The sequence below is a fragment of the Salvia splendens genome, chromosome 3 (genome assembly GCF_004379255.2).
Source record: "Salvia splendens isolate huo1 chromosome 3, SspV2, whole genome shotgun sequence".
Taxonomy (NCBI): Eukaryota; Viridiplantae; Streptophyta; class Magnoliopsida; order Lamiales; family Lamiaceae; genus Salvia; species Salvia splendens.
This window is the reverse complement of record NC_056034.1, coordinates 7695892-7765325: the sequence shown is the minus strand read 5'-3', so window position 1 is coordinate 7765325 and position 69434 is coordinate 7695892. Positions and strand designations below refer to the sequence as shown.

Genomic DNA, 69434 nt, shown 5'->3' with positions numbered 1-69434 from the left:
TCAACGTAAATAAAATAAGTGTGTTTATTAATTAAGATCAAAATCATTCCATGCACCAAGATTTGTTACTCCCTCCGATCCCCACCGGTGCGGGTTTTAAGAAATTGTTTGACTTTGTGAAAAAAAAAATGGGTCGAAAAAGTTAGTGAAATGTGGGTCCTACTTTTATAAAATAGTTTTATAATAAAATGTGAGTGAGAATGAGTTAGTAGAATGTGGGGTCTACTATTAAAAATGGTAAAAGTGAAATGAGATATTTATTAGGGATCATTCAAATAAGGAAATATAGGACATTTAATGGGGAAAGGAGGAGTATTTGTTTTCCAGTTGAGATATACTAGCTCCGATTACATATGGGCTATGGCAAGTAATGGATTGTATAATTTCACAAAGACTATTGGATATTTCAGATACTTAGAATCCTCTTTTTTCGTACTCAATTTTTTATTTGTAAAACTATTAGTACTATATTTTATCAATATATGACAAGTGAAAGTACGTCGTAATGCTATATTAGGAAAAGAAGAAAAAATGCAACAAAAGAATGAATCATATTCATCGTTGTTGGAGGATTGACGTGCACATGGAAATACTACGTGTGTAGTTTAGGAGGTGCCATGCATCTCCGTGATAAGCTGGCTTCATTCAAATTTCCCACGTTTCTTTCTACAAAATACACCCTAGCTCTCTTCCCTCTTATCCTTAATTTCCAAGCATAAGATCTCATATAAATTCTCTCCACAAATTAGCAAATTAACAAAGGATAGAGAGAAGAAGATGGAAGCACAACTACATCGACATGAGAAAAAGTCAGTGTTGAAGAAGGTTAAGGATAAGGCAAAGAAAATGAAGGACACAATCAAGAAACATGGACACCATCACCACAACGACGACTAAGAAGAAGAAGAAGAAGAAAATCACCAAGTTCATGGCTCAGGCGCCACCAGTTCGTTCTCTCTTCCCCCCTAAATTGAATTGCTCACTAATTCTAATATATTCCCCTATTGCTATTACTAATACAAATAATGTGTTCTTGTGTTGTTGTACACGAATCCACTGTGGTAAAGAGCATAAACCTCCCCAAGGAAAGCAATAGCAATCCAAATAATTCTCCCCTTCCCACACCCACCGGTATCATCTTCTGTTCACGATGCTTTACTATTGTATTGAATCAATATTATGTAACTTGCTGATTGATGTATCAGAAGAGAGGAGTGATGATTCTGAACAAGGAAATCACCATTTCGAAGAAGATTCTTCAAAAGACACGCTGGCCGGTAAAATATCATCAGCGGTTGCTATCTCGGTTGGTAGCAAGGGGCAGTCGATCAAGGAATGCTTGAAACCAGGAGATGAGGATAAGGCTCTATCTTCTGCAATAACAAATGCGCTGCAGAAGGAGGAGGAGCCCAAGAGGGGAAAGGTGACGTTGTCGAGAGAGGTGGCAGAGTGGCCGGGGACGACGCATGAGAATAAGAGGGAAGGAGAGTTCCGGCCAGGGAGTGGCGGAGAGGCTGCAAAACGCGGTCACCTCGTGGCTTGGGAAGAGCAATGGGATTGAGACTGCTCAGGATTCTGTTGGCCAAGCTTTCGGTCAGTTCAAATTTCCGTTTTTCTGTTTACACTCATGGCATATCACATACATATATTTTGCTTAATGTGTGCGTTGTTTTATTAATAGTGAGCGACGCAGCCGGTGGAGCCGGGGCCATCTCCAAGGAGCGGTGAAAATGGCCTCTCAATCTGTCATCATCAATTCCTTCCACACTAAGAAATTATGTTCAAGGTTTACACGCTCATATTTACTTTCAATCAATCCAACTTAGATAATTTTGACTAGAAAATTCTCACTTGTACTACTAGATTTTGATATGGTGTGAATATGTATGTGATAATGGACACATGAACTGGAAAATAAAAGACTTTTGTGAATTGGATAGAGTCATGAAGAGCTGGCCTGATGGCAACAGATATTATTAACTGCCACAAATGTGAACCAAATTAGTAGATAGTTGAGCTACTACATACATACTTTTGTTCTGCCGCTGCGTGCACGTCATCACCAATTACTATTGATTTCAATTTTCAAATGTAAGGGGCAAGAAATATACATATATGAGGGAAAAGAAATGAAATTGGAACAGCCAAAATGAAAAGATATGGTACTGGTAGAGTATGGAGAAGGACTTGTTATATTATTTGGAGTGATTTCTTACTTCTTGTCTTGAACCTTTTCTTCCAACTTCTTGTCTGCTTTTGCTGGCCCCACCGACACAATATCTACCTTACCAACTTTCTTGAGTCTCTTGACAACGGCCACTGCATCCATTTCTCCCACCACCGTCACCTTCTGCTCCTTCGCATCAGCTGAGATGGAATCCACACCTGCACATTTTCTTCAAATATATGCAACTCATATATATGCGGTGAGAAATTAAGTCCAAGTTTTCTACCCAGAATATCAGCTATTGATTCTGTAACGCCCCACTTTTTGAACCCTAATTTTTAAACCCTAAATTTTTTTTGCATTAATGCTTTAATATCGTGAAGTCCATGGATTAAATGTCGAGTGGAATTGTTATTTGATATTTTTGTGACCTAGTTTCGAGTTAGAGTTTTGACTGAGTCAACTTTGTTGATTACGTGACGTGGCTTTTTGAGTTTTTGATGTTTTGTGATATAATTATTTTTTTCCAGATATTTAGAATTCTTAGCAAGACACGAGAACGTGTTTTATGGGTTGAAATCGCGATGGTGAAATCACAATGTGAACTTAAATAATTCCTTTCCGTGAGGAATATTTATAGGACTCAATTCCGTGTTTGATTCAATAAGTTAAATAAATAATATAAACTCCAATCTTGTGAAAAATAAATTGTGGCTACACAATTTACCACAATTTAAATAAAATACAAGGATTTGAACCCAAATCAATTTTATTTAAATCCCTTTTTCCTTGTCTTGGTCATCATAACTTTCCCTGATCACAATTTTCTTTGAAAAAAAAAATATATTCTGCCGAGATCCCCCTCTTCTCTCCCTTACGCGTTCCTCTTCGTTACTTCCCTATGATCTACAAATTTCATTCCAAAATTATTTCAGTCAAAGGAAACAATTAAATCTCACATTTATTTGTGATATCAAATTCCTCAAATTTTCAATTGCTCCAAACCCAATCACTTTTAATTCTAATTGATTGGAGAATCAATTACTCACTCCACTCCAGGAACGGTTATTTATACCTTATTCTGCTCTTCCAGCAGTCTCCTACACATTCACTCATTTTCCAATTCACAAACCAAGAGCAAAGAGTTGAGACAAAGATCCTTCATCGTCCATTGCTTTCCACTCTAACAAGAGAGGTAATCTTTATCCCTTCCCCATCTGCTATCCAATCCCTTTTTCCTATGTGTTCATCCTTGTGAAATTTTCATGGCAGAAGGAAGAAAAGGGAGTAGCCGGGAAGAACCAAGTCCGACCCCCCTTTCACTCTCTTGACACTCTCCGTTCGACCCCGGTAATTCAACAAATCTGCCTTCTCTGTCTCTATCGTCAAATTCCTATAATACACCCTAGACTCATGAAACTTTGTAACAGAGATCGGAGGTTAGAGGCATGTTGTTCAGAATCCTTTCACCCTTCAATCCACCCAGTCGCAAATTCACTTCTCCGGAAGGTATACACATTTCTCACCCAATTTCAAATTCTTACTACTGCATTCATACATCCTTCACTACCGTTTAACAAAAATTTGAAACCAAATCGACTGATTGAGAGTAATCGAAACAAACCAAGTAAAAGATCAAACTTTTAATCGAAAATTTTGAACTTATCTGTGGGATTGTTCGGGGTGAGATCGAGACAGCCGGAGCGGCGACGCAGCGTCTGCTGCGGCGCCGGGCTTTGGCGGTGGAGCAGATATGTGTACACCTACGGTAGACCGTGTGTTAGCATACGGGTTGGCCGGTCTAGTGACTTGGTTTGTGGCCACATTCCAAGTCATGTATGAGCAGATATGGTTGACGTTTATGGGAAAATGGTCGGCCGACCGCGATTTTTGAATGATGGAATATTTTGGTGGCTCGGGCATTTCTAAAGTTAAAACCCCGATGGTTACCTGAAATTGGTATGATAAATATAAATATTTTTGATAAACTATTTTTTGGCATAAGTCCATTGAGTATTTTATAGTACTCAGCCCTGCATGTGTTTTCCTTATGTGCAGGTTGAGCGGCGACGAGCTTGGGTAGTGTTGAGTCGAACCTTAATTATTCTTGGATTTATTTTGAACTTCGAGGGGCGTCGTGTCTTCATACATGGTGTCACTCTTACTCTTGAATGCTTCCGCTAAGTAATACTATTTTTCGCAAATGATGTTTTTGAACCCCTTTTCCCTCTTGGATTATAAATTATGATAATTGTTGACTTGGGTTTTAAAACCTAAACACTTACTCTGATTTTTCCCTTGTTATTTGAGTATTAATTATCTTTGTCAAACTCTTTATTGAAACCCTAAAAAATTATTCTTCCTTAATGTCCCATTAGTCGCGACCAACCGTATTTATTAACTTTAAAAAGGGCACTCGTGACAGCTTCGTCATGGTTAACAATCTCAGCACCACCTTCTGATATTTACACAATTCAAAATTCCACAAAAGCAAGATCAAAATGAATATGATATTAAGATTTTCTCATCATTAATTGCTTCTTAGATACTACTACTAGCGATGGGGAAAAAACCTGAGCCATGAGAGGACAGAAATTCTGGAAGAGGGAGCTAGGGAATAAAAGAGTTTGATAAATAGTATGATAAATAGGTTAGACTTTATGATGGGATGTTCATTTTTGTTTCGAAGCAGCACTCTCCTCAAATAAATAAAACAAAATTGATTGAGAAATTATTGTTTCCGTGTTATAGCGGAAAGTAAAAGGTCAGACATATAAATTACTCCACACATTTTGTTTGGGTCAAACAAAAAGGCGGTTTCAAAAAAAAAATTTACGGCATACGTGTCGCTCGTGTCATATGGTTTTGGTTTACAATAGTGGAAAAGAGAGAAATTGTGGTTGTTGATGATATATAGATATAAATTAGTAAGGCAATTTTAATTTTAGAATTGAATAGTAGTAGTTAGGGAAGATGGCCCAATAACAGGCCCAATGCATGCTTCAACTACTTGAATTGTAGCTAATCATATTTTCTATGTGTTCAAAAATACTGCTCCTTCCTTCTCTCAATAGGAGTCTCATTCCTTAGTCACCATCTGCCAATTTATTGGGCGTGTATATAAATTGAACCCTTATTTAGTATTTATTGTCTACTCATATTTTATTTAAAACTAATACAGAACACTTATTTCACTGACTTTTTTTTCACCCACTTATCTTAATATTTACAGTCCATCTAGTTGAGCTAATCACAGGACTATTTAATTTATTTTGTTCTCCCTAACATATCTGAACTCCAATTGAGAAAGTACTCTATAATTTTAATTTTATCTCTAATAAATTTAATTTATTATCGAACGATGTATCTCTAATTTATTTAATTTTTTCTTATAAAATACTTTCATCATAATTTAATTCCACCCTTAATAATTAAAATCAAATCATCACAAAATCCAAATAATGAAAACTAGCTTAGTTCCAAACATTCTTAAATTTACTAAGTGTTTGTGAAACTTAAAACAGATTTGTCATTCGTCAATTGAGTATATGAAATTGATAGCGAAAATAATTTTCTACATTTTCAAGATATGACAAATTAGTCTATAACAATCTTTATCTAATGCTTTTAAAAATTGTAATGTTTGTTATATGTAATATTTTACTATTATTAGTATTCCCTCTGTCCTGACTAAGATGACACATCTTTTTGTCGGCACTAGATTTTAGGAATTGTTGCTTGATATGTTTAATTGGATAGAGAAAATGTGACCTTAAGTATTAAATGTAGAGAGAAAGAGAATTGAATATTTAATTGATGAGAGAAAAATGATCGAGTGTATTAATTGGAGAAAGAGGGTTTCAAAAATAGAAATGTGTCATCTTATTTGAGACAAACTAAAAAGAAAAGTGTGTCATCTTAAGTGGGACGGAGGGAGTAAATTTTAATATTTTCAGCCCCGACTTATTAAAATTCCTGGTTCCACCACTGATAGTAATAGAGTCATTTTGCCATTTTAGTACGTTCCATAGTAATAGAGTCATTTCTCTTTTTTTAGTAAAAATCAACATATTTTTCCATATTTATTTTACTCTCTCTTACTTTTTTCTCATTTCATCTCTCTAACTTTTTCATTTTCCACTTTATTCTCCATTTACTTAACTTACCTAACACATTTTTTCTTAATCTTCGTGTCAAAAAGAAACGTCTCCGTTACTATGGAACGGAAGGATTACTATTAAAATATCTGGAAGTGTATAAATATGAATATATATATATATATATATATATATATATATATATGCATGCAATTAAACACACAAAAAGGATAAAGACAAGGACCCCTCGAGTGCTTTCCACAGAAAGAAGAGTGCCTTTATTTAAGTAAATAATAAAAGCTCGAAAACACCCATCATCTTTTTGCAAAAAAAAAACAAGAGCATCCGCAGCGGTCGGATACAACGTCCGTCCGTCCGTGCCAGCGGCACTGCGGAACGCTGCGCTCTTGTCGCCGGTGCAGCGCTGCTCTTAGCTAAGAGCACGTCCGTGCCAGTGAGTAGCTGACGTGGCGGCTCCTGATTGGCCAACGACAATGCCGTTGGCAAATTCAATTTTTTTTAAATCGGATTTGAATTAAAAAATTCGATTAAAAATAAAAAAAATATTTTCCCACTTCCCTAAAAATTATATCCGTTTTCTCCCCACTATTAATTTATTTTTCAATTTTTTCCCCAAAAATACACATTTTCATCTATAAATACCTGAACTTCCACACAAAAAATTTCACACCACACTACACAATTCTCATCTAAATTCTCTCATTTTCATTCTTACAATTCTCAATCTTTCTTTCACTCTTACAACAAAAAAATGTGCGGCCCCGGTGATCACCCCTCCGGCTCCCACGGTTGGAACCCCGAATGGTTCGGTTCACAACCATTTCCTAGTCCGGAAATGGAATTTTCGGTCCCTGCTCAAACCCTAAGGTCGCAAGCTCCGGGTGGCTACCAGCCTTACCCGATCGACGACCAAGATGCCCCCGATGGGCAATACCGGTGGGCACCCGAACCACCCGTACCTAGAGCGGGAGGGAGCGGCGGCTCTCAAATTCCTCATCTTCCTACTAGTGGTGTCCGCACCCCGTACACTCCGAGGGAGACGGAGCAATTATTCAAAGCGTTTTTGTCTATCTCCGAAGATCCGGTGATTGGCACGAACCAATCCGGGGACCATTTTTTGTGGCGCATCTATCGCCGGTACAATGAAAACCGGCCAGCTGGAACAATCGAGCGCAACGAGAGTATGGTTCGCAATGCCATATACAGAGCCAACGAAGAAATCCAAAAGTTCCAGGGGTATTACCTCCAGGAAGAACGGTCGGCGGGGAGCGGCAAAAGCGAGGTCGACATCATCAGTGCCGCGTTGGCGACCTACCAATCCCAACACTACAAACCGTTCAAGTACCTCAATGTTTGGCAGGAGGTGCGTGTGCATCCGAAGTATAGGAGAGGCGTATCATCCGAAGTATAGGGTAGGCGTATCATCCTCATCTAGCTCCTCCGGAAAACGGTTGAGGTCGGTATCCCTATCCTACGCCAGCTCCGATGAGGTGTCTACCTAGCTCGCCGGAGCTAACTTGGGTAGCCCCGACGCCGGCCCGAGTAGTTCCCAACGCCGGCCACAAGGATGGAAGAAGTCGACGGCCAACCGCCGTCGCGCCGCGACTCCATCTGCCTCCGATTCCGCTCCCGCTCCCTTTGTGCCACCTCAACCCCCACCAACTCGTTGTGAGGGGTTTTGGCCCAACTCAATTTGGCCGATAGGTCAACTATGACCACCGAGCAACTTCGATCGCATGTGGCAATGATACGGGGTCTCCAAAGAACATTGATGGTAGAGCCGGATGAATAGTCTTTCACGGGGGTATTTTTAGCCTTTAATTATGTAATTTTTATTTTTTAGGTGTTTAGTTAAGTAATTTTTAATTTTTAGGATTTTAATTATGTAATTTTTAATTTTTAGAATTTTAATTATGTAATTTTTAATTTTTTTTGTAATTTGTAATATTATTCCGGGTATTTTTAATGCATTTTAATTTTATGGAAATGTTTTTATTTAAATTGAATAATAGAATAGTGAGACCCTTGAGCTTGTCCTTGGGGAGAGCACGGATGTGGGTGTTGTGCTCTTACCTAAGAGCAGAGAGTAAAAAAGTAATAAAGTGGGTTCGGGCCTACATCCGTGCTTATTGGTAAGAGCATGGACGTGGATGCTCTAATATCCCTTTCCCTCCTTACGAAATCAAACATTTTTTTTCCTCAAATTTGTCAATAAAATGAATATGTACAACATTAAATATACACATCTAACATCAGCACTCGTGAGTACTAGAGAATTCAAGTATCATTCAAATCTCCATCCTCCAACCAAGAATCAGACATCATAAACCCTAGCACAAAACACAGCCTAAAATAGAAATAAAAGAATATGAACAACAAATCAACATCATAAGCACAAAATCTCTCCCTACATAAAAAACATGGAGTAATTCGAAATCCAAAAATCGAATCATCACTAGAAAATATAGGGAGAAAAGGAGAATGAGAATGGAATCACATGATAGAGCAAGCATGAGGGTTGTCGTCGCTGAAGATGGAGGCCACCGCCTCGTCGGAGGCGACGGCGACCGAGTACACTGCCGGCGTGTGGAAAAATGTGTGGACGCCCGGTGCCGCCACGTTTCTCGACGTCTCATAGTAATGGCTAACAACATGAGAAGGATAATTGTAGAATGAGGAAAAATAGGAGTGGCCGCCGGGATACGGCCACAGCTCGGCCGCCTTTCCGGCGCGTTTGATGGCCTTTAGCACCTTCTTCTCCTCCAATGCGTACCCACTCACCGTTATTTTCTGCATCTCCATGTCTACTTCCACCTCATCTACTCCTGTACACCAAAATATGTTAAAATGAGCTAGTAACAATTTCATCTTATGTTTTAATCAAGTTGAAAAAGGAGTCACCTTTGAGCTTGAGTAGAGCTCTCCTGACCTTAGAAGCGCATCCCTCGCAATCCAAATTGGGAACCCTCACCTCCAACATCTACAAATATATGGAGTATTAGTATAATTTTAATTTTAAAAAAAAAAGCAAGAAGAAGGGAGAGGAAAAAAGAACTTACAGACATATTGAGATGGGTATGGAACTGAAAAATAATTTGGTTAAATGAGGAAAAGGGGTGATTTATTTATAAAAGAAAATGGAGTTTGGAAATGGGGTGATGATGAAGGTAGTGAAGAAGGGAGGCAGGTTATGATATTGAATGCAGACAAGAAAGCAGAGAAGGGGTCAGGCGTGGGGGTGGGAGAGCGTGATTTACTTTTGCCTTCCCTACTCCACCTTCATAATTATATTTGTCACCACATTGAAAATTTTGCAACTTTCAAACCTTTTTATTTATTTTTTTGGACATAAATACATTAGATAGATGTTGATTATTAAGGTAGTATAGGAGCTACAAATAAAGCAATAAATTGAACCAAATTGAGTGATGAAGTTTAGGTTGCAGAGTGTCAGATGCCACTGTAAATTAGATAAAAAGAACTTTCAAAATGCAAAAGCTTAGTACTACTAGTTTGTAATGTGGAGTTACTACTCTAAGTGGAGCATTTCTAATTCGGCACATGATTTTATTTAGTACAATATTATTTTGTGAGTAAAGCGAAGAGAATAAAGTAAGAGAGATGAAAAAATAGAAAAAGTGATGTTTCTAATTTTAAAAATGTGTCATATTTAGGATGGGACTTAATACAATACTCCATATTGTATTGTGATAGATATTCCAAGTTCTACTATAGGGTTGCAGCTCTTGTTATTTGGTTTGGCTATTAAATGCTTAACATACATAAGTCAGGCATGATAAAGAAAAAAAGTGGTGGGGTGGTTCACATTTCGGGGAGGATCCCCTGCTGTGGTTGGGGTATGCGGTGCATCAAAACGGCACCGTACAATGACTCCAATTCCATTTTCTCTTGTTTCCATAATACTTATTCCATTTTTCCTTAAGTAAATCCCACCGATTCAATCACCTTTCTTTGATGCACCGCACACCTTGCTGTGCTCCCAACCACAGCAGGGATCCTCCCCCCACATTTTGTGGGTCAACCACTGGAAAACACTCAAATTTGAATTTCTCATTATATATGTTGCCGTTGTCAACAAATTAAAGGCAGCATATTCAGTTTGAATGTCTTTTAAATAAATGTAAAATCAGATGCATTTTTTCTTTTCTTGAAGGCTTTAATTAATTGCTCACTGAATCAATGAACTGAAGGATCAAATATACTCCAGATATTTTTTTACACGAAAATAGATATTGGATCCTCAAAATTTGCAATGTTTTCCAAAATATAAAGTGGAATTAAATAATGTAGATATCGAAAAATTGGACCCAAATGAGAGACAAAAAGGAATGGAGAAGTTATAGAAAGACGAACATGTATATGCTTTTGACAGCAGATGCATAAAAGCCCAGAATCTACTTTAGGTAACTCCTTTGTACTTTCATTTTCATGTCTTTATATTTTTTCTTGCTTTCTAACTAACTAAAAGATGGCGTTTTATTTTAGTATTTCGAATTTGTTGATGTTTGGAAAATTACCCTTTAATATTCAAACTAAGGTCCTTTTCCACATGAATTACGTCCCGATCTTGATAATAAATAATTAAACACTTAGCTATCATCAAATCGTTTAACAATATGCCTTAAGCTAGGATTCAATTTCCCACGACGAATATATTATGCGGCACACTGAAAAAATAGGCTGAATTTTAACAAATGTAATTAAAATCAATTCACATCAAAAACACCTCTTTTGACTTCAACATTGTGTCCATGAGATTGATGCTAACTCCATTTTGACGTCAATTTCCTTTTACATTCTTTTTAGTTGCAAAGTCGCGAGAAATAAGAAAAATAAAAAGAGATATTTCACCACCATTTCAACTGGGCCTCTCGCTTCCATTTAATTAAACTGCCATCACCCCGCAGGCCCAAAAAATCCGGAATATCATTTTATTCTCTTTGATTTGGATAAACTAAAAAATAGCCCAGGCCTTTGTATACGATAGGGCTCATTACAAGCAAGGTTTTGTAGGGTTTATTACACTAACATGGCTGATAATGTGTGAAAATAATGGTGAATTTGAGTGTGCAGGGGGCTATAAAGTGTAAAAAAGGCAAGTGCAGGATCAACTTGATCAACTCGGGAAAGGAGAGAAAAATGGCCAGAAAAGAAGCCAAGTTGATCAGTTGCGTACAAATAGTGAAGCCTGCCCAGCCGACAAGTTGATCAAGTGGAGTTTACCACATGAAGTGATGAGTCAGAGGAGAGAGAAGGAAAGATGTCATCTCAAGGGCATAAATGTCAAGACAAGATGAGCTTACCCTAGGGATTTGGGCCCAACATCATCCTATACATATGGAGAGAGTGCACACAAGAAGGAGTTCAACACCATCATCACCTTTAGTCACCTCATTTTCCCTCAAGTTCATAGCATGGAGTAAGGAGTTAGTAGCAGGAGTCGCCGTTTCCACCTCCGTTTTCATCTCTTCTTCCTCGTCAAGGAAGGAGGGACCTGTATCTGCGTAGAAGTCTTCGTAGTTGGAGTTTTTCTTACACCCTTAGGGGTTAAAACAATTTTTATTCTGTTTTTAGTTCATCCTTTCCGTAGCTTAGTTGTTTTTAATGCTTTTCTTCTAGTTGCTACTCTAGTTACCTTTCCATCGTTGATCGCTCTTTAAATCCTCTTTTGGAATTATGTTTTAGTTACGTTTACCGAAGATCGTTTATGAAATAGAGTTTTTAGTTCAAGTTGTGTTGGATCTGATGTTCTCTGTTTTGATTGCCTTCGTTTACTTTAGTTCCGTCTTGTTTATGTTTTCTAGTAGGTAGATTTACATTTTAGTTCGTCAACTTGCATGAGAATAGGTTAGATACTTTAGATCTGCTTTTCGTTACGTTGATTTCATATGGATCTGGGTTTGTTTTATCTGATTTCGGTTTTTTATGTTTGTTGCTCTATCTAGTTCTGTTTTCGTTGTTTTATTTAGCTGCTTAGCAAAGAAGAAGGTAGTAGTTTGTTAGGATTGCAGTCTCTGTCACCTTTTTTATGTTTACAGCTTTTAGGTAGTGCGCTTATTTTGTTTTATTTTGTGTCACTTTAAATCCTCTTAGAGATGATGTGAACACCACCTCTTGTTCTTTGATCTTGTAGGTTATGTAACGGTAGTTTCGTTTCGATTTCAGTTCTCATGGGGAAATTAAGACAAAGCTTATACCAATACCATACAAGGAAAAAACATATTGAATCTGGAATCATAATATCATTAATTTCGTTAGTGGATTCATGCGATTAATCTCATTCAAATCCAAATATAATTGGTACCATTTTGTCTTCAAAAGAGGAATAAGAATGATTGAGAATGGCATCTATAGGGATCAGACCAGTCCGGGTTCACTAGTTACCGAGACCTCTTTGTTATTCTTACAAGAGAGCTCAACCAAACTCTAACCTAAGCGGCTGATTTTAATCAAGATTACAAGTTTGATTACAAGTAATATATCCTAGCTATTACAATTCTCTGTAGGAACCCTAACTAGTGCCTAGATTAATCCACAGTCTGTACACTAAGTACACGAGTCAGTAATAACAAGTAAGATCCAACTGGATCTAAGATATTACACACGAGGAACAAGAAGAACAGGGGACACCGAATAGATCGAAGATTTTGGCTCAGACACCCGCCAACAGTTCAGATCTATTCAAATCAGAACCAGACCCAAGGGAGCACAGATGAATCGACTAGAGATCACCCTCGAACCGTCGATACCTCCACCACAGAACCCCGTCACACCGGATCAAGGTTCACCGCACACAATCTCAGATCAAAGCTCTCACACACAAAACCCTAAATCTCACCAACACACAGCCAATCGAAGAGGTTGCCTTCACCAGCACCCACACTGATCAATCACATTCAGAGTAGTGAAGGATCACGAAGAAAACAGCCGGAGAACTCATCGGAGAAGAAGAGAGAAGAGAGAGCACACACTGAATCGAGTGAGTAGAGAGAGAGAGGTGTAAAGTGGGGAACAAATCGGCATACACTTCACACATAACAAACACAACCCTCCATCCAACGGTGCAGATCCATAATCCAAGTGAAAGGGAGACGTGGCAGAGATTAGACGGTGAAGAGCAAGGGTCTTCGGGCGACTAGGCTTGGTCACATGGACCAGGCCAAAAAATTTGGCATTGGACCAAATTAAATCTCAGCCTAAATAAATGTCCACCAAATATATGCAACAGCATGAATATGGAAAGAGAGGATGGTTTTAAAAGGGGAGAGAAATGCGGGGAACATTATATAAAGAATAGTCTTACCGTTATACTCCCACTTCGCTCGCTATTTTAATTTTTCCCACAATCTAACCAACTTTTTCTTCCATCATTTTAACATATTCACATTCATCTATACCAGTAGTATAATCTAAACTTTCCTAGGAAACTTCTATTTAAGTTTTAAAGGAAGATGTGATTTACTTTCCTTGGAAAAAGTATTTGAGAAAAAGAATGTGCTCTTTATTTTAAGGAAAGTTAAAGTTTAAAAGAGAGCAAATGTTTTAAGTTGGAATTTTCGTTTGAAATATAGCTCCAAGTTAGAAGAATTAGGAGTATGATACTAGGTTTCAGTTATCTAAGTGATGGAAACAAAACGAATGACTTGGCGAGAAGAAGTTCGAGACGAGGAAGAGGCAAGCGAGATAGATGAAAGCGAATGTTGTTAGCACATACTAACGTGTAAATGCTTGAAGATGACTATAGTCCAAAGAGTAACGATAACGAATGAAATATCAATTTAGCATTTCCTTGATGCTTAAAGATGATAAGATTTCACGATAGTGAATATATAATAATACTCCTAGGAATGTTATCCGTCAACCTTGACCCAAGACATTTGGTTTTAGTTACCAATCAAAATTTTCTTCTGTTTCCGTTATACCCCATATCCATAACCAGTGAATTAGATTTTCAAATGTTTACAGATTATCCAATTTAAGTTTAGTCTATAGATAAATTTAGTGGTCATAGAATTTTAAATGAAAACGATTTTTTAGAGAAATCAACTAAACTTTTATAGTAGTAATTGTTTTAACTCTTTTCTGAGAGTCAAATTTAAAATTAAAAGAAATACAGTACAAAAAAGATCGGTGGATCCTTCGTATATACGCTACTACACTAAACACACTTTTGGTTGCACCCCACAAAGCTCAAGATCTCACTCTCACTCTCACTCTCACTCTCACTCTCACTCTGCAGACCACACGTCATCCATGCAGCTCACCGGAAACCGCTGATCGCTACCCACTGGCGCTGCAGTTGCTACCGACTACCCTCCTTTCCCTTCACACGATTTCTTCATCTCATCTTCCCTAACCTCCATTAAAGTTGGATTCAAGGTTGAAATTCTTTCCCCAAATTTCAATTTTTTCGAATTCCTCTATGATTATATTACCTCTAGCATTTGTGAGTTTATTTGGATGGAAATTTGTCTTAAATGTGGAATACGTATGAATGCCAAGAATTTTATCTTGTTATAAATTTGGGGTTTTATGTTATTATGCTCGTTTAGCTACGGAATGGTTTGCTAGGAGTTAAATTAGTAAAATTTGAAACTTTTGATTTAGTTAGGAGTATGATTTTTGAAACCCTAGAGCTAAATATAAATGCGATTTAATTTGAACTTATTGGGGATTTTTCTGAGAATCGTGGAGAGTTGGACCATTTTAATTTAGTTATATTTTGGGCATTTCTATATTTTGGATTTTCTTGTTTGATTTTATAACTATGTTAGGTACTAGTAGTATATTTAAAATGCAATATAGGAATTTATAGGTTTTTTCAAGCAAATTAATTTATAGGTTTTCTCAAGCAAGTTAAGTAGAGTACTCCATACTACAACAACTGAATAGTGACAACTTTTGTGCATTGGAGTTTTATCTTGGTGAGTGTTGTAGAAAATTAAAATAGAGTGTGTTGCGAGATAGTAGTATTGAAATTGGTTGGATTTTGTATATGATAAAACTTACTATTTTGAATAGATTGTTAGGATACAAATATTGCTTAGTAGTATTCATTCGTTTTCCTAGACTATATGTATATATTTATGGTATAGCATGAACCTGGTAGATATATGTTTCCCTTGTAGATGACACCTTTTGGACACACGACATCGAGCCCGGAAAGCATAATCGAGGAATACCAGGCGTATGCTCCCCGCCAGGGAGATGACTTGGGAGAGTTCCTCTCCATCTACTATCAACTGTGGAGCGAAGCCCACAAACATGGAGTCACCGGGTACGGCGGGATCACACGCTTGATCACCTTGCTGCCGGATGAGTGGCGGGGATGGGCAGTAGATATGGCACGAGACTTTATTACCCGGCGGTACCCATGGTACGACTTGGCGGGCGACTTGCCGCAATTTCTGGGACAGATCCACTACTACTACACCGTATACGGTCAGGCTCCGCGGGGACCATATATGCGACCAGGCGATCTAGGTCGGGTACCGGATATGCGACCTGGCGATCTAGCCCAGATCGGTTTGTTCCCATTAGGGTTCCAGCTTGCTCGACAGCGGCAGGACATAGGATTGCGCGCTCCCCACCCGCGAGAGAGGATACCATCCCCACCGCGGATCATTCTGGGACGACGGACAGGGGATGAGTTCGAGGCAGGGCCGTCTCACCCGCCTGTAGCGGAGTCCATCCCACAGGCAATTCTACAGCCACTACCAGTTCTCGAGGACCTCGATCTAGGCGAGCTGACCATAGCTATCTATATCGATAGCAGTTCCGAGGAGGATACGTAGGAGGACTCCGGTTAAAGTGCTATGCCAGCTCCATCGGAGTTACCTTAGCATGTTGTATCAATCAGAAACAGACCAACTTATGAGATTGTTCTGATTGCTTTGTCTGTCTAAATTTGTTGGGTTGTACTCCTAGTATCTTTTGTTACCACGGAAACATGAGTGTAAATGTTCTGTGATGATGTAATTGTAATGTAATACTACCTCGTATCTTTAAGTTTATTAATCAATATCAGTATTAGGAAAATATAAGCAGGAGTAGTATTTCTAAAAGTATGTTGAAATTATTTGTAATGGACTTGAATTTCAAATGTTATAAGGATCGTCCGATTTAGAATGGGGATGCTCACTAGAAAAATATGTTAGGTCTTATCGTATTGTGTTTGATTTATAGGTGAAACTAATAGAAGTAAAATATTTAAATGAAATTAGAATATTGGAGAAATTGATTAATATCTTTTATTCATTTTTATGTGTTCGTTTGTGTTTGGGAAAGTTTTCAAGTTAACAGAATCACTAAGATTTGAAAATAGAAGTAAGTTTCATATTACTCCATCCGTCTCATAATAAGAGTCATATTTTGTCATTTCAATCTGTCCCACAATTAGAGTCATATTTTTCTTTTACCAAAAATGGTAAGTAGGTCTCACATTCCACTAACTCACTCACGTTCTATTATAAAAGCAATATAAAAAAGTGAACATCATATGCCACTAACTTTTCCAACTCACTATTCTTTACATTTTTAAAAATCTGTGCTCACACCAAATGTGACTCCTATTGTGGGACAAGGAGAGTATAAAATTAAACGAAACTCATACTAAAAAAGAAAGTGAACACTTAATGGGGCGAAATTTTAGAATATGAGTCATTTATATATTTTGTTAGAGAAATAATAAGAAAAAAATAAGAGAATTAAAAGAGAAAAAGGCAAAAATCCTCTATTCTAAAAAATTCAAGAGACTCAATACCATTTTTTATAAAGGAACAAATTTAATCTCAAATTCTAAAAAATCAACAAATTTAATTTTTTTATGAAATTTCTCCGGAGGATATAATGTAATTATATTGATGTTGAGTGTTACTACCTTCGTCCCATAATAAAAATCACATTTGGTCATTTTGGTCTGTTCCACAATTAAAGTCACATTTCGCTTTTATCAATAATGGTAAGTAGACTCACATTCCACCAACTTATTTCACTCGCATTGTATTATAAATTACTATCTCCGACCCACAATAAGAGTCCACTTTTGCCATTTTAGTTCGTCCTACAAAAAGAGTCCACTTTCACTTTTATTATAAATGGTAAGTAGGCCCTACATTCCACTAACTGAATCCACTCACATTTCATTATAAAACTAATATTCTCTCCGTCCGCCATTAGGAGTCCCAGTTTACTATTTTAGTCTGTCCGCCATTAGGAGTCACGGTTCACTTTTACTATAAATGGTAGGTACACATCACTTTCCACTAACTCATTCCACTCACATTCTATTATAAAACTAATATATAAAAATGAACCTCATATTCCACTATCTTTTCTCAACCACTTTCTCTTACATTTCTTAAAACCCGTGCTGAACTCAAATGAGACTCCTAATGGCGGACGGAGGGAGTATATAAAAGTGGGACCCTTACTTCTCTAACTTTTTCAAGTCACTTTTACTATAAATGGTTAGTCCGTTATTGCGCGGACACCGATCGGCTAGCCGATTTTTTATTTATTTATTTATTATTTTTTTATTTATACTCTATATTTACAACTCATTGTACTTCATTTTTAAAATATTTGATAAACACCAACAATTAAAATGAATTAATCGTATTTGTCAGTTTGTTTTATTGGCTAGGGCGTCGGCTAGGCTATTGTGCTGTGGTTAGTCGTGATGATGTGGTAGACTGTGGTTAGTCCTAGTGATGTAGTAGGAGGTGTTTTTAGTTAGTCATAGTGTTAAGCTATTGGTTAGTCCCACCTATTGTGGATGCTCTTAGAAGAGCATCCACAATGGTGAGGAGATCGGGCGGATGATCAGGCAAAATTGTCCTCGGGCGTCCTCATCGACCATTGCAATCGCCCGATGCATCGAGCGCCCGAGTGGGACGACCAAAATATCGGTCTTCTGGGTCGGCCGCCCGACGCATCGAGCGATGCATCGGGCGCCCTTTGCAAGGGCGTGCCCCAGCCCGATCTCGACGCGTTCTCAATTTTAGTTTTATTTTTTTTATTCTTTAAAACATTATAAATACCCCATCCTCATTCACTTTTCACACACTTTCACAAAATACTCCCTACTCTACTATCTTACTCTTCTCTTTTCTCACTTTCACACTTTAAGAATGGATCCGAGTCAATTCCCAAACCCGCATAGTGTCGACGACGATATGCCGATGTTTGGCGGCGGATAGGATCAAGCTCAATGTCAACAACTTCAAGGATATTTACACGAAGTTCAGGGACGAAAGGGCCATCGGTGAGAGCATGGAGGATGTCATCCAGAAGTCGATGGCCACTTACCAGTCAAAGTACGGGTAGTTCAAGTTCTACAACATTTGGTTGATCTTGAAGGACAAGCTGAAGTTCGACGGAGGGATATCGGCCGCATCCTTAGCTGCAAAGCGGACAAAGAACACATCCACTGGCGGTTACACAAGCAGCAGCCCATCACATATGGATCTCAACGCTGAGCCGGAAGGGAGTTCCGGCACGCCTACGTCTACTTTTAGACGTCCCATTGGCAACGAGACTGTCAAAGCCGAGGTCAAAGGGAAGGCGACCACGTCTGGATCGGCTCCTCCGCAGGCTGCACCTCTTCCGTTTACTCAGCTCGTGGCATCAGCGCTCCAGGAGTTCAATGGTTTTCGCGAGGTGTGCGAGTATAGGTTTATACTTGATGCACAAAACAACCTTCATCAGGAAACCGATTCGGAAAAACGACAGAGGATTGAGAAGATGATCAAGAATTTGAGCAAGAAGTTAGATTTAGATGACTGGTTAGGTTTTTATTAATTTAGTAATTTAGTTTAGTAATGTATTTTTTTAGCTAAGTATGATGTGGTTTTTTTTAATTAAGTAATGTAGTTGTTTTTTAAAATTTCTAGTGTTTAATATAATATATTTTAGTATTTTAGTAATTAAAAATAATAATATTAAAAATTAAATGCAAATTGAGTTTAATTAATATGGCGAACACTAAGGCGAAACCATTGCAGAAAGAAAGGGTGGACTAAAAAATGGTGATGTGGCTCCCACTAGGGCTCCCACTTGGGCATCCATTGTGGATGTTCTAAGGCCAAATCTTATACATTAGATTATGAGATCTAGTGGTTGTACATAGATTATATTTTAAATTAAAAAAATTAGTATTAAATAAACTTGGTATTAGTTTCAATTCTTATATATGGTAGTTAAAATTAATCATTTTATCTCTCTTCAAAATCATGTTAAAATTTTAAATTTACGTAACTCTCTTGATTTAAATTATTTTTTCGTAAAAAATATATCAAATTAAAGGTAATTTAATAAGGATTCTAACGAGCTCTCAATTGCATATGTTACGACGATGATCGGTTGATGAAATTTTATAATTTTTATTTCAATTTTCGTATACGTTGAAAGCAGATTTTATATCAATAATTGCACCAAACAATCTTAATATGATGCATGTTCAATATCAATAAAACTGTGGTGGTATTTTCAGGTGCTTGTGTTGAGATTCTCATGTCACTTTGTTGATATTCGTAATACACTATGTTGATATAAAAAGAACCGTGAAAATTAGTATGTGATAACAAATTGACTATTTTACCCTTTTTATTAATATTTTATCTACTATTTTTTGTAATATGTGAACTTTAATCTCATCCATCCATTTTAAAATCTAATGGTGTAGGATTGGTCTTAGTTGTGGATTGGACACTAAGAGCATCTCCAGTGACGGCCTTCCGGTAGGACGTCCGGTCGGACACGCGGAAGGGCTACCGGGACGTCCGCCGTTGGGGGATCGAAGGTCGGATACGGACGTCCCGTGAGGACGTCGGGTGTCCTCGGACGTCCCGGCGACGGGCGGGCGGACGTCCGCCACTGTGGCGAGGGTCGGACGTCCCGGTCGGACGTCCGATAATTATTTTTTTTAAAAAATTCTATATGTACGGCTCGTTGAACTTCATTTCATTTGCACCACTTGTATTAACAAGTTTCTCTCTTCTTTTACTACAAATTTCATTTCTACCTAATGGAGAACGATAGGAACTCCCCGGCCACGAGCGAGTCGCAGACTCCGGCGTTTCCTATCGATCTGGAGGGAAACGTTAGCGGAAGTGCATCAACGGTTCCGGGAATGTCGGGGATGGGTGGAATGGGTGGGATGATGTCCCCTTATATGTACAATTGGATGGGTGGTATGGGTGGTATGATGCCGAGGGCAGCCGGGATAGGGGGCATGACCCCATGCCGGGTATGGGGATGGGGGGCATGACCCCAAATATGATGATGCCGGGTATGAGTATGGGTGGGATGATGCCGGGGATGATGCCCGGGATGATGCCCGGGATGATGCCCGGGATGATACCTGGGGGAGGGGGTGGCAGGGGTCCTGAACCACTAGCGGACGATGTGTATCGGCCGGTGATGGATACGCTGTCTACTGATACCCCCTCCACTTATGTTCCGGAGACTCAGTTCACCGGCTTGGAAACTTTCTCTTTTGAGGAGTTGGGGCTATCTCCAATCAGGGAGACTCCCGATGATGTGGGGGCAGCTGCAAGGGGCAGGGGGACGGGACGTGGCAAGGGCAAGGGGAAAGCCCCGGGCTCTTCCTCTCGAACGGTGGCAGAGGAGGAGGATGAGGAAGAGACGGGAAAGAGGACGGTCTGGAGCCCGTGGGAAAACGTTGCGCTTGCAAATGCGTGGGTGGCAATTTTCAAGGATCCCTATGTCGGTGCCAACCAGCATATTGACATACTGTGGCATCGGATCGTTGAAGCCTACCACACACACAAACCGGCTGGGGCGAAGTGTCGCGTTCCCGAACAGTGCCGGAAACAGTGAGAGCGTTTGAGGCCTAAGCTTAGTCGATTTGCTGGCCTCTACCAAAACAATCTCCGCCAGGCAAGCAGCGGCATGTCCGAGGAGGATGTCCGGAGCCGTGCCTTTGCTCAGTACCCCGACAGAGCCTTGAAGTTCAAACAATTCGACCAGTGGGAGGCCTTCCTCGTGGTGAAGGATTCCCCAAAGTTTTGTGGGGGTGTCGAATCGGGCTGGGCGAAGCGGACGAAGAACAACGCTTCCGGTGAATACAGCAGCAGTGCTGGTTCGCACGAGCTCCCAGAAGCCGATGAGGTGTCCCCGCTACCTCAATCAGACGCTCGCCGTCGTCGTCGCCCGGTTGGGCAAAAAGCAGCGCAGCGGAGGGGTCGGGGAAGCAGCAGCGGAAGCGGGTCGTTCGAGGTCTAATCGGAGGCCCCTGCTCCTGCGGAAGATATCGACCGCCTCGCCCGCGCGCAAATCACCCAAAGCTTGATCCGGACCATGCATAGGTGGCATGGCACGACCGATGCGACGTACAAGAGGATGTTGAAGGATGTCATTGATGCATGTCGGCGCGATTTGGGGATGCCACCCATTGGAGATGATGGTGCCGAGATAAGCGGAGGGGACGACGGGCCCGGCGCGGGCGACGGGGGCGGCACTGGTAGCGAAGGCGGCACGAGCGACGAGGACAGCGCGGAGTGAGCCGGGGATGTTGGACTATGTATTTTTCTTTTTTTCATGACTATGTATTTTACTTTTTTTCTAAATTCTCTTTTTTTTATGTTTTATGACTATGTATTTTTGCCCGTTTTTTGGTTTCCCGTAATTTTTCCCGTATTTTGCTTTCCCGTACTTTTTGTTTATATTAAAATTAAATTATTGTGATTTTTTTTATTGCGGGATGTCCTAGTGGGAAGGGCGATGGGAAGGGCGGATTATGCAGGGGATGTCCTAGTGATGTGGCAATGGGGTGGGATGTCCTAGTGACGTGGCAGAAGGTGTTTTTGGGATATCCTAGTGGATGTCCGAGTGGGACATCCGCCCACTGGAGATGCTCTAAATACATTTTAACATGGCCCTAAATATACATACTATTCCCTCCGTTCCATGTTAATAGTGTCATTTTTCTATTTCGGGAAGTTCCAAGTTAATTGAGTCATTTCTATTTTTGGCAAATTGTAATTCTCTCTTTTACTTTATTCTCTCTTACTTTTTCACCATTCATTTAACACACTATTCTTAAACTTCGTGCTGAAAAGAAATGTCTATATTAACAAGGAACGAAGGGAGTACATCTTTATATTTTTTAAAGAATAATTTTAAGTTTTTCGAGAACTGTGATTATATATTGACTTATGATATGATAATGAATAGCCAAACATATAATTGAGGCTTGGATAAAATTAATAGATTCATTATTCTGGGACTTTTAAGTTGTTTTATTTCAAATTCAGAAGCCTCAAATAATAGATTTGATGAATTACAAAATTATTACTAGTAATATTTATAGTCGTTCATGAACTTTGGATTTTTTTTCCTGAAATCCGAACAATATGTCTGTTTTCTAAATAAAGTTCACTAATCATATTTTCAAGATCCAAGAAAATCAATGTTTTTGTTTCTATATTCCTTGCTTTACTTTGAAGTTGTGATGATCATAATGATGATGGTGGGGGCATCTGGTGTTACTCAGAATCAGATGACCTAATTTCATTGCTTTTACTAAAAGCATAACTTAGGTCTTAGAGTGAGAAGCAAGCCTAGTAGTGATGAATAAGGTGATACATCACAAGAGCAGCACTATTCTACAAAATGACAACAAAAGCATAATTAACTTACATGAATAAGGTGATAGATGAGAGCACCCGCAACGCGTCGCGCGGGTGTCTCGTATCTCGTCCCTCCGAGACGAGACGGCAGCGAGATGCGTTGCAGCGTCCCGTCTCGTCCCGGTCTCGCCGAGACGCCCGTCCCACCGAGATGGCTGGCGCGCGCTGGCGCTAGGCGTGACGCCCACTCGCCGGCCCGCGAGTGGGCTTCATCACGCAGACGCAATAAATCATTTTTTATAAAAAATTCGAATTTAAAAAAAAATTAAAAACTCAAACGGTAATGGTACCGTTTTCGATCGTTTTTTTACTCTATAAATACTCATATTTCATCCTCATTATACACACAAACACACATCTATTTTTCCCAAATCATCTCCATTTCCTCTCCAATTTTCATCTAACCTCTCCAATTTTCATCACAAAATGTCCTGCGACGGAAACTCTGGCGGCTCCGGCGGATTTGACATCAACGCATTTGGCAACTGGGGGGCTTGTACAATGTCTTGGGTGGTTCCAGTTCCGGTTCGTCGACGTCGGCGGGGTACCAACCACCCCATTTTGATGTGGATGCATACGCTCGTCCCTCCGCCCCGAGCTATTAGCAGGGATTATCCAAAATTAGGGAGGATTATCCGGATGAACCCAATCCGAAAGGAGGACAGGGCAGTGGAAGCTTCAGGGCATTCGACGCCGTGGTGAAAGAGGAGGAGGCGGCCGAGGAGGAGAAGGATGTAGGCCGTCATCCGTGCAGCTGCAAGGACACGATGCTCTGTACAACGCCTGGATCAGCGTCTCGCACGATCCCATCGTCGGGAATCAACAATCCCGAAAGTGCTTTTGGGAAAAGGTTACCGAGACCTTCAACGAGATTAAGCCGAAGGGGTCCCGCCGACGCACATTGAAGATGCTCCGAAGTCATTTTGACCGAGTCGACAGAGAGGTCAAAAAATTCTGCGGCATCTACAAGAATGAAGCGGCTCATTACCAAACCGGAGCCACTGGAGCCGATATTCTGAGATCGGCTTTGCGAGTCTATTTCGACGACAACGGCAAAGAATTCAAACATGTCGATGTTTGGGAGGCCGTCAAAGACATCGAAAGGTGGGCTGGCGGTGTACAGTCCAGCACGGGCTCGACCTCGAAACGCACGAAGCACACGGCGGGTGGCCAATACTCGTCTAGTGGGGGCGGTTCAGGCAGCGCCACACAAGAGGTTGCTTCGCAGGAGGTTGAGGGCACGGCAGACGATCCAGGGGGTCCTCCCGTGTGCGCCGTCGGCCGCAAGGGACCCGAGACGAATCAAGCCAGGCGAGTTCCCAAGGGCCTCCCTAATCTCCATGTACTTCACTGCCACGATGGCGGACACTTCCCGGATGACGCCCTCCCAATATCAAGCCCATTATGCCGGCATTGTGTCTCTGGCGGGACAACTTAGTATTCCGCCTCCATTCGGTGAACCGCCACCGCCTTCGGGGGATGATTCACCGGCGGAGTAGTTTTTATAATTTCTATAAAATTATATTTAAATTATGTCTTTTTTTATTTATTTTTCCACGAATTTAATTATGTATTTTTTTTAGGATTTTAAGTTGTAATTTTATTTTATTTAATGAAGTGTGTTTTTATTAATTGAATTTGTTGGAAATAAAAATAAAAAATGAAATTGAATGAATAGTTAAGGGATGAGATGGTTAAGAGACGGATAAGAGATGGAGGATTGCAGGTGTTGTCTCTTAGTTAAGAGATAGAGTGAAAAGTACAGTATGACCCATGAATAGTTAAGAGATGAGACGGTTAAGAGACGAATAAGAGACAGCGTTGCGGATGGCCTAATACTAACATCACAAAATTTTATCCATTTAGAGGTCTTGGATTTGGTTTTAATTGTCTATAATATAGTGTATTTCTCGTCTTAAGCAATGATATGGCGATTTCACACCTGCATATTATATATATTCCATGTATAATTGTTTAAAAAATTGATTCCAACAAGCGATTTTATTATCGAGTAAAGGCCAAATTTGGTCCTGAACATATGCTCATTTTACGATTTTAGTCATATATTTTATCTTTTGAATTTTTGCATCCTGAACATTTCAACTCGGACCACAATTGATCCTGCATTAACTGTTCCGTTAGTTTTTAATGGTCAACGAGTTTAATCCCGATTTTAACCAAATTAAACTGTTAATTATGATTTTTTACTCCCTAATTATATCTTTAATTATTTTAATAAATATATGAAATAAATTTAAGGTTAGGGTTCCCCATTTCCTACCAATTCCCCCAAATTCCTCCATTCATTTCAGCAAAATCACACAAAAAACCCAAATTCTCACAAAAATAATTGGGGGAATGAAGCCGGAGCGGCAGAGGGCGTTCGGCCGGATGCAGCAGCCGTCATTTGACACACCGACGGGATTGCTGGATGGCTCAACCACCGCCGCGCCGCCTCTGCGTATATGGATGGGGGGGCGATTGGGTTGGAGTCGTTTTGCAGCTTCCCAACGCTGGAGTCGTGGAAGGTTATGTAGTAATTGAGTGAATTGTAATTTTACTTCTCATGTGTTGCCATGTTAGAGAGGGTGAGAGGGAAGAGGGATCTGTTAATAGCTATAGTTGGGGGAGATCAAGTTGTCTTGTAAGAGCATCCGCAGCGCTGTTCTTAGGGAAGGATAGCGTCCGCGCCGCTGTCGCGGCGAAGTACTGTCCGCCACTGTACTCTTGCCGCTGGCACGGCGCTGCTCGATGCATCGAGCACGTCAGTGCCGCTGAGCAGCTAACGTGGCGGCACCGGATTGGCCAACGGCAAAACCGTTGGCATTTTCATTTTTTCTTTTTTAAAAAAATAGATTTAATTAAAAAAATCCTAATTAAATAAAAAAAATGTTTTTACACTTCCCTATAAACTATATCCGTTTTCTCCCCACTTTTAATTTATTTTTCAATTTTTTTCCCCAAAATTCACATTTTCATCTATAAATACCACCACTTCCACACAAAAAATTTCACACTACACTACACAATTCTCATCTAAATTCTCTCATCTTCTCTTATCAATTCTCAATCTTTCACTCTTACAAAAAAAATGTCCGGTTATGGCGATCACCCCTCCGACTCCCGCTGTTGAAACCACGAATGGTTCGGCTCACAACCATTTCCTAGTCCGGAAACGCAATTCTCGGCCCCTCCTCAAACCCAAGGGTCTCAAGTTCCGGGTGGCGACCGGCCTTACCCGGTGGACGACCAAGATGCCCCCGATGGGCGATACGGGTGGGCACCCGAACCCAGATCGAGAGGGAGCGGCGGCTCTCAAACTACTCATCTTCCTACTCCTAATACTACTCCTCGTGGTGTCCGCACCCCGTACACTCCGGCGGAGATGGATCAATTATTCAAAGCCTATTTGATTATCTCCGAAGATCCGGAGGTTGGTACGAACCAAAGCGGGGATAGGTTTTGGTGGCGCGTCTCTCGCCGGTATAATGAAAACCGCCCGGCTGGAACCATCGAGTGCAATGAGAGTATGATGCGCAATGCCATATTTAGAGCCAACGAAGAAATTCAAAAGTTCTAGGGGTATTACCTCCAGGAAGAATGGTCGGTGTGGAGCGGCAGGAACGAGCTCGACATCATCAGTGCTGCCTTGGCGACCTACCAATCCCTATATTACAAACCATTCAAGTACCTCAGCGTTTGGCAGGAGGTGCGTGTGCCTCTGAAGTATAGGGGAGGCGTATCATCCTCCTCCAGCAAACGGTCGAGTTCGGTATCCTTATCCGACGCCGGCGAGGATGAGGTGGCTAGCCAGCTCGCTAGAGCTAACTTGGGTAGCCTCGACGCCGGCCCGAGCAGTTCCCAACGCTGGCCGCAAGGAAGGAAGAAGGTGACGGCCAACCGCCGTCGCGCTGCGACTCTATCCGCCCCCGCTCCTGCTCCCTTTGTGCCACCTCAACCCCCCACCAACTCGTTGTGGACCCTTTTGGCCCAACTCAATTTGGCCGATAGGTCAAATATGACCCCCGAGCAACTTGATTCACATTTGGCAATTGATATGGGGTCTCCGAAGAAAATTGGGGATAGGGCCGGAGGACTAGTCTTCCACAGGGGTATTTTTTAGCCTTTAATTATGTACTCCCTCTGTCCCGCTTTAGGAGTCCCGGTTGATCAATTTCGGGCGTCCCGCTTTAGGAGTCCCGGTTGGGATAAACTAATAAAAAATGCTTACAAAGTAAGTAAATTATTAAAAGTAGGTTCCACTACAATATTTATTTATTATACACTCAATTAAAAGTGGGTTCAACATTCACTACAACATTTATTTATTACTCACTCAAACACTTTCTTAAAACATGTGCCCGACTCAACCGGGACTCCTAAAGCGGAACAGAGGGAGTATTTTTTATTTTTTATGATTATAATTATGTATTTTTATTTTTTAGGATTTTAATAATGTAATTTTTAATTTTTAGGATTTTAAGTTTTCATTTTTATTTTTTATTTTTTAGGATTTAATTATGTAATTTTTATATTTTAATGTATTTTTAGTAATTGAAGTATTTAAATTAAATAATGGAACGGTGGAACCCTCGAGCATGTCCTTGCGGAAGAGCATGGATGTGGGTGTTGTGCTCTTGGGGAAGAGCATGTAGTAAAAAAGTAATAAAAGTGGGTCTGGACCCACATCCGTGCTCTTGCCAAAGAGCACGGATGTGGATGCTCTAATTCTCACAAAAATAAATTTGGGTTTTTTTTGTGATTTTGCTGAAATGAATGGAGGAATTTGGGGGAATTGGTCGGAAATGGGGAACCCTAATCTTAAATTTATTTCATATATTTATTAAAATAATTAAAGATATAATTAGGGAGTAAAAATTATAATTAACAGTTTAATTCGGTCAAAATTATAGAAAGTGGTCGACCGTTAAAAACTAACGGAACAGTTAGTGTAGGGCCAATTGTGATCCGAGTTGAAATGTTCAGGATGCAAAAATTCAAAAGATAAAGTATAGGACTAAAATCGTAAAATGGACATATGTTCAAGACCAATTTTGGCATTTACTATTTTATTATCCAGTAAAGTTCCATTGTTTTTTTCTTAGGGCACTCACACTGTGGCCACCGATCGGCCGCCCGATCGATCAATCAGCGATCCGATCGGCACCCCTATGGAGAAAGCGTCGATCGACAGCCTTCCCCAGCCTCCAACTCACGTCCGCGGCTATCTATGACCGGTGCCCAACTGCCATTCTCACGCCGTTCAAAATTTTTTTTTTACTCTCTATATAACCTCATATCCCATTATTTTTACCTTACCTCTCTCCATTCTCACATCTACAATTTCTTTTACTTTCACTCTATAGTTATAAACAATGAATCCAATAGAAGTTCTCCGAATTCTGGCAAAAACAACCAATATCCCCACGAGAACAACCAAAATTACTTTCTCTCTGACCTCAGCTTCCCTCTGTACCATGACAGTCACCCATACCCCGACAATGCCTTTATCGGGGCTAGTAGACCCTTAACCCCGCAGGCATCCCAAAATTACAACCAGTGAGGAAGTCTATCGGCCACCAATGCTCGGTACTCCCCTGGTTCGGACGGATGCACATCTCTTCCGGAGGCCGATCTGACCTTTATCGTGTACGAGTACGAGCTGTTTGACATGCACCCATCTCCTCCGAAGGAGAATCCCACTTCCTAGCCGAAGGGAAAGGGGAAGAAAAAATCGATAGAGACGTTTGCGCCTACGCCCGAGTGGAAGAGGGAGAGAGGATGAACTATACCCGCTAGACTCGATGGCTCAAGCTTGTGTTGGTCGACATCTCCAAGGACCTGATTGTGTCCAACCAACAGGCGAGGAGAGGATTCTGGGGACGTATTAGGGATATATACGAACAGGTGATGACCGCATGGGCAAAGACCCATACTCCCGACAAGCTCCACAAGCACTGGGAGCAAATGAAGCTCCAAATTGCTAGATAGCAAGGTCTCTACCTAAACAACCTAAGGATGCAGAGCAGCAGACAGAGCCTGGAGGATGTCAAAGAGTTGACGATGCACAAGTATACGTTCAACGGTATGTCTACCCCCTTCAAGTACTAGGAGGCCTATCTCGTTCTGAAGGAGATCACCAAATTCCAAGCAGGGTTGGTGGCGAATGCGCTGAAGAGGTTGCGGCTCAACGTCTCCTGGAGCTACACCAGTAGCGGCGTAGCTGAGCCAATCGACTCGAGCGAAGCCTATGAGGAGATCTACCTACCCCATGGCGCCCAATGGCCGTGAAGGTGGTCAAGTGGAAGGGGAAGGCACCAATGAGCGGTTAGAAGCCCAATCGCGTCGGGCCGACGAAAATGATGACATGTCGGATGTTGCATCTGCGACGCTTACTAATACGCTGTTGGGCTGTTACTAGTTGCACAGATCCGAAACCGATGAGGAAATCAAGAAGGAGCTCAGAGCTACCATCAAGAAGATCCAGAAAAAATTGGGTCTAAATGGTGACAACTTTTGATGTGTTTCTGTGTTGTTTTTCTATGCTTTCTACTGTGTTTTTAGTTTATTTTTTTCTTTATATTTTTGTTAAATGTAGCTTGTTTTTATTTTTTTTAAATTATGTATGTTTTGTTTTTCTATGTTTTTACCTTCAATTTATTTTTTTGTTATTTTATTTATACCAATAATTAAAAATAAAATATAGAAATAATATTGATGTGGAAATGAGGTTGGATAGTAGTATTGCAAGAATATGAGCTGGATGATAAAATGCTGGTGTGACAAGAGTAGTATTATGTTGTGTTTTGAAGTACACAATCTATCATCTCTCACGATAATAATATTTGTCGTTTGAGATGTTTCTGTTTCCTACAAAATATAAAAAAAATCTGTTTAGTAAATAGAAATATTAATAAAGTAAAAGAAAGTACAAAAAATAAAACTAATGATATTAGATGATTTAATAATCTTTGGTATTAGCTATTTGAAACAACTTAGAATAAAATACGATTCGAGTAGTAAGTTAAGACAAGAGACACAATATATAAATAACTAGGTAAAATAACGAACATATGATTAAAGTGAGAGAAAAATGTCATTTATATCAGTCAATCAAATTATAATTTTTGTGTGTTTCTCAATTGATCCATACGATTAAAATTTTGATGAAATTATTGTGGCTTTTATGATTTTAATCATCATATCTTCACCAATTATAAAATGATTATATATAAATAGACCATGTGTAGAACAATACTAAATTATCCAAAAATTAATTACTAAAAAATATGTTTTAAGTGATAAATTTTATTAAAAGTTTAATTATATGGGATAATTAAAAAATATATAAAAATTATAATTGGCTAATTTTATAAGTTATCTGATTGAAAAAAAAGTGATTTAAAAGTATATAATTTAAATAACAATTTTTAAACAAGATCACACCACAGTCATTTCCAAAAATAATCAAATTGAAAAAATAAGGGAAAGAGATAATCTCACATGCCCGTAGTACACTTTTGACAACATCCCACGTGACGGCAACATTTGACCATGTGAACCAGCGCGTATATTCCACCCAATCTTGATCGCGTGGCACCAAATCTAATCTCTCTTTTGGAAAGAAATTCAAATTTCAAATTCGCACTGAAAATTGGCAGTTATTTGAACCCCATTCCCTCATCACTTCTCTCATCACCAACCCTAGTTTTGTCTCTGCACACACAGAAACACACACTCTCTCTCTCATTGCAAACAAGCAACTGCAAAATGCGTGAGATCTTGCACATCCAGGGTGGCCAGTGTGGTAACCAAATCGGTGCCAAATTTTGGGAGGTAGTGTGCGCTGAGCACGGGATCGACACCACCGGACGCTACAATGGCGACAACGATCTCCAATTGGAGCGCGTGAACGTCTACTACAATGAAGCCAGCTGCGGGAGGTTTGTTCCGCGTGCCGTGCTCATGGATTTGGAGCCCGGCACCATGGACAGTGTTAGATCTGGGACCTACGGGCAGATTTTCAGGCCTGATAACTTCGTTTTCGGCCAATCCGGCGCCGGAAATAACTGGGCGAAGGGGCACTATACTGAGGGGGCTGAATTAATCGATTCCGTGCTTGATGTTGTGCGGAAGGAGGCCGAGAACTGTGATTGCTTGCAGGGTGAGTTATCATTTAATAGATCTGTGGATTTAAATTCGATTTGTTAAGCTATTCCGTTCGTGTTCTGCGTGGCAGTGTTCGGATATATTGTGAAGTCATAAAGTGAATATGCGTTTATAAACTTATCTGCGAAGTTTGAGTTACTCCGTTCGTTTCAGTCCTTTAATGATTTTGATTGAGTTTTAGCTAACTTCTAAGAGTAAGTGTTGGCTCTCTTCTTTATGAGTTGAATCTATTGATTGTAAATATTTTGTTAGTTGTACTCTCCTAGTAGTTTGGGTGTACATATAAGAAAGAGTCCTACTTAAGCTATGCATTTAAATGTTAGGATGGTAGACAATACAATTTGACCTGTTTAAAGACCTTATCATTTGCATATCCATTTGCTTTGAGATCTCATTTTTATTTTCTATGGAGTCCTTTTCTTACTGATCTGCATTCTCATCAGTTTGGCAAAATCTTGAATACAAGTCAAGCAGTTTGAAATTGTTAATGCAGTATGTGTGAGTTCTATACAATTTCATTTGACTAAACCATTGGTTTTATTTGTCATCTTCTTAGGATTTCAGGTGTGCCATTCATTGGGAGGTGGAACAGGTTCTGGAATGGGGACTCTTCTGATTTCTAAAATCAGGGAAGAGTACCCAGACCGCATGATGCTCACTTTCTCTGTCTTCCCATCGCCCAAGGTGTCAGACACTGTTGTTGAGCCTTATAATGCCACTCTGTCCGTTCACCAGCTTGTCGAGAATGCTGATGAGTGCATGGTGTTGGACAATGAAGCTCTGTATGACATTTGCTTCAGAACCCTCAAACTTACCACTCCCAGCTGTAAGTTGCGCTTATTTAATGGTTCTGTGATTTCTATCGTGTTTTGCAGGAATATAGTTTTCTGCATGATTATGCCATCTTACTTTTGTGCATCTTTGGCTAGGCAAGTTGTGTGTTTCATTTTTAAGGAAACTAAAGTTTGCATTGCTGCTAGATATCCAACAGACAGATATACTTATGTTAAACTTTGACTCTCCTTTTTTATTCCCTACAATTTATATAAACTTCACTGTCATATTCCATAATTTCCATCACATGGTCTAAGAGTAGCTTGTATGTGCTTGCTAAGGATATCATGGTGCATAACATTCTTAATTCTGTCTCCTAAGTTGGCACATGCATTCAGATTCTTTGCATCTTGAGTTCATGTGCGCTTGTGGAATTTTGAATTTCAGCATAATAACCTATCTTATTAAATTCTTGTTTACCAGTTGGAGATCTTAACCATCTGATTTCTGCGACCATGAGTGGTGTGACTTGCTGCCTGCGGTTCCCTGGTCAACTCAACTCAGATCTCCGGAAACTTGCTGTCAACTTAATTCCTTTCCCCAGGCTGCACTTTTTCATGGTTGGATTTGCTCCGCTCACCTCTCGTGGGTCACAGCAGTACAGAGCCCTCACCGTTCCTGAACTTACCCAGCAGATGTGGGATTCAAAGAACATGATGTGTGCTGCAGACCCTCGCCATGGTCGTTATTTGACAGCGTCAGCCATGTTCCGTGGGAAGATGAGCACGAAGGAGGTGGATGAGCAGATGATCAATGTCCAAAACAAGAATTCATCTTACTTTGTTGAATGGATCCCCAATAATGTCAAGTCGACTGTTTGTGATATTCCTCCAACTGGCCTGAAAATGGCGTCAACCTTCATTGGTAACTCCACGTCAATTCAGGAGATGTTCCGGAGGGTTAGTGAGCAGTTCACGGCCATGTTCCGGAGGAAGGCTTTCTTGCATTGGTACACTGGAGAAGGAATGGATGAGATGGAATTCACAGAGGCTGAGAGCAACATGAATGATTTAGTTTCTGAGTACCAGCAATATCAAGATGCAACGGCAGACGAGGAAGAGGAAGGCTATGTTTATGGAGATGAGGATGAGTATCAGGAGGAATCTTAAGTTTTTGTCTTGTTATTGTTTGTGGTTCAGCTGTATTTTAAGGGATGATTTACTTGCTTTCTGGGATTAGGTTGCAAGAGTTCTAATGTGCTTTTCTTTTCATTAACTAATGCTATCTTGAATATCAATTGAGTTTGTTAGCCAACAGATAAATCATGAATGCTTTCTCTTTTACTTGATGCCTGAGCTATGTATAACTTTTTAAAAATACTCCTCTGCATCTCATAACTTTTCTTGTAGTTTATAACCGGCAGCATATGAGTTGTTGCTCGTGAAATGGATAAACGAACTATGAAACAAGGATTAAGACCATCCCTAATAGCACACTAAAACTTAAAATGGAGTAGCCAATTAATTCCAATGGTATTTCAAAGCCAATTTTATTTTTGGTTTTTGAGTAAAGAAATTTTATCTTTAGGTTTACACTAACACAAAACAAAATTTTGTGAGTAAAAGAGACAATATAGAGAATATGTTTTTAAGTTTGAGTTTTGTTTAAATGGTTGGAATAAAATCACTATTTGATGTGTCATTTATGGGTTTAAGTTTAGTTTGAATGATTGAAGATGTTCTAAGCCACAAGAAAATTCAATGTGTAATGGAAACAATATGTGATGTGGTAGATCGAAAATGTTAGGCCACTCAAGCAACGTGAACCTAACATCTGAAAATTTTAGGGGGAATAAATCTCATTTGATCCAAAAATTCTAACCAAATTTAATATTTTGATTTAATTTGATTTCATTATTTCAGCTTATATACATTTTGCTCCGTATAAGTGTTAGGTCTTTGCATATTGCTTTTAGCAATATATAAGAGAATAAATGTTAATAGGAAATGTATTGTTTAGCAAATCTGCGTTTTTTTGTCACGTTTGTGTCAATTCAGTCTCCAGACTCTCCACTAAACTAATTTGGATGATTGAAGTCCACATGAATTATGGCTTGAAGCAATTGATATTTGCATTATTAAAATACGTACAGACTTAGTGGCCCAAACAAATCGGTCCATTTTATAATTTTCCATAAAAGAATATATTCACTTTTGAATGAGAGGTTTTACATGAGGACTTTGAATTTATAACAACCGAATTCATTGGACTTGTTTGCCTGTAACTAAATTAATCAAAGACCCTACGAAAGTAAATTATGAGTACAAGCTTAGAACATTGTCTGTAGCCATTTAAACCCTAGATTAACAAAATCGAACATAAATCTTTTCATTGAGCTATGATAAATAAAAACAAAAATAAAACAAATAAAGGGCCCAAACGGGTTCAAACCGGTGACCTATTGATCGCCAGTTAATTGCTCTACCACTGAGCTATGCATCCTTTCTTGTTCATCATCATAGTTGAATTCTTTATAAACAGGTAAAGTACATGATTTGTTTGTACTATATCTATATTCATAAAAGTATGATTATTCTAGTCTTTATTGTCTAAAGTATTTTTTGACTTTCAATAACAATTTTTTTTTTCTTTTCGGGTGACACATTAAGCGCTTTCTTCAAGTTTTTTTGTTTTGTTGACATATATTTAAAGAAAAATAATTTATCCAGCTATGGACAACCATACCAAATTAATACTCGCGTGACATTTACAACTTCTCTACATAATTGAATTCAGAAATACAATACTATAACGAATTCAGGATATGACTACAAGTCTACAAGTAAGCATAACAACTATAAGAAAAAGGTGGCATTTTGGTAGGGCTTAAATGGATCCACCACCAACTATAATCGAAGTTCACTTCCTCAAATTAGCAAATAATTATTGATATTAATTTCCCAATCATCTTTAGTGTCTTGCTTCTTCCCTCCAATGTGGAGGGGGTTACAAAGAAGAGGTGACACCAACAATTAATCTGTAGTATAAGTATATGCTACAAGGCCTAAATTTGAATGTGTCCAAGCTGCTTCCTTGAAGATAAAGAATACCCTTGTATATATGCTGCTTCTTTGTATACAAGAATTCCTGTAAAACAAACTGTAGATTAATACCAGCAGCAGCTTGTTTCAGTTAAATATATTCATTCTACCAGCTACAAACATGCATACCAAAATCTACATATCAGCTCAACTGATTATGGCAGCTACTATCACAAGGATATGCACAGTCTATCTCCTTGCTTATCCTTCTGCTGAAGTACCAATCACCAACAGCTTGTGCGATGGTCTGTTCATTCCACATCGGATCAGTTGAATCGTGTATTCCGGACTAGTAAGAAAGGAGAAATGTGGCAAACCTTATTGTGTACTCTTGGAGAGTCGAGTGCGAACCAGGTGTCCTGTGATTCACTCTGGCAATGAGCAAAACACGAGTTTATAAACATCCCTCCACTTGTTGAGTTCATGTAAAAAGGCCGCAGCGTTTCAAGCATGTATCTCCTGAATCCTGGGAGAATGTTATGCTTTAATCCATTAGATTAGTTTGGTGAAAAGAAGAACAATAGTATGAAGGGGGATGAACCTTGCAAAGTAGCAATCTGGACTGCGTTACAATCTTTCGGGTTAAGCTTGCAACGGTACCAGTGGCCGTGGGGATCAGCAGCCGGAGGCACCAAAATGTGATGAAACTGTCAAACAGAGATGTAGAGTTTAATTGCTGTATAACAAGAGCCACATGTAAACAGGATATCTTCTTACTTGATACACATCATAAGCCGTGTTCAAGATGAAATAGGGCATCTTGATGTATGGCAAAACGTATTGTGGGAAGAAGCACTAAAAGGAAATACAGAGAGATAAGTGTGTTAATAGTCCTCTTATGAATCATATAGTTAGCTTGTGAAATATGAAACATACTAGTTCGGGATAACCAGAACTCGTGCAGTTCTTATTCAGGTTCTTTTCCACGCCCTGCCAAGTTTAACATGTCAATATCAGTACAAAGTCACAAAACATGATTCCCTTAACTTGCTATGCACCTGCAGAGAAACGAGGCTTTTGTAGAAATATCGCATGCTGTGGTTCATAGCAATGTCTCGTCTGCAAGGATTAAATTTAGTTCAGTACCTTAGATTCTAATGAATGCAGAAAATTCAGTCTAATAAATATTGTATCCACACTAACAGCTTACGCATCAAGAAAAAAGCCAGCATCGCTTAGACATTTGACACTTGCATTTGCTGGCAAATAGCTAGTGAAGTCGTCACAATGCACGAAGGTGGCCAAGCCCCCGGCAGAGCAACCAGATAGCAAAGCCTGCCATGATAGAACTTCCACTAACTGAATCGAATATTTTTGTGCACAAGATCATATAAATTTATGCTTACAAGCTTAAAATTACCTTTCTTGCTTGGCCTAAGCCTTTGGGGAGAAGATCATGAATGATTGCTTTCCATATTCTCTGGCCTCTGAAATAAAGCAATGATGTCTGTGGTTCATTCAAAATGGCGAAAACCTCAGATTATACAATGCTCGGTAAATATATAAACCGCGCAATATGTTCCTTATTAAAAGAAAATACGGATTGTGATTGCTTACTCCATTATCAAATACAGCATCCCCAGCAAAGGAGGCACCATCGCAGTATCTTAGCTTTACACGGTTCCAGTTGTAAAAATCTGTCATTGAATTTGCTAGTTAGTTTTGGACAAGTGGTCATTAAACACAAAATTCATGCAAATAAATACCTCAAAATTTCCTTAAAATTGAATAACATTAGCTCTTCTCATCCTTTTACAAGAATTAGCTGAAAAAGATTTGCTTTTTAACTAAAAAACTAAGTACATTTCAGAACTATAATGTAGCATTTCAACCTTAATTTGTTTGTTACTTGGTTTCTCCCTTTCTACTCCTTTCCTGTTTTTGGCTTTACATGAGTAACAATTAATACCATGTGTGTCTGAATTTGACATTTACACGTACAAGTCAACAAAACAGCGGCCTCTCATTTTTTTGTTTCTCTTTGGACTGGACCAATAAAAATAAACAGATGAAACTTTAATTATTGTGCTGAGAAGGAAAATGACCCTTGATGGTTATTGTTTTTTTGGGGGGTATAAGTTATTTTTATGGCAACCTAGATCTACTACATGTGCAAGTGTCATGGCCTATTGGAGCACACTAACTTTCTCTATCTGGAACGCACCAATTGTTTTATTGTTTGAACAGCTATAAATTAGTATATCCGGTCTGCTTTATATTTTTCCAAATACAAGTGTAGAAGCAAAGAAATGAGGGGGAAAAAGGTAAGATATACCAACCAGGGTTGAAGGAGGCGTTGTTGCTCAAAATGCCGGAAAAAACCTCAACCTTAGACATGTGAAGAGTGGATCCACGGCGAGTAGAGGCTCTGCCAAGGCAGGATTTGACGTCGTTGCACCACCCTCCGCCCTGTATTATCACATGCATTATTGTCCTCTTCAATCTTTTATTTCGACAACTAATTTCTTAATACTACTACTATAACAATTAACAACTCACACGATTTATTAATTACTCCATGTTGTTAATGAACTAATTTAATAGGAGTACTAGTATGATAAGATTGCAAAATGAAATCGGGTTGCAATTATAGTTAGAACTAGCTATAGCTTAGATTTACCCGCTAATAATTGATCTTTGAACCAGACATCTTGATCTTGTCGTCAAGTATATATGTTGGTCAACCATTTTAATCTACTTTTTCATGAATAGCGATACAGGCGATCCATGTGGATGAAATTAATAACCTATAGTCCTCATTTGTTGTACCATTTTTATATACATACAATCCTAACAATATTAGTCTAGTGGTTATTAGAAGATTATTAATCACAAATAATTAATAGCACTATTACTAAATTAAAATGTAGATTAGGTTATTATCCAAATTGCTAAATAATCAATTAATCCTCACCTTTTTTTTTAACAAAAACAATAAATTTAAAATATTAATTATAACCGGGGTAGACTATCAATGTTAAGGCAAGTTAGGATAATGACCTAGGAATATTATAGTTTGTGCTAGTTATATTTCTAATATCATGCTACATTTTATGTAGACTAAGATAACCTCAATAATATCCGGAGCCTTTGTCCTAGCTGGAGCTTAGATATTATTGCATGAGGTGCCGTGTTTGAGCCCTCTTGACATCAGTTTCGAGAAATTAGGATGAAATATTTGGTTTTACAAATGGAAATGGAAATGGAAATGGAAATGGAAAATGATTGAGATCGGAGAGAGAGAAAAATAATAATTAAATAAAAGAAACATGTCTGACATGGCAGAGCAATATATAAAATCACCTCAAATTGCAAGAGCCAGTTGCGCGCGCCCGCCCCAAATCCCCTGTCAAAATGATACGCCGGCGAACTTCCGTCCAAGCAATCTTCACATTTTTTTTTATTATTATTGAAATGAGTTTGATCGGAATCACGATTTGAGAGAACTTACATGCGCCGATCGACGAAGCGTTCCTGACGAGAGTCATGTTCACTCGCCGCTGCTGCTGCGACATTATGCACCGCGGCGCGCACGTTAGCACCACCAGCACCAGAATGCTAAACGACGCATTTGCCTTCATTTCTGTCGGATTTCTGAGTTGTTATTATCTCCCCAAATGCTTGATATATATAGACTCAGATTCTATGTGTGTGTGTGAATATATTGAGAAGTTGGTCCGGTCCTACTTTACAAGAAAAGGAGCAGAGAAAGCAACGCTAATGTCAATCTCCAAATACATATGTTCGTTTAATTGATTTAGAGAGAGACAAAGCACGAAAATTTTCGAATTCTAGACTCACCAATATGAAGGATGCTATTATCTGTATTTCAAAAAATAACACACACAGAATGAATTTGTTTGTCATGTTTCATTTATATCTCGTGCTTTTCACTATTATCTATAAGTATCAGATATTACTTACATTAAATATTATTGCTTGAGTAATACTCCCTCCTCTTTTAGACACAAAATTTAAAAAAATTATGTTTAATGAATTAAATAAAAATAAAATAAAATAGAAACACAAATAAATAAATAAAAGAGATAAGACAAAGTAAAAATAAGAGAAAAATAAAGTACTAAGAATTACTATTATACTATATGTTTTGTTTTTTTGCAAATATCAAACCAAAGAAATGAGATTATAAATTATTGTGGTGTATAGGGGTGGGTTTACGAAAATTAGTTAGAGGGGCAACAATATTCAATAATGAGAATTCCATTATTGCCAAATGATGTTGACTCCGTAACAGATTGATGGTCAAGTGACTAGGAATGAAATTTTTATTTAGCATTTTATGGTCGTTGCCCACTCTGTTATGCCCTAATAAGAAATTTACGGTTTGGCCTTTTTTTATTTTTTCTTGCGGATATTTACGCATAGAATTGAGGGGACTGTATTACAGTTTCTGGAATTATGATATTTAATTTAAACTGTATTTAGGAACTTTTGCCAAATATTTTGTACTAGTACAAAGGTCCACTTGCGTGCAACCAATAAATGCACAAAATGCTTCATTCTAAACATCTCTATACGTCTCTCTTCTTATAGTCACTCCTAGTTAATGGTCAGGGCCCCAACTTACAACTAAGATATCGAAATCTAGGAGTTATTTTGTCTAAACGGCATGGGATTTTTAACGACAACAAAATTCAATCAAAATAGTCCTACGCTACCGTAACTTTGTTGATACAAGAAAAAAAATATAGTAAAAGGAAGAAAGCTCACCCACTAATAGTTACGACTTACGAGGAGGGAGATGGTATGTTGCGTGGGTTGGGTTGGGTTGTTATCTCGAGTCAGTCTTATTAACAATCCAACCTATTAAGGGAAAACTTGAACACACTTTGTTAAGGAAATTCTAAACTTGAACACTAACACAAACTCAACCCACACACAATACAAAACTGTTATCAACACGATCTGATTTTTGTTGACGACACAGACCCGACATAACATATAGCAATCATACGAACCAACACTACAACTTACAGCCACATATGGCAGGTGAGAGAATGATAACTTAATTTTAACTATAATAAAGAACTAGTACTAAAAAATAATGAATTAAAATACTAATATTAATTACTAACAATTTATTAGAATCTGATCTGAACTCAATCCAAACTCAACTTAAATTTATCCCGACAATTATTATAAAGTTAATCTGATAAGAATAAGACTAACATAAGCTCATTAATTTCATACATGTTCGTTTAAATGTCATGTTGTAAGCCCTACTACTATTTACCAACAATTGTGATTTCCACAAAATAGTCAATTTCTAATAATTTTTCAAGATGCATTATAGTTTTGTCCTCCTACATCACGTTATGTCATTCATGTGAGCGTCACATGCGGCCTAACCAATACCATAGTTGCGTATCCAAATAATATTTAAAAATTCAAAATTATCTCAAATCTCCCGGCAATAAATAAGATCTACCTAGCCAAAATTTGAAAACACAAGTAATTACAATAACTAGGTTTGGCTATAAAGTAAAATGGAGCACGGACATATATATGCATGCCTAGTGGTACAGAATGTGTACAAGGAAGTTACATTTCCTATATAGTGTAGGATTAGGAATGCTGATTTGTGATCTAAGATGATCATAGATTTTACTATAATAGTACTCTCCTTCGACAGCGGGCCTTGAAGTATAATTAATGTGCTGGCTTTTACCACCACCCTACAACCAACCGACCCCACATTTTAAATTAGTCAGAAGATACCATTACCAACCTTCTGGCTTGAGTCTCCACCTTTTCCACATACTCACCGCAACGCAACACAATACAATTCCACGCGGATATCAGAAATGCAAATCACAGTATCTCATTCTGAATCACTGATTATTAGAGTAGCAAAACAAAATGTGGCATTAAAAAATTAATCCACTACCACCCAACTCCACGAACATCTAATCGAGCACATTTGGACGAAATTTGACAACTATTAGCCGATCTCGCGCTTCATTTTCCACGAGCCCTTCGCTTTTAGGACACTGTATTTCATTGCATTATAATATTAGGATTTCAATTATGTAATTTTCATGTTTATCAATAAAATTATAAATTTTAATATTAAAATAAAATTTAATCTAAATATAAATTGAATTTGTTGGAAAAAATAAAAAAATGAAATGAAATAGTGGGATCCATGAATAATGAAGGGTTGAAATAGATAAAGCTATAGAGAGTTGGAGATGTTGTCTCAAATTGAGTAAAAAGTTATGCGAGTTATGAATAGTGAACAAATGAGGATGGTCTAAACATGCACACGTGTATAATCAGTGAAGATTGAGAAATTGAAATATTTTAATTAAATTATATTGTACCAATAACGGTTTTTTTAAAAAAACTGAGTGACAATGAGAATAATATAACTAAAACAATAAAGTAAAATAAACAAAGAAACATCAAATTGAAAGGTCTAATCTAAGTAGTTGTGACAAAAGTAAAGTTCGGCAGAGCTTTCTTTATATTTTGATTGAAATTTTTAACATATGTAATATAGTACTAGTATACATCAGAACTACAAACTGGAGTATCATATTTTCTTCCATGCAGCAATTAGAAGATAAATTTTAAAGCAATTTTAGCCATTTTTTAATATGTGTGATAATATTGACATAGGTAAGAAACAAACTTGCTTTGACAGCCTAGTTGACTACCAAGATGTTGAAGTCCTAAATTTTCCCCATAGAACTTTGGTAGACTCAAATATCGGACCCGAGGGCTGATCTAAACTACCGCTCATACTCCTGTAAGATGTGCTTTCTCGTTTGGATTTCCCATCGTTCCCTCCCACAACTCTGCTAGATCCTTATTCATCCACGACAGGATGATGATCGGCCCCAATGTACAAGGTACCTACGCATTCATCATGTCGAGTGAGGGTAACAGTATTAGAGACAGCTCGAAAAAAAAGTACTTTGATGCTCTAGGGGTGCCCCTGAGCCACAGGGGAAAACCCAAGGAATCAGAATACCGAGTTTAAAAGAGCAAATAGTTTCTTGTTTACTTCAATCAAATTATACGGGATGTTATAGGGAAAAACGCAATGGATCTATGCACATAAGGGCATAGTGATACTGTGAATGAGACATTTTTTGACCCCCTCATGAAACATACACACTCGAATTGCCTCCATTCATAACTGGAAGCATTAAATTCAAAGAGCTGCACCAAGATCAATTGTTACAGGATATGTAAATTGTTTTTAAGATAGCAACAGAGACTATAAAAGGTTTCAACACGAGGTGGAAAGTGCGAAGGAAGAGTAAAAGGTAGTTAGGATGGAAATATGATGTCGGGAATTTGATGAAAGTGTGTACTGTGTAATTTTTGATAATATAATTTGACCATTTTAAGACTTAATCTGCAAATTAGCTGCATGTTAGACCACTTCAAGCATACTAAGTCAAAGTGAATTAATAAGAGTAGCAACTTATCTTACCATGTCACCGAGACCAAGCATCATGTAGTCCGAGGTATTATTTGCAGGTAGTGAACTGCCCAACATATTCCTGGGGAACACAATCTTGACAGGCAACTCAAGCTTTCTTGTTATTAGCTGTAAGCCAGGAAGATTCAGACTGTTAGCTACAGTGTGAACTGGTTTAGATGCCTGTTGCGTTGCAACTGATACCATAACATTTGCCCCAAAGAATCTCTCTGAATAGAAAACCCAGAATACATCTTACACAAACAAGCACGCAAGGAGCATCGCGCATATCTTGATATTCGTAAGTCGAACATGGCTGACAAAAGCAATGCAAAGAGAGATGCCCAACAGATTGTTCAAAACCCAGTGCCCTGTAACCAGCCACGCCACAACTAAAGAGACACGAACCAATAACAGGATACTTTGGATTCTTGTAAGTGAATTGGCACAGCACCGGGATACATATGGGTCGGGCAGACCAAAGTAAGATTTGACTTGAGCAGTATATGGCGAAAGGCAAAAGTACAAGGCAGATGCTGATGCAACTGCAGTAAAAGCAGTCAGAAGTTGAGAAACAGAAGAAAACAGATAGAACATAAATAGCAAGCTGCAAGAGCTCATTATCGGGATCATCAGTGCCTGAGAGCTGTCTAGAGTAATGGAAGCTTCAGACAAATCACGGTTGCGCTCCATTTCCTTTCCATAATTCAGAGCTCTAGAAGCAGATGCATATGACACTACTATTGGCTGTGACAAAGAGGGTGAGTGACGACGGTTCAAGTAAATATGCAAGCTTCCATAGAGGCTCCATGCTCAAAATATGTAGACTTCCAACTCAAAATCACTGGAAAACACCTACTTGTTGACAAGGATTGGATCAAAAACAAAATCCTAAATTTTGAAAAGATTTATCCAGATCACGAGCAAGGTAATCAAGACTCTACTTTTATCTGCTCGACAACACCCCAAGACCTGGAAATGAATAAGTTCATGAGTAAGCGATCGTGCCCACATTAACAAGAACATACTATATAAAATGTCACATCTGATTGCAAAAACAAAAGACTGCTATGAATTAACAAAATTAAATCACAAATACTATTGCACATCATTCCCCTAATCGTGTCTCAATAAAAACACAACCTTTCTGGAATTTCAGTAATCCATTTTTGGAAGAATTTCACTAAAATCACAGATGATTCGCCTGAAAAACTTGATTATCCACCGATTAGCGGATAGCAACCCCCATTATATCATACGATCCAAAACACCTCTCCAAAACCCAAATCGAAAGAGTGCATAAAATGCAAAGAGGAAATTAATTAAAAATTGCAAACATAGTCTACCTTGAAAGAAAAGTTATCAGAAGGATTGACTAAACACTCAACGGTGAATAAACAAAAGGGGCATTAATCCAACAAAATCAAGAAAAATGTTTATTTTATAGAAGAACTGAGAGGAAAATATTGCTTGGTCCCGTTGAAGAAAAAGATTTACCATTTGCGAAAAGGGCATTCTCTGACAGGGGAGGTTCAAACTTCAAAGTGAAAAGTGAACTGGAGAGAGACTTTATAGAGAGTGAGTGTGAGACGCAGGCGCGGCAGGCAGTATATCGGTATATTTGTTTCGAATGAATGCAACTTTTGTTCCTATTTCGTTATTTTTATTGTTTGAGTTAATTTTTTGTTCACAGACTAGATTTCATTTTCCACGTTTCGCGTTTTACACGATATAGTAGTAAATAGGGCTAGCAAAATATACCCAAAAAAAATACCAAAAATACCGAATTTTAGGTATGCCGCACTCTTCGGTATGGTATGATATAGATTTAGATACGACAAAGGTATTAGCTTTGTATATACCGCGGTATACCGCATAATACCGCAATTACGGTATATATACCGTAATTTTAGGGTATATACCATTAATAATTATATATTTAATATATTTATTATTTATAATATTTTCATATTTTATATACCGCAAAATTATGGTATATACCCTAAACTTGCGGTATACCGAAATGTTTTCATATTTTGATATACCGACTTTTCGGTATACCGAAATGCGATATACCGAAAAAATCGGCACGGTATGGTATCGTGTTTTCTCATATCATACTTTTCGGTACAGTATGCGGTATGCTCATTTCAGTACGGTATACCGTACCGTGCCAACCCTAGTAGTAATCCCTTTCTCTTCAAGTTATTCCAAATAAGTTGAGTAATAGTAGTATTTTTTATCCAATAAATTTTGAGTTATTTTTTAATAAAAAATATTCAATCACTTTTACTTTATTCTGTCACCTATTTTATTTTTTCTTTATCTGTCTTATTTTTTTCTCTCTCTTATTTTATTTTACCTTCATTTAATTTATTCAACATAATTTCTTAATTTACGTGCACAAAAGTTTTTTACCAACTTAATTGAGACGGAGGGAGTATACCTACGTATCTTGAAATTATATTTATATACATATTGTTTCTTCTTTATAAAAAATTTGAAGGTTATTTCATAAAAAGGAAAGTACGAGAACGTCATAAAACAATAGTCCCTCCGTCTCATAAGAATATGCACGATTTCATTTTTAGTCCGTCCAATAAGAGCATCTCTAAGGGAAGAGGTAAATGGAGAGTTAAAGAGAAATAACTACCATATTTACCTCTTCTATATAAAATTTCACTCTCTAAGAGAAGAGGTATTTGAGAAGGTATTATACATTCTTTCATTTTGAGAATGTATCTTTACCTCTTCTTGGAACAAAAGGTAAAAAGTTAATTATTTATATATGTCTTCTTCATTTACATTCTTCTCTTGAAATCCATTACTTTTTGAGAATGTATAATTACCTTTTTAAGAAGATAAAATTTACCTGTTCCCCTTGGAGATGCTCTAAGAATATATAATTTTCAAATTTGGAAACTTTTTATCTCTTATGAGGTGGACTCATTCTCCACTAACAATATTTTACTTTTTCTTTCTATTTCTTTCTTGCTATACCAAGTGTGCATTAAAAATCGTGCTCAACAAATGCATATTCTTATAGAATGGAGAGAGTGACATATTGAGAAATGGAAATAAATGTATATTAAAAACTTAACAAAATAAATTACACAAGTAGTAACTCAAGCAATACATAGATCACTGTTGGAATATTGGTGTCTCAATTGCTTATCTACCGATTATCGGTAAACAATCACAATCACAATCACAATCACAATCACAATCACATTTACATTTACATTTACATTTGCACTATGTGAATTGATTGGGTTAAGTAATACTACTTCCTCCATCTCAAAAAATACTAAGTACATCTAGTTCAGCACGGGTTTTAATGCATAATTGGTAATACAAGAGAAATAGAAAGAAACAGTAAATAGAGTATTGTTAGTGGAAAATATGTCTCACCTCATTAGAGAGATTTTTTTTTTCAAATTTAGAAAGTTCATATTTTTTAAGGACGAACTATAAAGGAAATAGTTTATACTTTTCAGGGATGTACTAAAAAGAAAATAATTATATCATGGAAGGACTAAAAAGAAAAAAATTTATACTTTTTAGGGATAGACAAAAAAATATTTTATACTTTTTAGGAATAAATGGAGTAGGATATTGTATAAATCTATAAAAATGTGTCATCATTAATAGTATAGTAATTTTTGGAGAGATTTCACAACATAGGATTAAATCGGATGAACTTTTAGATTTTGAAATTTAATTGAATGGTCATTCCGGATATAAGATGAAATGATTTTTTATTTTATGAGATTATTGCATTTTTCACTTATTATTTCTTTAAAAAAAACATAAATTGACTAACCTACCCAAATGAGATACAGTATTAGATCCAAGTCACATCTCTTCCATAATATGAAATCGACACACCAAACTTTTAATTTTAGCAAATTTTGCATTGTTCTCCGATTTTCTCTTTTTTCATATATTTTTCCCTCTCAAAACATAATTAACCAACTACTTCAATAAAATAAATTCATAAAAGAAACCAAGTAGTCAGCGTAAAAATGGGATTAAGCCTTGTGCTTAGAGCATCCACAACCGTGCTCTTGCCAGCGAGCACGGTTGTGGGCCCGGCGCCACTATTCCTGCATGCTCTCTGGCAAGAGCACAACACCCACAGCTGTACTTTTCCGCAAGGACGAGCACAATTCAATTTAAAATTCAATTAAACAAAAACATTTCCATAATATTAAAATTCATTAAAAAACCACAATAAATATTACAAATTACAAATAAAATAAAAAGACATAATTAAAATCCTAAAAATTAAAAATTACATAATTAAAATACTAAAAATTAAAAATTACATAATTAAACTCCTAAAAATTAAAAACTACATAATTAAACTCCTAAAAATAAAAAATTACATAATTATTGGCTAATATTACCCGTGGAAGACTACTGATCCGACGGCACTAACCCCAATTGTTTTTGGAGGCCCAATATCATGGTCTCGTGCGTTTGAAGTTGCGTGGGGGTCATAGTTGACCTATCGGCCATATTGAGTTGGCCTAAGAGCATCCACATCGAGTTGTTCGGGGGTGGAGGTGGCGCATAGGGAGCGGGTTCAGGAGTGGGTTCGGCGCGACGGCGGTTGGCCGCCGCCTTCTTGCTTCCTTGCGGTCGGTGTTGGGAATAGCCATTGAACTTGCTAATTTCATCGTTGGCTCGGCCGATGGCGTTGCGCATCATACTCTCGTTGCGCTCGATCGTTCCCGGCGGCCGTTTTTCATTGTACCGGCGAGCGACGCGCCACCAAAAGTGCTCGCCGGATTGGTTCGTGCCAACCACCGCATCTTTAGAGATTTCCAAGTACGCCTTGAACAATTTATCCATCTTCGCCGGAGTGTACCGTATGTGGACACCGCGAGTAGGAGGAGTCGGAGTTTGGGAGGGGGCGGTCGGCCTAGGCTCCGGTGTCCACCCGTATCGCCCTTTGGAGGCACCTTGATCGCCGATTGGGTATGGCCGGTAGCCACCCGGAACGCCCGAACTTTGGGTTTGAGGAGGGGCCGAATATTACGTTTCCGGACTAGGAAACGGTTGTGAACCGAACCATTCGGGGTTCCAACCGTGAGAGGGCGGGTGGTCATCGCCTTGGCCGGACATTGTTATGTTTTAGGGTGGAAGAAAGATTGAGAATGGATATGAGAGAATGGATATGAGAGAATGGATATGAGAGAATGAAGATGAGAATGGATATGAGATTTGTGTAGTTTGATGTGAATTTTGGGTGTGAAAGTGGGGGTATTTATAGATGAAAGTGTGTATTTTTTTGGGGAAAAAAATAAAATAAAAATTAAAAAGTGTTAAAAAACGGTAATAAACGGATATATTTTTTTTGGGAAGTGATTTTTTTTTTAATTTTTAATCTGTTTTTTTAATTACAAACCGATTTTTAATAAAAAAAATATTCAAGCCGTTGCCCAATCGCCGTTCGCCGTGCCAGCGGCGGCGAGCCTCGTCCTTGCCAGCGGCACGGATGGACGCGGGGCCCGGCGCCACCGTTGTGCATGCTCTTATGTTGAACTTCTTTTATCAGTTCAAGCGATTTACTATTAAAAGTAGCAAGAATTTAACCTAACCAAATTACCCGATTCGGTAGTTCTCTAAAACTCGAATTTTGCGGTTCGTCGGATAAGATGGGTAACAAGAACGCACACAGCGATTGAAACCTACAATACATTGGTACACAAAACCCTATCGCGATTCTAAAAGAAAAAACCCCTAAAATTATCCCCACCAAACCCGATCATTATCAATTTCGAGCAGCAGGAATAGATAGTCGCTACATTTCGCGGAGGCGTATATCCCAAAAGAAATCGGAAATGAACGCTGTGGCCACGACGGCGTTCTGTCCGACGTCGTTTCAGCTTAAATTCGCATTCGCTCGCCGGAAACCTAAATTGGCCTTTGTGCAGACTCGCCTTCCGAAGATCGATCGCCGCCGTGTGGAACTCGCTTCGCACGTTGTACGGAGTAGCACGGTCAACGGCAACGGCTTAGAACGACGTAGTCCAGACAATTCATCATGGACGAACTCGAATTCTGCGGCTGATGATTTCTCTGGCTGGGCGACTGGTGACGCTGAAAAACGTTCTGGTGATCCCAAACCGAAGAAATCGCTTGTAGGTAAGAATGATGTTGCTTTCTCCAGTCTGTATGATGACTGAAATTACTCTGGATGAGCTCTACCTGAATAGAGTTGGCCTTCTGAAATTAAATTTGCAGTGGATATGTTTATTCAGGCTGATGGATTTGCTGTTTCTGTGTGTAGTGTATGTCAGTATAAATATAGAATTTTATGCTGGTGGCTTATGTTGTTGGCTAATAACACTAGTGAAGTAGTTGAATTTCAGGGATACTGGCAGGAGGAGTTGCCGGGGTGATTCTGGTTGCTGGCATCACACTTGCTGCATTCTCTATGAGTAGAAGGAGTACTACAAGTGGGTAATTTCTTCCTTTGTAGTTCTATTGTTAAGATCTAGCAAACATAGGGCTTCATGGAGCAGATAGAACCATCAAACTATTGACATTTCTTTAGCAAATCAGAAATGATGATGATGCTAAAAAGATAAATTATCTTCCAAAGAGTAACAACAATCCTGCAATCTCTTTACAGGAATATCGTCACCTTTTGACATGTTATATGATAAATGTTTCCCTGATGTCTGCCCTTCTTAATTGATGATAATTTTTTTTATGGTTAAATGAATTTAAATTTAAAGGCCGCGCCACGGAGGGCTCGAACCTGCCTTTGGCCTCAGGCATTAATCTCTCTATCGCTTGGCAAGGTCTGCCCTTCTTAATTGATGATGTGGCGGTCAATTTAAATTTGAATAAATGAGCTCTTATGTGCAGGAATTGGAGAACAAATGGAGCAATTGACAGCAGAACAAGAAGAGTCCTTGTCCTTCGATGACAAACAGAATCAAGTTGAGGGGGATAAATATGGGAAGGAAGTTGAGATGCTGGATAGTAATACTGCAGAAAGCATGACAGGTAAAGATGGAGATCCTCTTTCCATTAACGAAAATATTGATGCTATAGAAAGTAGAGTCAGTGAAGATACTGGTTTGAGGCAGTCATCGGAGGAAGGTGGAGGCTTTGGTCCTGTAGATGTCCAAACAGAATCAACTGTTAGCAGCAATATGGTTTCTCCTGAAGCCACTGACAAACATCCTCTACATGATATTAATGGAGATTCCTCACCCATTGAACCAGCTTTGGACAAACCTGCTGATGCCAGTACACTAGAACCATCTGAATTTGTTGCTGATTCAGAAAATTCATTCACTGACAGTATGAACAGGCTGTCTAACTTGAATCAAGAGTCCAGCTTGTTGCTTAACCCGTCCTCTGTTGGGTCTTCAATTTCAAACACATCAAACGAATCAGAGTCCAATGCAATTATTGGAACAAGCATTACCCAAGAAGAGCTTTTGAAGTCAGGAGACGTGCTTTCCATAATGGATGTTGAGCCAAGCAAGGAGCTCCTAACAATAGATGTCATTTCAAGAAAAAATGATGAGGTTTCTATTAATCAAAATGTTGAAATGTCGGTAGAGAAAACATTAAATGGAACTGTATTGACTGGGACACCTTTACCAGAAGACTCCAATCAATCTGGATATCAAAATCTTCAAAACAATCAAAATGACATTGTTAGCCAACCCCTTTTTGACTCTACGGTTCCTGGAAATTATTTCACTTCAGCTGGCATACCTGCTCCATCTCTTGTCTCTCCAGCTCTGCAGTCCCCTTCAGGGAAGGTTTTGGTTCCTGCTATTGTTGATCAACTTCAAAGTCAAGTATTTTCTGCTTTGCAAGTCTTAAAGGTTTGTTGAATATTGCTTTAGATACTGAATTCTGCACAAGATGGGATTTGGTTACACATTCCCAAGTGTAAAAGATTTTGTGCTTATTAGGTCATTGAAGATTGTGTTCAACCTGGAGACTTATGTACACGACGGGAATATGCTCGTTGGCTAATTCAAGCCAGTAGTGCTCTTTCCAGGTTTAAGTTGTTCTAATAAGACATATATTAGCCTATTAGAAATGAATCTCAAAGTAATGTAGCATTCATATTAATCTCGAGTAGTTGGAATTATTGTAGGAACACAACTTCCAAAGTTTATCCTGCTATGTACATCGAAAATGTTTCTGAACTTGCCTTTGATGACATTACACCTGAAGACCCTGATTTCCCATTCATTCAAGGTGAAATCTAACTTTTCGGTCACAATCCATAGCTCTGAACGTCCAACTATTTGTTTTTTATATATTGATGTCTGAATGAGTTCACATGTTTTCAGGCTTGGCAGAGGCTGGACTTATTGCCAGCAAGCTTTCAAGACATGACATGCAATCATACGGCAAAGAAGATACTAGTCCGTTATATTTCTCTCCTGAAAGGTGTATATAAACAGTTAAATTGCTTGTGATTGATGACTTCAAATTTTCAACTATTTAACTATAAAATTGACAAATTGGATTTATAATGATAAAGATGAATGCTTCCCTTTATCTTGGACATTCTAGATTCATGGGTGCAAATTTTATTTCTCATTGTCCCTCTATTTTCCTCACATTGAATCTTTTGTAAGTTGAAAGTTTAGGATTATTTGTCCGCTCTCGCCATTCTTGTGTTGGTGGTGGCTTCCATTGGATGACATCATCATTCAGATTTGAATCTGTCCCTAAATTTTGTTCCCGGTCTTATTGTTAATTTTTCCGGTTATCCTTGATGTGAAGTTGTTATGCTTTCTAATGGAATTGATATAACCATTTGGCTTATTTGCTAATCTTGTTAAATATTTGTATCATTTTCCATTTTTCAAATTTTGTTCTTTTAACAGCTCCTTATCTCGTCAAGATCTTGTGAGTTGGAAGATGGCTCTTGAAAAAAGGCAGCTACCAGCGGTTGACAAAAAGGTTATCACATATTGATAGAATATAACTTACTCTTTATTTACACGAGTTGTTGATGAACTTTTTGCTAACTCTGTTTTCTTTCGTTATATGTGGAGTTAAGATCTTGCAGCAGTTAACTGGATTCATGGATATTGACAAGATTAACCCAGATGCATGGCCTGCAGTGGTAGCGGACATAGCAGCTGGAGATCAGGGTATTATAACTCTTGCATTTGGTGAGTTTTCTTGTTTGGGAATTATGTTTCTAAAGTACGTGTTCCCTCTTTACAATTAGCATTACATGACAGGATATACAAGACTTTTCCAGCCAGAAAAACCTGTTACAAAAGCCCAGGCCGCCATTGCACTTTCAACTGGGGATGCTTTTGCTATTGTTAGTGATGAACTTGCACGGATTGAAGCAGAAACTATGGCAGAGAATGCTGTTTCTGAGCACAGTGCTCTAGTTGCTCAAGTTGAGAAGGATCTAAATGCAAGTTTTGAGAAGGAGCTTTCCCTGGAAAGGGAAAAGATCAATGCTGTTGAGAAATTGGCTGAGGAAGCTAGAAGAGAAGTGGAGAGACTGAGTGCTGCAAGGGAGGAGGAAAGTCTTTCATTAATGAAGGAGCGTGCTGCTGTTGATTCAGAGTTAGAAATTTTCTCTAGATTAAGAAGAGAAGTGGAGGAACAATTGCAGGTCCTTATGACTGATAAAATGGAGACTTCATATGAGAAAGAAAGGCTGAATAAACTTCGGAGAGATGCCGAAAAGGAGAGTCAGGAACTAACACGGTTACAATATGAGCTGGAAGTTGAGCGCAAAGCCTTATCCATGGCACGGTGAGAAATTCATATCATCTTTTCCTTATGAAAAAGGTTTAGCGTTCTTATTACAATTATGAATTTTGGGGAAATAAACTTTTTTTAAATTCAACATAATAGAATTATGATGGTTCTACTTAGGAAGTCTGTGCTCGTCATAACAATCTTTGCAATACTAGTGTGCTTGACCACTTTTTTTCTTGTTGGCCTAGTTTCATGCTAGACTAAACTCATCTAGGGATGGAATTATGACCAAAAATGTCATTTTTGTTCACAAAATTCCATCCCCTAGATGAGTTATCTACCCTATCAAACATGCGCTTAGAGTACTTTAAGGATTGAATATTAGGGACTTGGTAAAATAACTTATTTTCTGGCATAATGATGGAAGCTCCTTATTGTCGATTTGTCTTCTGCAGTGTCCATCTTATTATTCTATTCAGACTCTTTTGAAAATATTTTCTCCTCCACCCCTTGTGATCATTTGAACGATCGTTCGAGATCTATCAAATGAGTTGGAATAACTTGTCAAGTATTTTTGTGCAGGGCTTGGGCTGAAGATGAGGCAAAAAAGGCAAGGGCGCAAGCAAAGGCCCTGGATGAGGCTAGAGAACGATGGGAGCAACAAGGCATAAAAGTTGTGGTCGACAACGACTTACGTGAGGAAGCTGAAGCTGGAGATACATGGATTGCTGCTGGAAAGCAGTTCTCTGTCGAAGAATCCATTGAGAGGTCTGAGAACCTCGTGGACAAACTTAAGAAAATGGCAGATGAAGTAAGAGTGAAAAGCAAAGAGACAATAACAAAAATCATTGAGATGATAGTTGAATTCATATCTAGCTTGAAGAAAAAGGCAGTGGAGCTAAATGATTCTGGAAAATCAAAGTGGGACACTTCTTTACAAGGCATTCAGCGTAACTCAGCCGGATTGACTTCAGCTGTTAAGGAGGGTGCAAAGCGCGTTGCTGGAGACTGGAAAGAAGGAGTGGAGAGATTGTCGCAGAAGTTCAAGGCATGATTTTTGTAGTCTGTATCTGAACTTTTAACCTTTCATTATGGGCATACTACTTCTGCGATGTTAAGCTTCTTTCTCACTTACATTCTTAAGGAAATAAACGCCCAAGAGAAATAATGTTTGTCACATTGTGATTTTCGCAGAAGATGCAATAAATTGTTGTATGGTAATGTGATTATATATGCCAGTTTCGGTTAGAAATGTCTGTTTAACAAGTTTGACCACCTAATATCTGATTTAAAAACTCTCTCAAAGTTGGTCCCACACTAGTGTTTCAACTTTCAAGTATGGTTTTTTCTTGTTATATCAATTTCTTAAACGAAACGTGTAATAGAACTTATTTTTTCCTAGTTCGATAAGTCAGTGATTCCCCAATAGAATTATCATGTGAACTTGAAATGATGTACTACGTTTTATGACTTGTAACATAATATTTGATACCCCATAGAATTATTCGTGCGGAACTTGAAAAGGTGTACGTTACATAACTACTGTCACGTAGTAATTGACACGTTAAATACAAAACTTAAGCCTTGAATTTTTATACTAGAAATTTATATTTTTAATCTATAATGGCATGCAAAATACACAAAACATGAATCATTATATAAAATTGGATTTTTAATCAAATACACAATCAGAGTTTAGGCCAAAAGAACTTTATAAGTTTTCAAAATTATTAGTAATACAGAATAAAATCATGGCTTGATTTAAACCTATGTTGCACAGAAAAAAAAAGGAAACTTTCTTATCGTGTCAATATAACTTTCAAGCTTTGAATTACCAGACAAAGAACGGAACATAACAAGTCAACTACGGGAAATTAGCTCAGGTTTTCATTGATATAAGAAGAAATCAGACAAACGGAACATAAGTAGGCGCTAAAACTAAAATATGTGTGTTTGTGATCATAATTTCTAAATGACGAACAAAGAACATTGAAGTTTTAGGCCAACGAGTTCCAAACATCTCACCGAATGCAAATAACAGAAATAGATCTCACTTCTTCTTCTCACCACCTCCGGCGGCCCTGCATAACAAAAATCTCATAAGTAAAATGAAGAAAGAGGCCAACATACATATCAAACTCAGTTAAATCATAAACTAAGTTGAACGATTAAAAGCATAACTCAGTCATTCATGTAGCTGACCTCATTTTGCGGAGAGCACCAGACATCTCCTCTCTCTTCTTTTTTGCCCTCTTGTGGGTGCCCAATTTTCTCTTAGCTACCTTCAAAGCCCTCTTGTCCTTCCCGACTTTGAGAAGTTCAGTGATCCTCTTCTCATAAGGTGCAAACCCAGCCACTTCTCTGATGAGACTCCTCACAAAATGCACTCTCTTGCTTGTTTTCTAGTTAACATCACCAGTTAAATTTAGTAGTAGAAAATTAACACTACAAATCTAGTGCACATTTGGTCCATTAAGCTAACAAAGCTAGTGGTGATTTCTTCTCTTACCACAATAATATTAAGTATTTGAAATGGGAAATGTATAATTCAGCTGTTAGAAAAATAATGATAGAAATCTTATGGCATAATAGCATACGAAGAGGCCGGACAAGGTAGGAAATCACTGAATTACTGAACTCATTATTTTTTTCAACAATTTACAAACCGAAAACCTACTTCCATCACATATATTGACAAAGACTGGCAGCAATCGAAAATGGAAACATAAAATGTAGGTGAAAATCAAACAGAATAGAAGTCCATCAAAATGATCTCACATATAATCTAAATTTTACTTACACCCTTCCTCTCAGACGGGCGTGGCGCTAACTCCTTTGGGGTAACGACATGCCCCTTTTTCAACCCAACAAATATCCCACTGTTTTGCTGCTTTGGAGCCATTACCTAAATCCCACACCAAACGAAAAATCAATTCCAGTTCCTTATACAATACACTCGAAAATCAAATGAAAGTCCTAGCAAAGTTAACAATCCCCCTTCACGGACAGAGTCGCGAAGCACAGTGTCTAAAGCAACGAGTTCGATAAAAAAATAAAATCTTTGAGAGAGAAAACTGAAACATTTAGAGGAGAATAAATAGATGCAGGTTGTTATTCCACATGAAAATTTTGATATTTGCACCAAAGGTAAACTAATAAACCAAGCACAGATAATCAATTTGAGAGTAAAATGGTGAGCATACCTTTTCCGATCTGCCTTGCGACGACGCTTGGATGAGGTAGAAGAATGAAACTAGGGTTTAGAAGACTGCTTTTTTTTATAGGATCGTTGAATTTGAAGTTGGGCTACATTTGGCACACCAATTACTTATATTGGGCCGGTACACATCTACTAGCCCAACATTTTAACCTAAAGTTTCGTTTTTAGCAATGAAAATCCAGTTAATTTTTTTATATTGATTGAAATGCTCCCAACTCCAAGTTGTATTCCATGTAAAATTTAATTTTCGTTTCCTACCATGAAAGTACAATTTAATTATTTTTAATATTAATTGCAATGTTCTCAGACTCGAGCTACATTAGACATGAAGACAAGAAGTATGCAAATACTCCTTCCGGCCGCAAACGTCAAATAAGAGTCCAGTTTTTTCTATTTCGGTCCATTCACAAATAAATGTTAGTACAGTTAATTTTTATTATAAATCATAATAGGCTTCACATTCTATTATCTCATTTCACTCGCAATTTTTTAAAACTAGTACAAATAAGACTCATATTCTATTAACTTTTTCACTCAATTTTCTTAATATTTCTTAAAATCCGTGCAGAAAAAAAAATAAGACTCCTATTTGGGAATGGAGAGAGTATTTCCTTTAAGGACAAGAATTAGGTATGTTTCAGTTTGATGTTTGATGTTTGATGTAGATATTTATGTATGGGTAATTTACAACTATGTTTCACTCACTAATAAATATGAAAAGTGTATATATATTCTCGTTATTAATTAATATAACTTCTTCTATGTATATATTGTGATCTAATTATTTTAAGGTTTCTAAGTAATTTTTCTTTTCTTTTTATTTGGACAATATAAGTATGTACGTATAGGTGAAGACAAAGAAAATAAAAGCACACAATTATAAAATAATGAGCAAAACAAATAAAACGTAATCATACAAATTTGGTTTAAAAGAATAGTGTATTTAATGAATTTTTCACTATTTAATATCATAACAAGTTTATTTATGAAATTAATGTGGCAAATAGCTTAAATATAGATCGTTAGTTTCTAGTTTGATATAGATTGCAAATTTTGTTAATACAGAAAAATGATGAAAACTTAATAGTAAAACTTTAGATACGTTCTTATATCAGCAATGAGACTATGGTGCATTACAATAACAAAACTCAATATGAGATGTGTGTTTTAGAGGTTTCAAAGAAACAAACTTTGGGATCATAACAAAGGTATCCAAAGATGGAAGTAATATACTACTGTAACATGGAGTAATAAAATTTCATTTTAGGTATTCGGCGAATTACATATTATCGTTTCAGGTATCTCCTTTACATTCTCTCATAAATACCTTGTTACCTTTTTCAAATTATAGACTATTATCTTCGTATTTCATATTTTACTTATTTTTAATAAAAAAAGCCATATTTTTGTATTTAGATAACTGACATATTGAACTTTTTCTTCTCATTTCTTGGTGAATGTATCATCTCAGTAATTGGACGTGTAATTATAATATATTTTCATGTAAAGTAGTACTAAGTTTTATTATCATTTTCGTAATAGTAGAAATGCTTGGAATTGCAACGAAAGTATAAAGAAGAAGAAATACTGAAATAATAATAATTAAAAAAGACAGAAAATAAAGATGAATTGGATCATAAATATCTGAGGGGAAAAAAGAACGGAAGAAGAGAGTGAGCTTTAAATAAATGCAATGAAAGAGATAACATTAAACATTTAAATGCATTGTCGAGATATCAGAGGTAAAAACCCTCGCTAGTTTATTTTTCCTAAAAATTGTTAAAATACGAAACTTATTTAAATTGACAATTTCGTGTTCACTTTATGAATCTAGTCTCCAACAAATTTAATACTCCATAAAACTGTGAAATAGAATTATTAGATACTCCCTCCGTCCCAGATTAAGAGTCACTTTTTGCCATAAAAATCCGTCCCAGTTTAAGAGTCACATTTAGAATTTTCCATATTTAGTCATACAATTTTACCCCATTCTTCATCAAAATTACATAAAATGCCATTCTCTATATTAAAATAAACCAAAATAAAAATCAAACATTTAATTACACACTCTACCATCTCACTTCATTTATTACACACTCCAAAAAGTCAAAAGGGACCCACCTTCATCCAACTCACTTCATTTATTACATACTCTACCATCTCACTTCATTTATTACACACTTCACCATCTCACTTCATTTATTACACACTTCAACTCTTTCTTAAAACCCGAGCCATAACAATAAGTGACTCCTAATCCGGGACGGAGGGAGTAGTATTTAGTTGGATAACAAAATATCCGACTAAAATGAACTTTCAATCGATTTTTTAATTTAATTCCTTTAAATTGAAAAACCACATGAGTGGTGAAACTGGTTTACAGCAAGACAAATAAAAAGATAAGATAGAGTTTAAAAAAAAAATAAACTAGTGTAAAAATAACAAAATTGTAAATACTCCTACTAGTGATTGTTTTACTAAAGTTATTCGTGGGGGTACTTTATGATAATTCGAAATATTCCATCGATTAGGGGTGGGTCGATACGAGATATCGTATCGAAAACGTTGTATCGTATATCGTATCGAAAATATCGATATGAAAGAATTTTATATCGTTATCGTATCAAAAGTTTCGATATGGATAATATCAATATCGTTATCGTATCGATATTTCGATATATCGACTGCTAAATTGTTAGTATCAGTTTTGATATTATCACAATAAGTCGCATGACTTGATTTCCAATATACTATAGTCAATTAAAAATTAGTAATAAAGAATCAAAATCCATTATTCTGTATTAATTAATCTAATAATGTTAAATTAACCGTCTTATAATAATGGCAGCTCATTGGTAGTTGACCTTGTTGCAGGTGGCAAATTCTAATGTTATTGGCTGGAGTCGTTCCCATTCACCTACTAGCTTAGCTCACCTCCTTTTTTATTGGTGCCCTTTTGAAAATTCAAGTAAGTGTGCTGTCTGTGATGCCCAAGATCTTTACTTTGTTAAGTCAGTTGTGAAATTGGGAATGGATTCGGAGTAGTCAAGGATCAGGTAATGACCACTCATACTTCTTTTTGCTCTTCTTGTACCATGTGGTGCTTCACTTGATCTGGTGTCATTGATAATTGCCTATGTTTGATTCGGTTGTGACTCCTCTGATATTTCTGCTTTGATTCGATTGTGGGCTGTATTTGGTTTGAAGCAGTTTGTAAGTGCAAATACAAATGGTTATGTGTCTGTTAAGTAAAATTTCTAGTACTATGCCCTTTTTCTGGTACAAATACAAATTAGTACTACTGTTTACATAATTGATTCCTTAAGTTATTTGTTGAAATGCTTCTTCCAATGGAGTATTTGATTAGATATTGGGCAAGATTGGAATGTCGATTCTGTGTGGTGTGCCTCTTCTGGAGTGTGTGTACTGCATAGGATGTGCGCGATGGGCGTGGAAGAGGTGCCTGCACAATGCAGCTCATGACAGTGAGGAATGGGGCCTAGCCACGCCTCAAGAGTTCGAGCCTGTGCCTAGGCTCTGTCGCTACATAATGGCTGTCTACGAGGATGACCTCAGCCGGCCTCTCTGGGAGCCTCCTGGAGGTTATGGAATCGACCCTCATTGTGTGATCTTGAAACGGGGTTACAAGGATACGTGTGGCCTGGTCCCTCCATACTTGCTGTACCTTGATCACCACCATTCCGACATAGTTCTTGCCATACGAGGCCTAAACATGGCAAAGAATAGTGACTATGCAGTCCTGCTTGATAACAAGCTTGGGAAAAAGAAATTTGATGGGGGGTACGTTCACAACGGGCTGCTGAAAGCAGCCGGGTGTATCTTGGATGCAGAATGTGACATTTTGAAGGAGACACTTGAAAGATATCCAAACTACAGATTGACTTTTGCAGGACACTCCCTGGGGTCGGGTGTGGCAGCATTGTTGACTATTGTTGTAGTGCAGAATCGCGATAGGTTGGGTGATATCGAGAGGAAGAGGGTGAGGTGCTATGCTATTGCGCCTGCAAGATGCATGTCGCTCAACTTGGCCGTGAGATATGCTGATGTGATCAATTCAATAGTTCTGCAGGCAAGTTGCTAAAGAGGTGTTTGCATCTTTTTCATAGCTGATGAGAAATCAAAAGGGATATACTATTATTTATGTCATCCTGTTTACTGAAACAGGATGATTTCTTGCCTCGAACAGCCACGCCTTTGGAAGATGTCTTCAAGTCACTATTCTGGTGAAGAAATGGCAAACTCGATTTTTTATTTGTACCTGTTAGACTTCATATAAACAAGTAATAATATGTCTCTACTTATTGAACAGTTTGCCATGTATTTTATGCCTGAGGTGCATGAGAGATACATGCATACCGGAGGAGAGGATGCTCAAAGATCCAAGACGGCTGTATGCACCTGGCCGCCTCTACCACATTGTTGAGAGAGAACCTTTCAGGTGGATCATCATGAATTTATCCAAACTAAGTTTATAATATCTCAACATTGGTGATATGTGAATGCAGATGTGGAGTATTACCTCCAGTTGTGAGGACTGCAGTGCCTGTGGATGGTAGATTTGAGCACATAGTTCTTTCCTGCAACGCGACTTCAGACCATGCCATTATCTGCATAGAGAAAGAAGCTGCAACGGCCTTGGAAGTGAGTTCTCTTCTTCCCTTACTGTAGTGATAATTTACCTGTGTCTCTGTCTCACTTGAGATAACAGTTGATGCAAGAGAAAGAGGAGAGCTTGATGATTCCTCCAAAACAGAAGATGGAGAGGCAGCAAACACTGGACAAAGAGCACAATGAGGAGCACAAGGCTGCTCTACGAAGGGCTGTGACTTTGGCAGTTCCTCATGCTTTTTTACCTTCTGAATATGGAACCTTCGAAGATGATGATTCCAACCACTCTGCGGAATCATCATCCAGGGCTAAAGAGAGCTGGGCGGAGCTGATCCAGCGCCTTTTTGAAAAGGATCAATATGGTCGCGTGCTGCTTAATAACCCACTCCCTGCTGATTGATGCCTATTGTATTTCATTTGTGCACTACCTTTTTCAGACTATTCTATGGTTTTGTGTACACATTTCTTTGTAAATGGCTTCATATATAATAGATCTTGTTTTCTCATGCTGCCAAACTATCTTGCATTTTCTATATCGTTTCAACAAATTATATTAGACTCACTAAATACACACATACAATATATATAGAATGGTGATATAAGGCAAGTACTCCTTAAGTATATAACTAGAGAATAAATTTCAACCACAAGATTAAAAAATCAAAGGGTTGAAATATCAGCTTTGTATTTCAATTTTATCCAGAAAATTACTTCACCATATAAGTAGGCGGGGTAAAATAGTCATTTAACAAACAAAGCTGGGTAAAACATGAATCTCTCTCATTTAGATAATTTTTCTTCAGCCCGTCATCTCTTCTACTCAAAATCTCTACCGGTTCTCCTGTTCTGCTCGAATTCTCCACCAATTCTCACTAATAAATAGTGATTCCCTACCGTCATCATCGCCTTCTTCACCGGGCCTAAAGTTCATTTGATTCACTACGTCGTCGCGTGGTGCTCTGACGTGATTTCGGAGTTGGGTGCGGACTTGGGAGCGAGATTCGGGTCGGGTGATGATTTCTTTCTTGAGTTTGGGGACGTTTTCGGGTCGGATCCGTTCGTAACTATGTGAGGAGGCGTTTGATAAATATAATATATATATAAATATTTTGCTGAGTTTTAGTTTGAGTTGTTGGATAGATTTCAAATGTAAAACTGGAGTGTTTATGAGTAAAAATAGTGTGTTAGAGCATCTCCAATAGCGGACGTCCGGTCGGACATCCGGTCGGACGTCGCGACTGGCGACCGGGACGTCCGCCATTGTGGCGTTTAGGGTCGGATACGGACGTCCCGTGAGGACGTTGGGTGTCCTCGGACGTCGGCGCGACGGGCGGGCGGACGTCCGCCATTGTGGCGTCCAGTCGGACGTCCGGTCGGACGTCCCGTTTTTAATTTTTTTTTAAACTCTATATATACGGCTCGTCGAATTTTATTTCATTCGCACCACTTGTGTTAACAAGTTACTCTCTCTACATCTCTAATTTCAAGTATATCTAGAATGTCTAGTGAAAGTGATAGCGAGAATGAGTTGGAGGTCGCTGTTGAAGGTGCAATAGAGAGGCTGCTACAACAGAGGTTGCAGCGGCGGCAGCAGGCGGCGGTACCTCGGCCGATCCATCGTCGAACTCAAGTACCCTGTGACCACATTGCTGCACATATTCGGTTGTATGCGGACTACTTCGCTCCGCAACCGCGTTTTGGGGAAGCCTTATTCCGGCGACGCTTTAGGATGCATCGTCCGCTGTTTCTGCACATCGTGGGTGCTTTAGAGAGAAGATACCTGTATTTTAGGATCAGAGAGGATGCAGCTGGCAAACCCGGACTCACGCCCTTGCAGAAGTGCACTGTCGCAATCAGACAACTGGCGTATGGAGGCGCGGCCGACATGTTTGACGAGTACCTCCACATTGGCGAGTCGACAGCCGTCGAGTGTCTGCAGAATTTTTGCGCGGGCGTGAGAGCGATATTCGGGGAGCGGTATCTTCGGAGTCCGAGCCCCGAAGACTGCCAGATGCTGATAGATATGCATGGGTCGGTGCACGGGTTCCCTGGGATGTTGGGCAGCATAGATTGTATGCATTGGGAGTGGAAGAACTGCCCCGCCGCCTGGAAGGGGATGTACACTACCGGTTTCAAAGCCAAGCATCCCACGATGATCCTTGAAGCTGTAGCTGACTACCGGTTGTGGATATGGCATGCTTATTTTGGAGTCGCCGGGTCCAACAACGACATCAACGTTCTCCAGTCGTCGCCCCTGTTCAACGCTCAGTGCAATGGTGTTGGTCCCGCCATCAGTTTCATCGCCAACGGCAACCAACATAATATGGGGTACTATTTGGCGGATGGGATATACCCAAACTGACCCGTCTTTGTGAAGTCAATCAAGCATCCGCTCGGACAAAAGAAGACATACTTTGCGAGCCGTCAGGAAGCAGCGCGCAAGGATGTGGAGCGGGCATTTGGTGTGCTCCAGAGTCGGTGGGCGGTTGTGAAGGGTCATGCACGGCAGTGGTATATTCCCAACATCGGCGATATCATGTACGCATGTATCATAATGCACAACATGATTGTCGAAAATGAAGCTGCGGAACTGACCCAGTGGACCAACGAAGATGATACGGGTGCAGGTCCAAGTCACGGCGTGGCCACCGCGAATGTGAATATGGGGGTACCTCATGGAGAGGTCGCGCGGCTGCGTGCATTTGCCGACATGCGGCAAACAGATGCCCATGTTCGACTTCAGCAGGATATCATCGAAGAGGTTTGGACTCGGAGGGGTTGACGTGATAATGTATGAAGTTTTTTTTATTAGTATGCAATTTTTTTTTTCGAATCATGTATGTTTTTTTCGATGAAGTTGTTAATTTTTCCGATGAAGTTGTTAATTTTTCCCGTAATTTTTTCAAATAATGTATGAGGTTTGGACTCGGAGGGGTTGACGTCAAATTTTATTTCTGTAAATGTAAATTGTTTTATTTGTAAATGTATGATTTTTTTTTATTGCGGGATGTCCTAGTGGGAAGGGTGGACATAGGAGGGGATGTCCTAGTGACGTGGCAGTGGGATGGGAAGTCCTAGTGACGTGGCAGGAGGTGTTTTTGGGATGTCCTAGTGGATGTCCTAGTGGGATGTCCGCCCACTGGAGATGCTCTTAGTAAATGGAATTTGTTCTTTATGTTATTATTTGATTTCATAAGCCACCTTTTTGGCAAAACATTGTTGAATGTGTGACCAACAAGTGTTTCAAAGAATTAATGAAGAGTATAAGGACATGTTTTATTATGTAATGTATTTTTTAGTTTCTAAACTTTCTGAAGGACATATGTTACATATAAAGAGATAAATTAAATTTAGAAATAACCCACTGTTTATTTTTTACATATAAAAACATCACTATAATCATGTTTTTACTTCACTGATGTTAACAAAATAGATCACTATAACAAAAAATCAAAGATACATCACTCTAACCGTGGAACACATCACTATAACCATATTTTTACTTCACTGATTTTAACAAAATAGATCAATATAACAAAAAATCAAAGATACACACCACTCTAACCGTGGAACACATCACTATAACCATGTTTTTACTTCACTGATGTTAACAAAATAGATCACTATAACAAAAAAATCAAAGAACATCAATCTAACCCTGGAACATATCATAATAACCATGTTTTTAATTCACTGATGTTAATAAAATACGTCACTATTACAAAAAATCAAAGATACATCACTCTAACCGTGGAACACATCACTATAACCATGTTTTTCCTTCACTGATGTTAACAAAATAGATCACTATAACAAAAAATCAAAGAAATATCACTCTAACCTTGGAACACATCACTACAACCATGTTTTTACTTCATTGATGTTAATAAAATACGTCACTATAACAAAAAATCAAAGATACATCACTCTAACCGTGTAACACATCACTATAACCATGTTTTTACTTCACTGTTGTTAACAAAATAGATCACTCTAACAAAAATTCAAAGAAACATCACTCTAACCCTGAAACACATCACTATAACCATGTTTTTACTTCACTGATGTTAATAAAATACATCACTATAACAAAAAATCAAAGATACATCACTCTAACCGTGTAACACATCATTATAACCATGTTTTACTTCACTGATGTTAACAAAATAGATCACTATAACAAAAATTCAAAGAAACATCACTCTAACCCTGGAACACTTCACTATAACCATGTTTTTACTTCACTGATATTAATAAAATACGTCACTATAACAAAAAATCAAAGATATATCACTCTAACCGTGTAACACATCACTATAACCATGTTTTTACTTCATTGATGTTAACAAAATAGATCACTATAACAAAAAATCAAAGAAACATCACTCTAACCTTGGAACATTTCACTATAACCATGTTTTTACTTCCCTGATGTTAATAAAATACGTCACTATAACAAAAAATCAAAGATACATCACTCTAACCCTGGAACACATTACTATAACCATGTTTTTACTTCACTGATGTTAATAAAATACATCACTATAACAAAAAATCAAAGATACATCACTCTAACCGTGGAACACATTACTATAATTATGTTTTTACTTCACTGATGTTAATAAAATACATTACTATAACAAAAAATTAAAGATACATCACTCTAACCGTGGAACACATCATTGTAACCATGTTTTTACTTTAGTGATGTTAACATAATAGATCACAATAACAAAAAATCAAAGAAACATCACTATAACACTGAAACACATCACTATAACCATGTTTTTACTTCACTGATGTTAATAAAATACATCACTATAACAAAAAATCAAAGATACATCACTCTAACAGTGGAACACATCACTATAATCATATTTGTACTCTTGCGTTGTTAAGTGCATTACATACATAAGTAACTTCGAATCATTTTATTGCAAATTAGTGTCTCATTTTCTGAATGCACACTGTCATTAATTATATTTTTATTGTAAAATATGGAGGACGAATGCCGTAACAATAAAGTTGAAGATTCAAGAAAGTGGGTCTCGAATTATAAGAAATAAATTATGAATTGATTGAACCGATTTCTTTTATGCATGAAAGCTACATGAATCAATAATACTATTCATTTCATTAAATTAATGTGGACCACTCTTTGGTTTATTCATGGACGGAACTAGACTTTCAAATAAGCCGGTGCTCAAATCTTAAAAAATATATAATAATAATAATAATAATAATAAAAATAATAATAATAATAATAATAATAATAATAATAATTTCAATTCAAATATAACGTCTTTACAATTTTTATGAGGCTCTAGATGATAGTTGTTTTCGATGTGACGTCATTTCTTGAAACCGTCGAAGAATGGCCTCATTTTCAATTTTGTTAAAAATTTCCCTCTCAATGTATACAACTAAGATATCATTCATCCAACCATCTCTCATTCTGTTTCGCAAATCAGTCTTGATAAATTTCATCGAAGAAAATACTCTCTCAACAGAAGCGGTCGCAACAGGGAGGATCAGAGTCAACTCAATCAAACGGTATACCAAGGGAAAAGCCTTATCTCTTGTGGTAGCGACCAAAATCTTTGCAAGATTCCAAAACATTTATTATCTCAATTCTCAAAAGGTTAATTAGGTTTTTCCTATTCAAGCAACATGGTTAAAATCACAAATAAATAATTTCAAATTTCATGCTATTAATTCAAAATCAAAAGTTAAATCACAATTAAAGAATCAAACCTCTAAATTTTTTGCAAGTAGAGGCTAAACACGTAGAGGCTCTAAATTTTCTGAAGTAGAGGCTGTAATTTGCGGCTGCTGTAATTGTGATTTGTGCGGCTGCTGCTGTAATCTTTTGTGTAGGAGATATAATTGGGCTTGTTCAAGTGCTACTATTGTTTTGTATTATTATTATTATTATTATTATTATTATTATTATTATTATTATTATTATTATTATTATTATTATTATTATTATTATTATTATTATTATTATTATTATTATATATTAAATGCCCAAGTCTTTTTAGTCCAATATAAATAATTGATGACCCAGTTAGAAGCCCAATTTCATCAATGTGCCATCTTCTTCAAATTGAGGATCTGCAGGGTCTGCAGTTTCGTCTTCTTCAAATTGGGGATCTGCAGTTTCATCTGCTCTTCGCCTGTTCCTCTTCCAGTTTCGCCATCGCAGACTCGCAGGCACGTTATACATAAGAATTCAGGCCAACCGAAGCCGAGGCGGAAATCCGGCGGGGCGCGACTGCATAGTGGGGGATGGGTCCGGTTCCGGCCAAGCCCCCGCTGGAGCGGTGGCTTGGCCACCGGTATCTCCGTCCCTGGGTTTATTCACAGCAACACGGAACTCTCCATCATCAACTCTGTCTCTACATTATTTACTCAGAAAATGGTCCCTGCACCCACACCAATGGTGATTGACTTTTCTACCCTGGAATCAATGACTCGAGCGAGTCGAACATGGTCGAGTAGTAGTGCAGAGACTCGTTGAACGGGTCCAGAAACGCGCCGCCATTGTGGTTCGCCTCCTGCTCCACCACCGTCAACCTTCTCAACCGCGCCGGGCCGGGCCAGCAGCTGATGCAGCTCGAAAATGGAATTCACCGCCACCGTCTCCTCATCATCGCCTGCCCTAATTTCCAGCATCTCCGCATCGAGATCGGTCAGCGAATTCATCACAAATCCATCGAATTCGAACTCCACGCCTATCGTTTCCACCCTACCTGATGCAAGGCATCGCTGTTGTCGGGCTACGGCAGCCCGATCTCGGTCAACCTGAACGCCGGCGGGGCCCCAAGCCGCAGAGCCAGCACCTGCATCAGCGCCGGCCACTGCATCCCTTGCCTCAAGCTGAAATCGATCACATGAACACGATTCGAGCCTGCGAAAGCCTCCAGAATTTCCTGATTCTCCGTGAAATACGGAATTTGGAAGAAATCACACTTTGAATTTAGGAGAAATCAACGTTGAATTCACGTTGATATATTGCGCTGAATTCATGTTGATATATTGAATTCCGAAAATGCCCTTGGGCTATTATTTTTAACAAAAATCTGAAAATTTGTTTAACCAATTGGAGTAACAAAATGTGTGGCTGAGATTTATTCTCTAGTTATACACTTAGTTATACTTTGATAATCTCCATATATATATATATGTATATATATATATATATATATATATATATATATATACAAAACTAGATTTAAATACAGAAACGCAGAACAATATCATGCGTATATGGTCATCTTCTACTAAGTTTATCACCTTAATCCCAAATTGAGACTGAATATGGACCCTTTGATCCAAAAATCAAAGGCTGAATAAAAAAAAATATATCAATAAATAGTAGACAAAATATCAACAAAAGGGTAATATCGTCATTATGTTATCATATGATAATTTTCGTGAGTGTTTTTTTATATCAACATAGTATATTACAAATATCGACAATATGACATGAAAATATCAACACAAGTGCAAGAACATAACAACACTATATTGATATTTTATTGATATTTTACCTACATTATATTGAGATTTTGCATACACGGTATTGAGATTTTTTTTTCATTTGTTGATAAAATCTGCTTATCATCATGTACGAAAATTGAAATATAGTTTATCAAATTTCATCATCCGAACATCGTCGTAACATATGCAATTGAGATCTCGTTTGAATTCTTATAAAATTATTTTAATTTGATATATTTTTTGCGAAAAAATAATTTAAATCGAGCGAGTTACGTAAATTAAAAGTTTTAAGATGATTTTGATGTGATAGAATTGACATTAATACCCTTTAAGTTTATTTAATAATTTTTTAATTTAAAATATAATCCATGTGACATTATATCAACTACTAGATCTCATAATCTAATGGCTAAGATTTAGTCTTAATTTGTGATTGCTAATTTGTTAGCAAATGATCATTCCCATATATATATATATATAGGTGTGATCAAATACAAACCACTATCTATAATACAAACTACAAACTTTAATCCTACACACTCCTTGTAAGTAATCAACGGTTAGCAATGGGATTCATATGTCAATGTCAATGCCTAATACAAATTCTGTCACTGGGGGAATGTCAACGCCTAATGCAAATTTTGTCACTGGGGAGAATGTCAACAATGTCAACGCCTAAAGTTTGTATAGTTTGTATTATAGAGGGTTTGTAGATTATCATGAACATATATATATATATATATATATATATATATATATATATATATATATATATATATATATATATATATATAGGATTGTGATCAAGATAGAACCATTCTTAAACGTAGAACAAATGCCAAACGGAGGTCGTTAGATCTTTTAATCCAATGGTGTTGATTTGCACAGCAACTTCCCATTACAACCAAAACTATTATTAATGGGTGAATGCAGAGAAGTGAAAAAATAAAGCATGCATGGACTCTTCTTCGTTTCATTCATTCTTCCATCAACATGTGAGTTTTTTCACATGTTGAGTCCGGAATGTCGTGAAAACATAGTCTAATATGTATGATTTTTAATCTTGACCGTCATTTTTTCCTCATCCAATGAATAAAATATGTAGAGTTCTAGGTTCTACACTTAAGAATGGTTCTATCTTTAACGCAACCCTATATATATATATAGTTTGTAGATTATTCTTCTTAATATGGGTCGCTAGATCTGATTCATCAACAGTCCGGATGGATGCAATTTATTTAAACCCGCATTGCATTATAAGGCTGGTTTCTATGCATTATAAGGGTATTTTAGACAATGAATGAAAATGGGAACCGCCAGAATTCAGAAAGTCCGTGATTCAAGCGATTTGATGAATTCAACCCTCTCAATCAGTTCATTCTCTCTCATTCTACACTCTCTATCTTCCTCTCCACTCTTCCACCTTTCCCTCTCCTCATCTTCCATTATACGGTAAACCCTAGTTTCCGACGCCGTTTTCTATTTTCAGTAGGCGACGAAAGATTTCACATCACTCGTCCAAGATCCTGTCACCCACACTCCACCGGTGCAAACATCAAACCCAAAATCGGCAACAACGGTGCTGTTGTATCGACCAATTCGCCAAGGTATGTGTGGAAAGGACTTACTGGAAGTCGATTTCATGATTTTTTAGACACGAAAAACAAAGATTTGAACTTCCACTTGGTCGCGACTTTTGAAATTCAGAATTAACTATTTGTTTTGTTCAGGGTTTTCTCTGTATCCGAAGCGTAGACATTGTTTTGTGTTTAAAATCATGGATTCGGGTATCTTATATGTTTCTGTTATGACAGATTCGAAATGCCTAAACGAGGTCGTCCGCGCTCACAACCTTCACAAGCTGCAGGTATAACTGCGTGTATAATTGTGCAATTCATCTTCAT

The 69434-nt window shown here is 38.0% G+C and overlaps 8 protein-coding genes, 2 long non-coding RNA genes and 1 pseudogene across 16 annotated transcripts; 7 read left to right on the top strand and 4 right to left on the bottom strand.

Moving 5' to 3' along the window:
- Positions 1 to 701: 701 nt before the first annotated feature.
- LOC121795411 lies at positions 702 to 1932 on the top strand. The gene is made up of 3 exons (XM_042193938.1): positions 702 to 1131; positions 1206 to 1593; positions 1682 to 1932. The coding sequence occupies exons 1-2, from the start codon at positions 1026 to 1028 to the stop codon at positions 1559 to 1561; spliced, it is 462 nt and encodes a 153-aa protein (XP_042049872.1). The 5' UTR covers positions 702 to 1025; the 3' UTR covers positions 1562 to 1593; positions 1682 to 1932.
- A 1053-nt stretch (positions 1933 to 2985) lies between these two features.
- Positions 2986 to 4497, top strand: LOC121793829. Its single transcript, XR_006049175.1, has 4 exons — positions 2986 to 3362; positions 3440 to 3517; positions 3598 to 4126; positions 4226 to 4497. It is a non-coding gene; the product is annotated as an uncharacterized LOC121793829 (long non-coding RNA).
- A 4054-nt stretch (positions 4498 to 8551) lies between these two features.
- LOC121794043 (heavy metal-associated isoprenylated plant protein 31-like) lies at positions 8552 to 9523 on the bottom strand. The gene is made up of 3 exons (XM_042192053.1): positions 9345 to 9523; positions 9187 to 9265; positions 8552 to 9110 (listed from the first exon to the last, which is right to left on the bottom strand). The coding sequence occupies exons 1-3, from the start codon at positions 9348 to 9350 to the stop codon at positions 8779 to 8781; spliced, it is 417 nt and encodes a 138-aa protein (XP_042047987.1). The 5' UTR covers positions 9351 to 9523; the 3' UTR covers positions 8552 to 8778.
- A 4941-nt stretch (positions 9524 to 14464) lies between these two features.
- Positions 14465 to 16344, top strand: LOC121793716. Its single transcript, XM_042191758.1, has 2 exons — positions 14465 to 14685; positions 15435 to 16344. The coding sequence occupies exon 2, from the start codon at positions 15435 to 15437 to the stop codon at positions 16098 to 16100; it is 666 nt and encodes a 221-aa protein (XP_042047692.1). The 5' UTR covers positions 14465 to 14685; the 3' UTR covers positions 16101 to 16344.
- An 11911-nt stretch (positions 16345 to 28255) lies between these two features.
- Positions 28256 to 29599, top strand: LOC121793741. The gene is made up of 2 exons (XR_006049158.1): positions 28256 to 29043; positions 29113 to 29599. It is a non-coding gene; the product is annotated as an uncharacterized LOC121793741 (long non-coding RNA).
- Positions 29600 to 30631: 1032 nt separating this feature from the next.
- LOC121794682 (tubulin beta-1 chain-like) lies at positions 30632 to 33244 on the top strand. Its single transcript, XM_042192963.1, has 3 exons — positions 30632 to 31122; positions 31684 to 31953; positions 32385 to 33244. The coding sequence occupies exons 1-3, from the start codon at positions 30729 to 30731 to the stop codon at positions 33068 to 33070; spliced, it is 1350 nt and encodes a 449-aa protein (XP_042048897.1). The 5' UTR covers positions 30632 to 30728; the 3' UTR covers positions 33071 to 33244.
- A 1362-nt stretch (positions 33245 to 34606) lies between these two features.
- Positions 34607 to 38865, bottom strand: LOC121793546 (pectin acetylesterase 9-like). Of its 3 annotated transcripts, none has more exons than XM_042191571.1 (14): positions 38804 to 38865; positions 38454 to 38685; positions 38306 to 38388; positions 37282 to 37411; positions 36560 to 36639; positions 36363 to 36449; positions 36153 to 36277; positions 36001 to 36061; positions 35879 to 35932; positions 35720 to 35797; positions 35544 to 35649; positions 35320 to 35468; positions 35132 to 35249; positions 34607 to 35048 (listed from the first exon to the last, which is right to left on the bottom strand). In XM_042191571.1, the coding sequence occupies exons 2-13, from the start codon at positions 38581 to 38583 to the stop codon at positions 35145 to 35147; spliced, it is 1188 nt and encodes a 395-aa protein (XP_042047505.1). In that variant the 5' UTR covers positions 38584 to 38685; positions 38804 to 38865; the 3' UTR covers positions 34607 to 35048; positions 35132 to 35144. The 3 variants fall into 3 exon arrangements, with proteins under 3 accessions (XP_042047505.1, XP_042047504.1, XP_042047506.1); XM_042191570.1 differs by having other exon boundaries at positions 38454 to 38688; positions 38804 to 38819; XM_042191572.1 differs by lacking the exons at positions 38306 to 38388; positions 38804 to 38865 and having other exon boundaries at positions 38454 to 38473.
- Positions 38866 to 41581: 2716 nt separating this feature from the next.
- Positions 41582 to 44067, bottom strand: LOC121797404 (annotated as a pseudogene).
- A 4024-nt stretch (positions 44068 to 48091) lies between these two features.
- LOC121794681 lies at positions 48092 to 53438 on the top strand. Of its 3 annotated transcripts, none has more exons than XM_042192960.1 (10): positions 48092 to 48608; positions 48836 to 48922; positions 49338 to 50314; positions 50405 to 50493; positions 50593 to 50696; positions 50792 to 50891; positions 51335 to 51410; positions 51511 to 51625; positions 51698 to 52229; positions 52758 to 53438. In XM_042192960.1, the coding sequence occupies exons 1-10, from the start codon at positions 48305 to 48307 to the stop codon at positions 53227 to 53229; spliced, it is 2856 nt and encodes a 951-aa protein (XP_042048894.1). In that variant the 5' UTR covers positions 48092 to 48304; the 3' UTR covers positions 53230 to 53438. The 3 variants fall into 3 exon arrangements, with proteins under 3 accessions (XP_042048894.1, XP_042048896.1, XP_042048895.1); XM_042192962.1 differs by having other exon boundaries at positions 48467 to 48608; positions 48822 to 48922; XM_042192961.1 differs by having other exon boundaries at positions 48469 to 48608; positions 48825 to 48922.
- Positions 53439 to 54040: 602 nt separating this feature from the next.
- On the bottom strand, positions 54041 to 55506 carry LOC121793599 (60S ribosomal protein L36-2-like). The gene is made up of 4 exons (XM_042191632.1): positions 55379 to 55506; positions 54976 to 55080; positions 54378 to 54577; positions 54041 to 54256 (listed from the first exon to the last, which is right to left on the bottom strand). The coding sequence occupies exons 2-4, from the start codon at positions 55075 to 55077 to the stop codon at positions 54226 to 54228; spliced, it is 333 nt and encodes a 110-aa protein (XP_042047566.1). The 5' UTR covers positions 55078 to 55080; positions 55379 to 55506; the 3' UTR covers positions 54041 to 54225.
- A 2761-nt stretch (positions 55507 to 58267) lies between these two features.
- LOC121797212 lies at positions 58268 to 60540 on the top strand. Of its 3 annotated transcripts, none has more exons than XM_042195963.1 (6): positions 58268 to 58363; positions 58763 to 59485; positions 59581 to 59639; positions 59726 to 59854; positions 59922 to 60057; positions 60125 to 60540. In XM_042195963.1, the coding sequence occupies exons 2-6, from the start codon at positions 58781 to 58783 to the stop codon at positions 60422 to 60424; spliced, it is 1329 nt and encodes a 442-aa protein (XP_042051897.1). In that variant the 5' UTR covers positions 58268 to 58363; positions 58763 to 58780; the 3' UTR covers positions 60425 to 60540. The 3 variants fall into 3 exon arrangements, with proteins under 3 accessions (XP_042051897.1, XP_042051895.1, XP_042051896.1); XM_042195961.1 differs by having other exon boundaries at positions 58276 to 58451; XM_042195962.1 differs by having other exon boundaries at positions 58276 to 59485.
- The last annotated feature ends 8894 nt before the right edge of the window (positions 60541 to 69434 follow it).

What these genes read in the sequence shown, in the direction of transcription:
- LOC121795411 (XM_042193938.1), top strand. Translation starts at nt 1,026, where the DNA reads ATGTGTTCTTGTGTTGTTGTACACGAATCCACTGTGGTAAAGAGCATA. An exon ending in TCCCCTTCCCACACCCACCG is followed by an intron (nt 1,132 to 1,205) that starts GTATCATCTTCT and finishes TTGATGTATCAG; the next exon opens with AAGAGAGGAGTGATGATTCT.
- LOC121794043 (XM_042192053.1), bottom strand. An exon ending in AGCTCTACTCAAGCTCAAAG is followed by an intron (nt 9,111 to 9,186) that starts GTGACTCCTTTT and finishes TTTGGTGTACAG; the next exon opens with GAGTAGATGAGGTGGAAGTA.
- LOC121793716 (XM_042191758.1), top strand. Translation starts at nt 15,435, where the DNA reads ATGACACCTTTTGGACACACGACATCGAGCCCGGAAAGCATAATCGAG.
- LOC121794682 (XM_042192963.1), top strand. Translation starts at nt 30,729, where the DNA reads ATGCGTGAGATCTTGCACATCCAGGGTGGCCAGTGTGGTAACCAAATC. An exon ending in GAACTGTGATTGCTTGCAGG is followed by an intron (nt 31,123 to 31,683) that starts GTGAGTTATCAT and finishes TCATCTTCTTAG; the next exon opens with GATTTCAGGTGTGCCATTCA. An exon ending in CAAACTTACCACTCCCAGCT is followed by an intron (nt 31,954 to 32,384) that starts GTAAGTTGCGCT and finishes CTTGTTTACCAG; the next exon opens with TTGGAGATCTTAACCATCTG.
- LOC121793546 (XM_042191571.1), bottom strand. Translation starts at nt 38,583, where the DNA reads ATGAAGGCAAATGCGTCGTTTAGCATTCTGGTGCTGGTGGTGCTAACG. An exon ending in ATGCTGTATTTGATAATGGA is followed by an intron (nt 36,450 to 36,559) that starts GTAAGCAATCAC and finishes AATGAACCACAG; the next exon opens with ACATCATTGCTTTATTTCAG. An exon ending in CCAGATTGCTACTTTGCAAG is followed by an intron (nt 35,469 to 35,543) that starts GTTCATCCCCCT and finishes ACATTCTCCCAG; the next exon opens with GATTCAGGAGATACATGCTT.
- LOC121794681 (XM_042192960.1), top strand. Translation starts at nt 48,305, where the DNA reads ATGAACGCTGTGGCCACGACGGCGTTCTGTCCGACGTCGTTTCAGCTT. An exon ending in GAGTAGAAGGAGTACTACAA is followed by an intron (nt 48,923 to 49,337) that starts GTGGGTAATTTC and finishes TCTTATGTGCAG; the next exon opens with GAATTGGAGAACAAATGGAG. An exon ending in GCCAGTAGTGCTCTTTCCAG is followed by an intron (nt 50,494 to 50,592) that starts GTTTAAGTTGTT and finishes GAATTATTGTAG; the next exon opens with GAACACAACTTCCAAAGTTT.
- LOC121793599 (XM_042191632.1), bottom strand. Translation starts at nt 55,077, where the DNA reads ATGGCTCCAAAGCAGCAAAACAGTGGGATATTTGTTGGGTTGAAAAAG. An exon ending in GCCCGTCTGAGAGGAAGGGT is followed by an intron (nt 54,578 to 54,975) that starts GTAAGTAAAATT and finishes GATGTTAACTAG; the next exon opens with AAAACAAGCAAGAGAGTGCA. An exon ending in GGTGCTCTCCGCAAAATGAG is followed by an intron (nt 54,257 to 54,377) that starts GTCAGCTACATG and finishes TTTGTTATGCAG; the next exon opens with GGCCGCCGGAGGTGGTGAGA.
- LOC121797212 (XM_042195963.1), top strand. Translation starts at nt 58,781, where the DNA reads ATGTCGATTCTGTGTGGTGTGCCTCTTCTGGAGTGTGTGTACTGCATA. An exon ending in GTTGAGAGAGAACCTTTCAG is followed by an intron (nt 59,855 to 59,921) that starts GTGGATCATCAT and finishes ATGTGAATGCAG; the next exon opens with ATGTGGAGTATTACCTCCAG. An exon ending in AAGCTGCAACGGCCTTGGAA is followed by an intron (nt 60,058 to 60,124) that starts GTGAGTTCTCTT and finishes TTGAGATAACAG; the next exon opens with TTGATGCAAGAGAAAGAGGA.